The following is a 71,789-nucleotide window of genomic DNA, read 5'->3' as shown; positions in this document are numbered from 1 at the left end:
GAGGGGTAACACCTGAGGCTCCCCGCTTTGAGCCTTGTGGTCTGGCTGGAGAGATAAGGGTTACCTTTGAGGCCGACCCTTCTCTCTCACTCAAAGCCAGGCAGCCCATGCTGGAGTGACACCAGAATGTCTCCCTAGCCCATAAGGGGAATAATAGAATCATGGAATAGTAGAGTTGGAAGGGGCCTACAAGGCCATCGAGTCCAACCCCCTGCTGTATGCAAGAATCCACCCTAAAGCATCCATGATAGATGGTTGTCCAGCTGCCCCTTGAAGGCCTCTAGTGTGGGAGAGCCCACAACCTCCCTAGGTCACTAGTTCCATTGTCGTACTGCTCTAACCGTCAGGAAGTTTTTCCTGATGTCCAGCCAGAATCTGGCTTCCTGTCACTTGAGCCCATTAAGCCCATGGGATGGCGAAGTCCCAGGTGCCAACCCACGGGTGGTGAATGTCTCGCCCAAAATGAGGAACAGTCCTGCTAAGAGGCCTGATTGAGAATGCCTTCTTCGGATAGGATTTCCCCTTTGCAGATTACTTAATAAAATGTGGCCCAGGTTAAAACCCAATACTATGTGTTAGTCATCTCTTTATTTCTTGCCTCCACTCACTGCAACTATGTATCTTAGATCAGCTGTATGGTTAGGGTTAAGATTCGAGTTAGACCCAAGGAAACACTTCAAGGAACAACACAAAAAGGACACAAATTGAGAGTCCTCCCTGTTCCTTGTCCTTAAGTTCTCTGAATTCTATCTCGATGTTCTGACTCATGTCCAAATCAGACTGTGAGCGTTCTTGCTGTTTTTAGATTGCATGAAAATCCATGCCCATTTTTGTGTGGATCTTTCAGATGTGTGCGTCAACACCACATGTTGAAACACACATATCTCCTCCCATTGAATAAAGTATGTTTGGGTGCATATTTTAATAGTATGGCTTTGTTCAACTGCCTATATGTTGCTGAATACATTTTGAGGGACCACAGATCATATCAGAAGCTCAAAAATATGTGGATTTCAACCAGAGTCTATATTCAGGTCCAGGATGTGCAAATGGGGTCAATTGCGGATGGAAAGTGAAATAACAATACGAAACAAGACATTGGATTTAAATAGGGCTACATTTATTTATGAATTTCTGCAGAGGAAGATGGCCTACGCAGACATCCTATCTTGGCCAACGTCTTGGCTATAATTGGGATTGGGTGAGCCATCCATATCCTGACTGGTGACATGTGTCTATCGCCACCTGTCAGGATTCCCGTTTGGGGGTAGGTAGGCCTTCCAATGTCACTCCTCAGGTTGCGAAACTCTGAGTGTGTAAGATTGGCCTAAGAGGTAACCCTTATCCTGTCATCTGGTGCTGCAGGACTCCCAGCTCAGGGCCTCAGGTGATACCAATCAACAGCTGGGGCTGGTTACAGGGAGCACACAACTCCCCTGTTGAAACAGCTCCACTGGCTTCCAGTCTGTTTCCGGGCACAATTCAAAGTGCTGGTTATGACCTATAAAGCCCTATATGGTTCGGGTCCAGGTTATTTGAAGGAACGTATTCTCCCTTATGAGCCTGCCCATGCTTTGAGATCTTCTGGAGAGGCCCTTCTTTCAGTCCCACCTTCTTCACAGGCACGCTTGGTGGGAACATGGGAGAGGGCCTTCTCGGTGGCTGCTCCGGTGCTCTGGAACTCTCTTCCCGGGGAAGCTAGACTGGCTCCCTCCTTGATGGGCTTTCAGAAGTAGACTTAAACTTTTTTGTTCCAGCAGGCCTTTGGAGAATAATCTGGCCCTCCATCTATGTTAATGTCTTATAATTTTGCTGTGTATTTTATGGTTTCCCCCCCCCCCCCCAATGTATGTTTTAAACTTTGTAAGGCTGCCTTGAGGCCCAGCATTGGGCAAAAGGCGGGAAACAAATAAATATAATTATAAAAATAATAACAACAACAGCACAATTTTGCTTAAGAATGCTCACCACCGTTATCCTTGCTCCTGATGCCTGCACGCCTGCCCCCGTCGAAATGTACCAAATTCAACCAATTAGCCTAGTTAATACTCCCCTGCTGTCTTACAGGGTGAAGTAGGTGGGGGGAAAAAACCCTCCCAAATAATTGAAAGCAAAAAATTCCTACTTGGGGCAACTGGCGAACCCACACTGTCTACAGGGAGGGAGGCAGGGAGCCACAAAAGATGAAGAGAAGACTGGCCAGGGAGACCACTCCTTAAATAGGGCTTCCAGTCCCCTCCCCGCAACAGTGGCACCAAAACGGAGGCAGTCAATGGTGAGCCTCCCTTGTCTCTCTCACCTCCCCTGCAATTGCCTCCCCATGCCCAGGCAAGCTGGGCATGGTTGTAAGGCCTTTCGAAGCAAAACCAACCTGAAATGAATTTCATCCCTAATCATCATCAATAGTTTTCTCCAGTAATTATGGATGCATCCTAACGTTTTGTACCATGTCACTAGTATCAATTGTCCACCTTGCTCTCATTCTGCAAGCAAAGATACAGGATTCTCATCTGCTATTGCAAATCCCCATCCACTGAAGCCATAAACTAATTCTGTATGAGTCATGGGATGTATATCATTTGTTTTGGATAGCTATACTTCCTCATAGTTGGCTTAATTGAGCTGTGAACACCAAATGACAGTGTCTGAACAGCTAGGTTGCTTTGGGCCATTCACAACTTCGAGTGTTACCTAGTTTGACTTCCTGGTATTTATCCTGGGAATCGAAAGAAGAAATGGCAAATAGCCAGAGGGAAGGAACACCAAACATCAAAGCACAAAGGAAGGGGTAATGGAACTGTTCTATCCAGTAATTGTGCCTTTGCCATCTGCAGTTCAAGTTTCGTGCAATTAATCAGGTACATCATTGCAGCGTTTCTGCACCCCATAATAATATCATGTGAAAGGGTATGCAGTAAAGGTAGTTTTCATTAATCCCCTAAGCAGCAATATATCTTCTGCTGGTCCTTAATTATAATGAATGCAAAACACAAATGAGTTTCACACATCAGTTTGTGCATTCGTTAGCAAAATACCATGGTAAGGACGAGTAAATCATTTGTTTCAGTTCATTTTTGATCAGTTACCTTTGGGGGTGGGGGGGGGAGCGTACATGGACTTGAACACGATCTGTGGTCAAAGTCTGTACATTTACAAGCTGGCCATCTGATTTGCGAATCAAAAAAATGTGTTAGACAGATTTCACACATTGAAAAAATATGCATGAAAAGTGTCTATTTTAAAAAAAGTGTGCATGTGTTAGACAAATATCTGGTTCTTTCTTCCTAAGGGCGGATCCCATAGAAAGGCACAGATCAAGTTTGGAGGATGCAATAGATTTATTTTAGGCTTTCAGGCTGCAGCTCTGGGTGCGAAAAGCTTAAATGCCATTCGGACCCTGAATACAAGAAGTTACAATTATTTATACAGTTAACATCACATATGCTTCTTTTCCTGCCATTATTCTAAAAATGTATACATGGTATAGTTAGCATTCCATATGCCTCTTTCTCACCATTGTTCTAAAAATGTGTACATTGTACTGGTTCTGACTAAATGTCAGCAGGCATCCGGGTTTGGTTCAAACCGATTCCTCAACTGCTGATTCTGAAAAACAACTTACATAGGACAGGGGGTTTGGGTGAAACCGAGTTCACTCCCAAGTCACACAGCAAGATTTTTCTAAAATGGAGTTACGTTTGCTAACACATGGAAAAAGTACTCTTGGAAAATGCACACAAATCTTTTGTGCATATTTCAAAGATGTGTGCAATTGGTTCCTACATTTGGGGGAAAAAAACATAATTCAAGTTGAGTCGGAACTCATTTCAAGATGGAATTCAGAAAACGTTGGTTGGTGAGCTCAAGTTTTCCTGTTTCCCATTTTGTACAATATTATACCTTGATCAGACCATTATACAATACTTCTTTATTCTATTTGTTCATCTTCTACTATCAGACTAAAAAGCAGGCGAGCAAGAATTCATTAACACAATACAAATGAATTAAAATAGTAAGTGAATTAAAAATAAATAAACAGATAGTGGGGGAAAAGAAATAAATGCACCATTGCATGACATATACATACAGAACATAGTAAACATGTCCAGCACCCAGTATATAGGGATAGACAAATTTATCAGTTTCAGTTTTTCCCAGTTCCTTGTTATTCCACTCTTAAGTTCATTTCATCCCACTTCCTCATCAGCTTGTGATTTTTGTTTTTAAAAAGTCTGCAGAAAAATAAATACTTAATATACAAGTCTTTTTGCACATATTTCATAATTTATACTTTTTTCATGCATTTTGTCTAACGTACTCTTTTGTTTTAAGGACATAAGAATGTAAGAAGAGCCATGCTGAATCAGACCGAGGGTCCATCTAGTCCAGGACTTGGTCCATCCACCCTGTATTGTCTAACTTGATTTATTCATTTTTAGTTATACTATGACTTACTCATTATATAGTTTTAATACAGCTTCTCTCTAGTTTTATTTTAACCATACTACATCCAATCAATCTGTATGACCACCTTCTCCCATATGAAAACCGGATGTCCGCCCAGCCAACGGTTTGGGTGGGAAGTCAGTGGTTGCGAGGGGGTGGGGGAGAATGAAGCCACCCCTCATGGTTCATCTGACCATGTGAGGCAGGGGCAGGGCTGTGGCTATAAAAGGCAGCCCCGTCCGAGGCACCGGTCTCTTTCGATTTTGGCTCCTACCCTCCCACCCTTCTTCTAATATGGGATTAGCCAGTCACTCCCTTTGGATGGGGAGCTGAGTAGGATTTTTTTCTGATTTGGTTTTCGCCTACTTCATATCGTTAAGTCTTACATGAGAGGGTAAGAAATTAGGTTGATTTGAGGCAGGGATGTGCAGGAATTGGATATATTAGATAGGGACGGTGAGCACTCTGGCACATTGTTGGCCTTTAAACTTAGGGAGAAAGGGATGATAGGCAGAGTGTTTATTTATTTATTTATTTATTTATTTATTTATTTATTGTGACCAACTGTCAGGATTTCCCCGGATTTGTCCTGGTTTTTGTTCTTTCCATGGTGTCAGGGGGGATTTTCTATAATTTTCAATAATGTCCTGGAATGACACACCTTCCCCTTTAAGGCTGCCATTAGCATGGCAGGAGGGAATGACATGCTTTCTTGAGGCACATCATTCCCCCAACCCGAGCTCCAATTGAGGTCTTAAAGGGGAAAGTGGGTCATTCGTGGACATTATAGAAAAGGCCCCAATTGGAGTGGATGGTGGTGGTGCAGAATGAAATCCTTTCCCCTCCTCCACTCCAATCGGGTTCTTTAAGGTGGCGGGGGAATAACGTACTTTCTGCAGGACTCAGAAAGCTGCTTCCCCACACACACACTAGGTGTCCTCTTTTTTGGTTTCCCAAATATGGTCACCCTAATTTATTACATTTATACACCGCCCCTTAGCCAAAGCTCTCTGGGCAGTTTACAAAAGTTTAAAAACAGTGAACATTAAAAACAAATATACAAAAATTTAAAAGCATAGAAACAGCTATATAATTTAAAACCATCTATTGTGATGGGGTTGCTACCTATTTAACTGCCCTCTCTGACTTCATGACCCATGACAATGTGAGGGCTGAGCTGAGTGCAGCAGTCCACAGTGAGCTAGGAGTCATGGACCAGGAGCCATGGTATTAGATCTGTAGTGTGGGCTGAAGACAAGTCAGAGCTCCAGTGAAAAGCAGGAAACAGGGTTGAGAAGGATGTCAAGATTGAAGAATGAAGAGCAAGTCCAAATCAGAGGACAACCAGGAGGTGCAAATTGAGGAACAAGCTAAGAAATAGCTGTGAATACAGGAACACTCCTGAGCTCAAACAGCCTCCGTTATTCAAGCAAGGCTCTGTTGGAACAGGAAGTCATTTTATACTCCATCCAATAGTCAAGCTCGGTGGCTGGAATCAGTCCAGGGCATGGAGATACTTCACTGAGAAGGCTCCCCCTGTTGTTCAGTGATTCACCACATGGGGGAGCAGCAGGCTGCCCCCTAGCAGTTCCTCATGGAAGAGACTCTGAGGAGAAGGTAGAAGCTGTTTTCCCTTGCCTTGCCCTCTGCTAGGGATATTTTAGGAATGTGATCTTTGTAATTTTCAATGTGAACTGATCTGAATCCAGGCCAATGTGTGGATTGAAACGTAGATATCCACCCACTGCAGTTATCCCTTAACCACCAGAGAGAGGGGGGAGGAGACCACAAACAAACAAGGCGGAAAAACATATCACTTTGCATTTTTAAAAAATATGTTGAGAGAAAATACATTTAGACATACTGACACCAGATCTATTGGAAGCACACATCAATTCCCCTTTGTTGTATTACTTCTGTAGATCACTCTTGTTGAAGCTTATATTTAGTCCTCAAAAGGTGTCAAGTTACATCACTGACCAGCAACAACCGATACAAAACAGATTATAAACTCCTCTTAGCCGTGTCTCTTTTGAGGTTGTGCGTCTTCTCTCGCAGCCAGATTAAGGGGGGGGGGGGAATCTACACTACTGCTTTTAAAGTGCTTTAAAACGCTTTAAAGCGCTTTGAAAACGTTTTGAAACCTGTATATGCAGTGTGTCCTGGGCCCCAACAGTTGTCAAAACTGTTATAAAGTGCTTTAAAGCAGTAGTGTAGATCCCCCCACAAGCTCCTCTGTTCTCCCTGGCCACAGCTGGACCTAAGGTTTATCCTGGGATCATCCAGGGATTCACCCCTGCCTGAGCACTGGATCCTCTGTGGCCATAGCTAGACCTAAGTTTTATCCTGGATCGTCCAGGGGTCAAACCTGTTCATCTAGGTGACACACAGGGGATCCAGTGCTCAGGCAGGGGCGAACCCTGGATGATCCCAGGATAAACCTTAGGTCTAGCTGTGGCCTGTGTGTCACCTACATGAACAGGTTTGACTCCTGGGCGATCCAGGGATAAACCTTAGGTCTAGCTACAGCCCCTGTCTTCCAGGTCCATTGGGGAAATCAGGTCTGGGGATCGGAGTTCTTTCACCTTGCTCTCACCCTGGTGTGGTTCCTCAAGGTTGGACTTCTTCACAACGTTCTTGCACCTCCACCAAAGACCCAGATCACTTCCTTCCACAGGACTGGGGCAGCGGGATGCCTGGGCCATTCTTTCAATAGTTCATCCAATCTGGGGCTGAGCCAGTTCTTCTAAGTATTCCTTCACCTGCACCCTTGGGCTCTGTTTCTTCCTGCCAGGTTGGTTTCTCCACCCCTTTCTCTCTGCTGGCTCTTATTCCTCTCCCCAAGACAATAACAGCTCCAGGAAGCAAGCTGGGGCTTGAAACACCTCTATCTTTGGGTCTTTCTTCTCTCTCTCTCTCTCTCTGCTTTCCTGCAGTCCATTTCCTCCACAGGGTTTTGTTTCTCTCCCTCCTCCAAATCCCTGATGCCCCATCATCCTTCAGTCTCCATTTGTGTCTCACTTGTTTTCTCTGTCCTCTTTCCATAACTCCCTGTTGGCAAAATTCTGCCTCGTGAAGTAGCATCCAGTCTAGGCTGGTGGCTCCTGTTTCAGTCAGGCTGTGATTCCATCCTGGGGTTTAAGTCAGAACCAACAAGAAGTCTAAAGGAGCTACTGAAGGTATTGAAGCTTATCCCCAAGATGGGTTCAATACATTGGATCACTCCTTTTGGCATGGCCAGCGAGACAAGCTGGACTTTCCCCATTTGAGCAACACATGTCCATGCTATAACGATGAAGACATGTGTGAGGTACGGTTGGGTGAAGGAGTGATATCATCCAGAGGGAACATTTAGGCTGTAGCTAGACCTAAGGTTTATCCCAGGATCATCTCGGGTTCATCCCTGCCTGAGCTCTGGATGCCCTGTGTGACACCAAGGGCCTTGCTAGATGAGGCCTTAGCGCGCTTTGAGACCCAGTTTCCCTGCTGTGCATCCAGATGACGCACAGGGGAATCCGGGCCCAGGCCGCACTGAAGCCTGCCTTAACACGCCATAAGCGAATTCGCTTATGGCGCGCCTTTTCCGCAGCCCCGGCCTCAGGCAAGGTCTAGCAAGGTCTGTGGCTTTTTGCGGCTACTCGCTTACTCGCGAGTAGCTGGGGAAAGCCATGGACTGGGCACAGTGCTCAATGCTGTGCCCATCTGGCCAGGGGGATCCCAGGGAGGGAGAGGGAGGACGGGAGACACGGGACAGCAAGTGAGAGGGAGGACGGGTGACACGGGACAGCAAGGGAGATGGCGGAGGATGACACGGGGGATGGCGGAGGGCGACACGGGGGACGGGGATGGGGAGGGAGGACAGGGAAAGAGTGGGCAGGAGGCATGGGAAGGGATCAGGACCGGATTGGGGGGGGTTAAGTAAAAAAAAATAAAAATTACCTTGTCCAGAGTCTTCGGGGCGCACGTGGCCCCTTTAACAAAATAAAAAAAAATGCCCGACACTGCAGGGCTTCCGTAGTCCCTGCGCGTTGGCCGTCTAGGAGGCGGGGCAGCGCACGCTAAAGTTAGTGCACTGTCACGCCACCTCCCTGCCGGCTTATCCGGCTGGGTCTAGCAAGGCCCTTAGATGAACAGGTTTGACGCCTGGACGATCCTGGGATAAACCTTAGGTCTAGCTATGGCCTTAGTTCAAACATAGTGAACCTTTAGTTCAAATGTGCAGTGCTGGAGTGAGAAAAGGGGGCAAAACCCCTTCTGCCAGGATATTCCTGTGGTTAACACAGGGGAACTTATCCTTGTGTTTCTCAGAAAACTCCTGCTTTCGATGGGAGGCAAATGATGAGGCTTGCTAAGTAATCCACAAAGCTTTTATTAAGCAACAAACGTCTCTTCTACCTGAAGAGACTCTAACCTCTTGGAAACGTCCCCCTAGGCAAAACTATGCAAACTAAGTAAGACAATTGTCCTTTCAAGGAGAACAAGAAGCCCCTTCCCAAAGGCCCTAACTTCAAAGAGCCTGGTGTGGAGGCTGGTTCTGGCATAATCAAACCGACTTTCTCATGCCTTCCTTCCACCCTGTTCGTTTGAGCTTCCAGTGGACCCTAGTATTAGCTAGCTTGTTGGGTGCTCACCTCTGGAAGAAACCTCACTTCCCACTGTGTAGGACTTGGTCTTGATGAGATAAGCTCTGGAGAGGGCTGACTGCCAGCTGGGGATTCACCCATGAGAGCTTCCTCCCCCACTGGTATGGGCTGGCTGGTGTCTGGCGCTGCGTCTTCTAGTTCTGAATCTGACTCTGATTGATTATCTGAAACATCTTCTCCCAAAACATGGGCAGTAGGGTTAGACATGACACTTATCTCCTGGGGTGACATCATGGTGAAATACAGTGGTGGGGGTATTTTGGTTCAGGCATATTTGGAATGGGGTAGCATTTCATCTGGCCTGCATTTTTAAGAAACCCACCTACTACTTCTGACCTGGATGAAAATGTGTAGCAGAGGGAAAGGCTGTAACATAATGGTAGAACACCTGTGTTGCATGCCAAAAGTCTCGAATTCAGTCCCTGGGTTTTCCCCCAGGTACTTCTGGCAAAACTCCTGCCTAAATCCTGGCTAACTGTTGCTGCCAGTCTGTGATGGCAATACTAGGGAATATGGACTAGTTTAGTGAAAAGGAATTCCTGATGATCCTAGCGCTGTTATCCTCTGGACTGTAAACTTCTTTGAATATTGTGATGGAGTTCTCAGCTGAAAAGTGCTTTCAGAAATACATATTCTCTCTCTCTCTCTCTCTCTCTCTCTCTCTCTCTCTCTCTCTCTCTCTCTCCCTCCCCCTGCCCCTCCCTCTCTGCGTATTTAAAGAGTCTGGCCTCATTCAGTACTTCCTAGGATATTTTTATTTTAATGTATATTAAGGCAAGGTGCACATGTGTAAAATATGTGTGGAAATGCAGATTTTAGGAGAACTGGTGTACCAAAACAAATGTGTATTTTCAGATGGCCATGTGTAATTAAATTATTGCAGACAGGTCCAGAAAGTGGATATGTGTGAATGTGGCACATAGCAGAAATGCACTGGTTCATTCATCCTAGTACTCTTGCTATTCTCTTGTAATGTAGGCGGGTAGAGCTCAATGGTAGAGCATCTGCTGTCCATGAAGAAGATCTAAGGTGGACCTTGGAAATGATCCTGCCTGAAATCCTGGAGAGCTGGTGCTAGTCAGCATCCACTGTACTTGGCCAGATGTATGAATAAAACCTTCAAAATAATTAAATATAGATATAGATATACAGATGCAGCATAAGAATGAGGAAGGAAACACATGGATGAAAATAGCTGGGATTTTTTAGCTTGGAAGAAAGGAGGCTAAAGGGAGACATGATAGAGGTGGATGAAATTAATCATTGCCGAGGGAATGTGGATAGGGAGACTATTTTTTCTTCCTCTCCCATAATACTAGAACCCAATGGGGTCATCTCACAAAGCTGATGGGTGGGAGATTCAGGGCAGATAAAAGGAAGGACTTCAACACAGAGAACGTAATTAGATTCCGGAATTCACTACCAGAAGTTGTGGTGATGGGCACCAATTTGGATGGCTTTAAATGGAGGCTGGAAACATTCCTGGAGGAGAAGGCTATCAGTGGCTAATAGTTGTAATGGCTAGGTGTTACCTCCAATAGCATAGGCAGTAAGAGTGTGTGTGCCAGTTGCTGGGGAACATGGGTGGGAGGGTGCAGTTGCACCATGTCTTGCTTTGTTCATCCCTAGTCAACAGCTGATTGGCCACTGGGTGAAGAGAGTGCAGGACTAGATGGGTCCATGGCCTGTTCCACCATGGCTCTTCGTATGTTCTTATGACTTCAGTGTTCACTTTAGGTGAAATTCAGTGGCAACCTAAGGAAGAATGGGACTCTCATTGGCTGGATTCCCAGAATTCCTTGGATGTTTAATGGAGGAGGGTCCCCTACCCCACCCCTATTCACTTGGAGTTCCTAATACCTTCCACCTAAGCTACAGCAGCATGTAACAATTCAAACACCTCATTGAAAATTGCCTTGGTGATGTGTGAGTTAAAAGCCATTGTATGGAATCCATTAATCAAAGGTAATTCTGCACTATAATGGTTACACAGAAACAGTCTATAGGAATATCAATACAGGATACCTTTAATATGATGCAAAGTAATTTTTATTAATGAAAAGCAATTCCCATTCAGCAATTTTAGACAGGAGAAAGCACAAGGAACACATATGAATGAACAGCTTCTGGATTAGATACCTTGGAGGGGGGGGTATTTTATATTAATAGAGCATTATTTCCTCTGCTATTTACCCAGATTGGCTTACTACACATTTACTGAATAAAGTTTGTCTCATCACAAATTTATGGTCCAAGGTTTCTAGTTCCTGGCATTTACAGGTGAGCAAAAGAATGAAGAACAACCAGAAAAGGATGTAAATACAGAAATATAGGAGGAAGATATAGATGTGGGCCTAATCTCGAGGGGTTCTGAGCACTCCCCCTGCCCTCCTTAACTTCAGAAGCCATAGGGGTGCTTGGCATATGCAAACCCAGGCCCCTAATATTCTCTCATGCATCTCTGGGTTGTAGTTTTCGGCGGCTGACAGTCCATGTGAATTTAGCAGGGGGAATAGCAAATGCTGCCTCTGCGCCCAAGACGACGGGCACCAAGTCCTCCCAAAAGGCTAGACCCAAGAGCACCGCCACTAGACCCAAGGAAGCCAGAGCCAGAGTATCTCCCTCCGAATCCTCCAAGAGCACAGGGGGTGTTGCCTCCGACGGAAACAGGCTCACAGCTGGCGGAGAGGATGGGTCCTGGGATGGTCACGATGGAGGCAGGTGGCTGGATCACGAGCTCTGCTGGTGGGATCTGGTTGATGCAGGAGGGGTTGACTCCAGAGAGCACACCGAGATTAGCTGAAGGCACACCGGAGCCTACCAGAGCACCGGAGCCAAAGCCGTAGCCATGGCCAGCTCCAAAGCCAAAGCCAAGGCCGCTTCCAAAGCCACCAAAGCCATGACCTGCTGATCCGAAACCAACGACTGGGCTGGAAGCACAGGATGGGACAGCACAGGCAGGTCCACAATAAGCCATTGCTGAGTGATGGAGGTGAGTCTAAAGGAACACAGAAGGGGAAAACACTTAGTAAAAGGAAGAAGCTGTGTTAGAGCTCACAAGCATAGTTAATGTCCAGACATATGTTCTAAAGGTGTAACTTCTTCAATCCTTTGCTACAAATCCACAGGATGAGTTCCTCTGTCTGTCACACCCATAAAATGCAAAGTTCCCCCCTCCCCAGCATATCACCTATGCAGTCAATGTTTTCGAAAGAATTCAAGTTTGGGGAGCATTATTAAACATGAACTTGGTATATGAGGAGATAGGAGGGCAAGTATCTGAGAGGCAAGGATTGACTTTATAGTTCAGGTATTTGGAATGTGTAGACCTCTAGAAGTTGCAATTCCCTTCAACCCTCACCAACATGAATAATAGTTAGGAATGGTCACACACTGTCCATCCCTACCGTAGATGGTCTGATACACCAAAAATGTCCTTATGTTTTTTTGGGTTATATTTGCAATAACTAATTAGGTATTTCCTTAGAGGCCTATATGTGCCTTCCCTCTTATTCCATGTCTCCTTCTTATCCACTTCTTATCCCCTTTCTCTCCCTTCTCAGTCTTCTCTGCTGCCACCTCACAATATCTTTGTCCATTCTTTCTTCTGCATTTTAGACATTTGGATGGGTTTGGACAAAATAGAGTAAAGCCTTCCCGTGGGTCAGTTGTTGACCCAATTGGCAACGGCTTCAAATGAATTGTGGCACAATGCTGTGCATGTGTAGACAGAAGAAACGTCCTACAACTCTCCCAATTCCCCAGCCATTCCCACTGTAGGACATGTTTCTGTCTCAACCTGCAGAGCACTATGTGCCTTTACAAACAGAGGAAAAGAAGAAGCACCTAACCGCTCATTGTTTGGGATGATGCCATGTGGCTGCAGAAGAACACAGCACAACGACAACTCCAGATTCTAAACAGGTAAGGACTTAATGGCACACCTTGACTGGCATCATCAACCCAGTTGTCTTATACAATACATACAGTCAGCCAATGGCCAAGAAATCTCTGGATTCCCAGATTCATTGTTGTTATTATAATAGCAAACTCCTGCCGCATAGGCTTACATTCTAATAGAATCATAATAAAACAATAAGAAGGGGAAAAGAAGGCACCAAACAGGCACAGGGTAGAGTAAAACTAACAGTATAAAAGTCAGATCAAAATCAAGTTTTAAAAGCTTTAGAAAAAAGAAAAGTTTTAGCTGAGCTTTAAAAACTGTGATTGAACTTGTAGTTCGCAAATATTCTGGAAGAGCGTTCCAGGCATAAGGGGCAGCGGAAGAAAATGGATGAAGCAGAGCAAGAGAAGTAGAGAACCTTGGGCAGGTGAGAAACATGGCATCAGAGGAGCGAAGAGCACGAGCGGGGCAATAGTGTGAGATGAGAGAGGAAGGATAGGAAGGAGCTAGACCGTGAAAAGCTTTGAAGGTCGACAGGAGAAGTTTATATTGGATTCTGAGGTGAATTGGAAGCCAATGAAGAGATTTCAGAAGTGGAGTAACATGGTCAGAGCGGCGAGCCAAGAAGATGATCTTAGCAGCAGAGTGGTGAACAGAAACCCACGAACTGATGTGAGAAGAAGGAAGGCCAGTGAGAAGAAGGTTGCAGTAGTCCAACCGAGAAATAACCAATGCATGAACAAGAGTCTTGGCAGAAGAGACAGACAGAGATTCAATGCATATCTTGCAGCAGAGGAAAGTGACTCTCATGGTTAAGGATTGCATTGACAAAAGAGAGAGAGAGAGAGATCAGTGAAACCAATACAGCCTGGATAAGCCAGCAAAATATAAACTCAATGCCTCTTCCAGAGTCTACTGTACCTGCTTTTCCCAAGAAGGTGAGAGGAGATACTGGTGTCAGGTGAAGCTGTTGGAGAAGGGATCCGTTTTGTGCGTTTATATACTCTCAGAATCTCCACCAACACTATGATGGGACACTTCAAAGCCTTAATTAGCTGCTTGCAAATTGTCACAACAGCATTACTCACCAAATTACTTTTAATAGCCGTGAAGTTTTAGGGCATTTCTTATCTTTTAATAAAGCTACTGTCAGCTTCTCTCAAAGCCACAATATTTGACATTCCACTATGCTGATCTCACCCAACCCCAACCCCCGGGAATCTTCTACAAGCTACTTTTTGGATCAAAGAAATATGGTAGTCAAATATAGTGTCACGATGTTCACACACTTCGTTTCTTCTCCTCCTCCTTCTTCCTCTTCTTGTTTTAGTTTTTCTTCCAATGGTACATAGTTAGAAGAATTCTGCTAATACGAGTTAAAGAAACAATGCCTCCCTTATCTAGTAATGCTTCAGGTCTTCTTTTGCTCCATAGATTGAAATGAACCAATTTGATTACCACCATCCTGACCAAGGTGCTGATCGGAACATAGGTGTCCTGTGGATTGTGCATTGCTCAAAACGTTTTTCTTCAGTTTATAGCTAAAGGAAGAATACCAAAACGCATGTATACACACACACACAAACGTGAGCAATTGGCATAGCATTTTCGTTTTCCCTTCTGGGAATCTTCTACCACCACCGTTTTGGATCAAATAATTGAAGTACTTTGGCCACATAATGAGAAGACGGGACACCCAGGAGAAGATGCTGATGCTATGGAAAGTGGAAGGCAAAAGGAAGAGGGGCCGACCAAGGGCAAGATGGATGGATGATATTCTGGAGGTGACAGACTTGACCTTGGGGGAGCTAGGGGTGGCGACAGCCAACAGAAAGCTCTGGCGTGGGCTAGTCCATGAAGTCATGAAGAGTCGGAAGCGACTGAACGAATAAACAACAACAACAACAATTTGTTAAGTACAACCAGTCCCTGATCTCTTCTTGATCATCCCAGAGTGCAGGACATGGAATAATGGGCTCAAGTTACAGGATGCCAGATTCTGGCTGGACATCAGGAAAAGCTTCCTGACTGTTAAAGCAGTATGACAATGGAACCAGTTACCTAGGGAGGTTTTGGGCTCTCCCACGCTAGAGGCCTTCAAGAGGGATGCTTTAAGGGGACCCCTACATTGAGCAGGGGGTTGGACTCAATGGCCTTATAGGACCCTTCCAACTCTACTATTCTATGATTGTGTAGAAGCCACAGCTCACAGAATTCTTACCACCACCACCACCTGCTTCTGATTATTATTATGATTATTATGATTATTATGATTATTATGATTATTATTATTTCAGTTTTCCTTCCAATCCTACATAGTTAGAGGAATTCTTCTAATGTGAATCACACAAATTCTTTTCATTTTTGTTTTTTTTTTAACTTGCAATGCATGAGGATTCTGTGTCACCCACATTTTGAGATGAACAAATTTGATCTCTACCATCCTAACCAATCTGCAGATCAGATCACAGATTTCGTGTGTTATTGCTCATTTCTCAAAGTTCACAGCAAAGAGAAGACTACTAAACTGCATTATATATATATATATATATATATATATATATATATATATATATATATGCAAGTTTGAGGGTAACTGGATATAAAAAGCATATAGTGTTATACTAAGAAATTATGTCCAAAATAACATATTTAAATCCAACATATGCATGTGTTTAAATATCTCTCTATCGCTATCAGTGACAAGATGATATGGAAGGGACTTATGAATCAATATTGTGAATCTGACATAGATCAGAATAGGACCAACGAGTCCTATTTATTTGTACTGTCATTCCCTTGATTTCCCGTTGACTTTTTCTCTGCAGCTGAAATTATGTTCTATGCTTTTTCACAATGTTTTATTGCTCACATTCTTGAATGTTTGCTGCCTTATTATTGTATTGGTTTTATATGTATGTTGTGAGCTTCCTTGGGAGAGTTTTCATGCATCTGAGGAATAAATTTAATACTAACACACACTAACAATTATAATTATAATCTGCATTTTCTTCCCCAAGCCTGTTAGTCCAATTCTTCCATAAATTCATCAATTTCTTTCATAGAACCATAGAATTGTAGAGTTGGAAGGGGCCTATAAGGCCATCGAGTCCAACGCCCTGCTCAGTGCAGGAATCCACCCTAAACCATCCCTGACAGATGTTTGTCCAGCTGCCTCTTGAAGGCATCTGATGCAGGAGAGCCCACCACCTCCCCAGGTCACTGGTTCCATTGCCATACTGCTCTAACAGTCAGGAAGTTTTTCCTGATGTCCAGCTGGAATCTGGCTTCCTGTAACTTGAGCCCATTAGTCTGTGTCCTGCACTCTGGGAGGATGGAGAAGAGATCCTGGCCCTCCTCTGTGTGACAACCTTTTAAGTATTTGAAGAGTGCTATCATGTCTCCCCTCAATCTTCTCTTCTCCAGGCTAAACATGCCCAGTTGTTTCAGTCTTTCTTCATTGCTTTTGACGTCTTCGTGGTCCGCTCTACAATTCATTTATAAGTAACTAGCAAAAAATATATATGACAGGTGTAGAGGAGCAGTCTGGTGAGGAGGTTAGTGAGTTTTGGCCCATCTGCTAGGCTTTAAGTGGCACTTCCATAGAAGGACGCAGTTCTGAGAAACATTGCTAGATGGCACCAGATGGCAAAAACTATTTCTCGGAATTAGGAACTTCCATAGAAGGCTGCAGTTCCGAGGAACATCTGTAGATGGTGCCAGAGGGCAAAAACTATAGCTGGCTTGGAGGAGCAGTCTGGGGAGAGAGAGAGAGAGACAGAGACAGAGACAGAGACTAGGGGGGAAATGTCTTAATTTCCAAAGTTCTATACTAATTGTTTGTGCCTCTCTCTCTCTCTCTCTCTCTCTCTCTCTCTCTCTCTCTCTCTCTCTCTCTCTCTCTCTCTCTCTCTCTGGGCCTGTTCAGACAACATGCTAAGCCATGGTTAAGCCACTAACCCCTTTTGTGGTAAATAGTTTGTTTGTATTGTGGTTATGTAGCCAACATGGTTAGGAATGGTTCACACCACACACTAAGTCATGGTTCACATGACATGCTAAGCCATAATGTTTAGCTCAAAATGCTTAACCACATGGCTTAGTGTGTTGTCTGAACAGGGTCCATCTCTCTTACACACACATTCACACCCACACACCCACACACCCACACACAGAAAGAGAGAGGGGGGAAGGAGGGAGATGTGGGAGAATGAAGCAATACAAGACCAGGAGAGACTTGGGGCAGCTTTCCTTTGCCATCCTCCCCATTTGGATTAGGGACTGAGAGAACAAGGGTGGGTGAAAGAAGGATATATTGCAGTCAAGCACAAATTGTGAAATTACATAACATCATCACTGATCATGGGGCACATCATTTAAGGCATCGGCTTCAATGAGAGAGCTTTAATTCTGGTCTGACATTAGCAGGTTTTTGATCATTGAATTCATACAAATATGACTCTAAAACACACAATTTTATACGTATTTTGGTCCTCCTCTTTTAGCTCCGACCAACATTTTATGCAAATGCATGTTCCGAAGGAGAAGTGCACAAGAACGTAAGAAGGGCCCTGCTGGATTAGACCAAGGGTCCATCTAGTCCAACCCTCTGTTCATGCAGTGGCCAACCATTTGTTGAGCAGGGACCATTAAAGCAGGACATGGTACAATAGCACCTTCCCACCCATATTCCCCAGCAACTGGTACACATGGGTTTACTGCCTCGAATACTGTAGGTAGCACACAACCATCAGGGCTAGTAGCCATTGCTAGCCTTCTCCTCCAGGAATTATTTTATTTATATTATAAATATGGAATGATCTCCCCGACGAGGCTCGCCTGGTGCCAACATTGTTATCTTTTCAGTGCCAGGTCAGGACTTTTCTCTTCTCCCAGGCATTTAACAGCATTTAACAACATATGCTAAGTTTGTTTGTTTTTTAATGGACCCCAGAACTGTTGTTGTTTAAATACTGTTGTTTTATACTGCTGTTTTTTATATTTTTGATGGTTTTTCATTTTGCATACTTTTTAATGTTCACTGTTTTTAACTTTTGTAAACCGCCCAGAGAGCTTCATCTATGGGGCATTATATAAATTTAATAAATAAATAAATATTATTTCTGATGGTTCATAACACACCCGTTCCTTTCAAAAATCTGGACCAAATGAAATCCTCAAGGGTCCCACAAGTATTTTTCTAATTCATATAGGAATATAATTCACATAATTCATATGTGCTCCAAGTATAGTATTTATGCTTGGGGGGGAAATGGCAAAAGTGCTGTTGTGTGGGTGTTTCTCACCATGTGGTGCTACATTTTGAGATTCAACTGCCTTCATAATGAAGAGGATGTGATGGTGATGGAGTGGCTTCTTTGAACTGCCCCACTCCTATGAGGGTGATCTGCTTGGTGCGTACTATTGCTTTCATCCCAAATGCATGTGGTTGATAAATATCCAGAGGGGGTGGGAGGGTAGGAGGTTATCTTATGGGAACAACATTGTTGTGGCTTTATAAAGAGCTGACAGGAGCTGCATTCAAAGGAAACGAAAAGCTCCAAAATTGCTCTTCAAGGCATCAAGATAATTTGTTGAGTGATGCTGATCGGGCAGTTCACACATAGCTAATTAAAACATCCAGCGGATTGTGCTAGATCAAAACCACAGCCGTTGAGGCAGAGAGTATATAAGCCCACACCATGGATCACTTCTCCACCAGCATCATCTGACACCTGTCTCTCTTCTCAACTTCTTTGGAAACACAGGTAAGGCAGATCCTGGAAGGGGTCACAAATGCTTCTTTTGCTCCTTCGTTCATGTTTTATTGCTCTTACATGTCTCTCTGTCTCTCTCTCCTTTTCCTAATAATCATATTACATTCCTCTACTGCCACCGAAGGCATCTCCTTCAGATAAAAGTGGAGTTGGAGGGCCCCTTCCTTTCTTCATATAAAAAAAGGGTTAATGTCATTTGAAACCTATGCAAAGTGGGTCTATGCTTGACCCACGGGAAGGCTTTCTCTAAACTGTAGAAAAGGGAATGAACAAAGGTGATGGGACGAAAAGTTGAGAATGGAGAGGTGGAGAAGGAGGAGGTACAAGAGGAAGGGCGCCTTCCACCAACCCCAAGTGATGTCCAGATTTTTACTGCAGACAGAATTCCTAAGAATTCAAGCACATTGTTAGTGTGTCCAAAAAGGACACAGACAAGCTGGAGCGTGTTCAGAGGAGGGCGATGAGGTTGATCGGGGTCTGGAATGAAAGTCCCATGAGGAGAGACTGAAAGAACTGGGCATGTTTAATCTGGAGAAGAGAAGATTGAGGGGAGACAGGATAGCAGTCTTCAAATACTTGAAAGGTTGTCACACAGAGGAGGGCCAGGATCTCTTCTCGATCCTCCCAGAGTGCAGGACACAGAATAATCGGCTCAAGTTAAAGGAAGCCAGATTCCGGCTGGACATCAGGAAAAACTTCCTGACTGTTAGAGCAGTACGACAAGGGAACCAGTGACCTAGGGAGGTGGTGGGCTCTCCCACACTAGAGGCCTTCCAGAGGCAGCTGGACAACCATTTGTCAGGGATGCTTTAGGGTGGATTCCTGCACTGAGCAGGGAGTTGGACTCGATGGCCTTATAGGCCCCTTCCAACTCTGCTATTCTATGGTTCTATGACTATGTCTCACCACCTCTGCCAGGGCTGGGAAATGTGTGTCCCTCCAGCTGTTCCTGGACTGCAAGTCCCATTATCCCTCACCATTGGCTATGCAGGCTGGGGCTAATGGGCACTGGTGTTCAACGACATCTTGAGGGCCACACATTCTCTTCCCAGGATGGTCATGCTTCTTCTGAATGCTCTCCAAAACATCTGTTGCAATCTGTATTCAATGATGCAGATATTTGAAATTAGAGAAATGGGGCATTATCTATGCTGGCCATCTGCTTCTGCTATTGGATGCCCCTAATGAAAGTGACCTCTAATGGTAAGGTAATGGCAAAAGAGGCTGTTATGAGTTCATCCCCAAAACAGATTGTGTGAACTTACACTTTTGGGGTACCACTACAGGCCACTCATGCTAGAAGTGTGCCAATAGCGTAAGCAGAATGCTGGCACTGGATATTGCCAATGAAGTATGCTCTGGAATTTAAATGGTAATATAAAACATGCTCGAAATGTGAAATCTGAACCACACCCATTGTCCAGCAAACCTGACTGCTGGCCAAGGCTGGGCAGGGGACATTTGACTCTTGTGGAAACTTAAATGTTGAATCACAGGACATGAAAGAACTGCACAATAGAGACGCAGCACAGCACAAGACAATCTATGTACAGGATTGATTGTTTGACTGTGGAAACTGGCAGCGCCCTCATGAAGAGATGCCCTGTCCCTTGATAGGGTACAACACACTATAGGCTTTATCGCATCTATGAATCACAACACTTCTTCTGCACGATGCTGCTCCTGATCAATCATATTATCTTTCAGACTCACCTCCATCACTCAGCAATGGCTTATTGTGGACCTGCCTGTGCTGTCCCATCCTGCGCTTCCAGCCCAGTCGTTGGTTTCGGATCAGCAGGTCATGGCTTTGGTGGCTTTGGAAGCGGCCTTGGCTTTGGCTTTGGAGCTGGCCATGGCTACGGCTTTGGCTCCGGTGCTCTGGTAGGCTCCGGTGTGCCTTCAGCTAATCTCGGTGTGCTCTCTGGAGTCAACCCCTCCTGCATCAACCAGATCCCCCCAGCAGAGCTCGTGATCCAGCCACCTGCCTCCGTCGTGACCATCCCAGGACCCATCCTCTCCGCCAGCTGTGAGCCTGTTTCCGTCGGAGGCAACACCCCCTGTGCTCTTGGAGGATTCGGAGGGAGATACTCTGGCTCTGGCTTCCTTGGGTCTAGTGGTGGTGCTCTTGGGTCTAATCTTCTGGGAGGACTTGGTGCCCGTCGTCTTGGGCGCAGAGGTAGCATTTGCTATTCCCCCTGCTAAATTCACATGGACTGTCAGCCGCCGAAAACTACAACCCAGAGATTCATGAGAGAATATTCGGGGCCTGGGTTTGCATATGCCAAGCACCCTTATGGCTACTGAAGTCATGGGAGTCCTTAGCATCCCTCGAGATCGGGCCCACCTCTATGTCTGTCCTAGATATGTTTTGAATCCAAACCTTTTCTTCTATATTCCGGAATTTTTGCCCCCTTCGGATTTTCCCTCAGTCATGTACAGTTCCTTTGCTCACCTGTAGCAGAGCAAAGGTGCCAGGGACTAGAAAAGTTGTCCTGTAAATTTGTGATAAGTCAAACTTGAAAATCAGGGTAAATAGCAGAGGGAAGACTGTTGTATTAATATAAATTCCCTTTCTCCCCCCCTTAAGAATATCTAATCAGAAAGCTGTTTTCCCCCACACATATTCATTGTGCTTCTCTACTCCAAAACTGCTTCTTGAGATGTGATTTTCATCCCTAATAAAACTTATGCTGCATCATACCACAGGAATACTGTTTTGCTTTGACACACACTCTGTTTATTCATATTCGTGCTGTGCTGAAAATTTCTCCTACGGAAATTGCGACCATTCTCATTCAATTTGGAAGGGGGGGGGGAATTGCCTTCAAAAGGACGTTCAAAGGAGAAGAAATTTTAGAGACATTCTCATGGGTTCGGCTCAGGGTTCTTGGGATTGCTTTACTCATGATATGACTGAGGTGTGTGTACGTGTTGACTTTCGTCATACAACCGTTTCTCTGTCAGCCTGTAGCCTCCTTGGCTTCCCACACTTCCTTCACAGGGTAAGACATCCCAGACTTTTATTCCTCCCATAGGGTATTTTCAGATCAGGAAGTGTAGGCAGCCTGGGAGACTATGGATCAGTCTGTAATCAAAAGAAGAATAGAGACAATTCCCTCAGCCACCTCACAGGGATGAGTTGAGGTCAAAAACACCACCACCACCCATTCAAAAGAAATTATAAGTTGCCCTGAGAATGAGGCAGAAAAATGGAAGACTCTTTCATGGGGAAAGAAAACTTACAGGAAAGTCCTGAGTTTTTTCTTTCCTTACCTTCTAGAAATAAAAGGAAACTTCTCAGAATTTTCTCCACTTTTTTTTCATCATTATCTTTTGGGGATGGCTGTATCCCCTCCCCTCAGTGCCCTGCCATCTACGAGGAATTGTGGAGGGTGCAAAATGGGGGCCGGACTGCCAACACAGTTGATGCCAGAGAATGTCTCCACCCCTAGAGAAATCCAGTAAAACAGTTCCCCCAATTTCTCTACTCAAAAATAGGGTGGAGAAATTTTGAGGGGTCACCTGTACACAGCTCTAGTTTTTATATAATATGTATTCTTGTGCAGAATTACACAATGTCTGACACATCCATGCAAGACACAGTGCATTCCCCCAACACCACCCTAAATATCCAGATGACAATTCATTTGCGGGGAGCTTTCTACAAACTGAACTTGGTATACAAGGAGAGAGGAGGGCAAGTATCTGAGATACAAGGACTGCCTGCAGAGATCAGGGGTGTGGAATGTGTGGACCTTCAGATGTTTTTGGACTACAACTCCCATTTGCCCTCCTAGCCAACATAGTCAACAGTGATGGATGGTCACACACTGGCCATCCTCAACGTAGATGACCTGGTACACTCACAGTGGCATTTGTATGGGTTGTATTTGTAGTAACCAACTGGACATCACTCTACAGAGCCTGTGTGGGGTGGTTTCCTTCAATTTCAATTTCCTCTCCTGTTCCACCTTTCATTGCCTTTCTCTCTCTTTTCAAACTGTCCTCTCTCAATCTCCTTTCCCCCCCATTCTCTCGTCTACATTTAAGATCGTCCTGTGGGTTAGGTTAAAGATTTCCTGCAGCTGAGTTGTGGACCTCATTGGCAATGATTTCAAGGGACAAAGACCTTTGGAAATGAAAATAAAGAAGCACCCAAGTCCCTTTTGTTTGAGGTGATGCCGCAGGTACCAGTGGAGAAACAGATCCCAATGTCAGGTCCAGGTTCTAAACAGGTAGAGAACCAGCCCATGTAGCTGCTGATTGAAGCAACCAACTCACTGGATGATGGCACTCACAAAATAGAACAACTCAGATGTTTTATGAAGCAATACAGGACAAGGACAATGTGGGGCATGATTGCAGGCTAAAATAACTGCATTCCCCCCTACGGAACTGGGCAGCTTGTGTAAAATCTGTTTTCCACACATTCTCAGGACGGGTTGAAAACATATCCATGAGTGAGAGGGATGTGGGACTGATTTTGAGAGAAGCTGAGGACCCGCTGGTAGGATGGGATATTGAGACCACCCTTGTCAGGGAGGCCATGAAGTCCGAAGATGGAGCTCCAGAGATGGCCTCAGCATGGACGTTGAAGTCACCCAGAACCACTGCCTTGCATTCCTCCAACACCCCGTTTAAGTCGACCTCCCAATGTCTCTATAGCCCAACACCAGGAGCAGCTCCTCAAAGCCTACTCCATAGTGGAGTGTTTTCTCCCAGCTTCATGCGAGTAGCCCATTTAGCAACATCATTTTGTGATATCTACCTAAGAGGTGTGTATTGAAGTTATTGTCAGATTCCCTTTTAGCTTGAGGGTGAAATGCCATCCAAGTGACACTCAGCGCTGAAGCCAAAATGGCGGGGCAACATCTGGTGCCTAAAAACAAAAAAAAACCCAAAAACCCCAGATAAAGGCTCTTCCTGGAAATACAGCTGTATTAGGGGAGGCGTTTCAACCTTTTAGCCTGTGGGAAAACCACAATAGTGAAGATCCCATTTTGTACTTCCACATCATAATTGGTGGTGTGAAAACCAACTGTTTCGTAAAGCAAGAGAAGAGACCAGGGCTCTGATGCAGAAAAAAGTTTTAATAAGAGTGAAAAGAGAGATGCATTTGGGCAGAGATGTTTTCAGCAAGCTCTTTTGCGTGGGAAAAGCCAAAAGGAAGACATGCAAATGAACAGCTTCTGTATTGCTTATTTTGAGGGGGAAAGAGAGACACTATATTAATAGAAATTTCTTCCCCCTGCTGTTTGACCCCATTTAGTCCTTTGACTTGCTACACATCTCATGGACAACATTTCTTGCCTCTATCATGGTCATTCTGTGACGTGGGCTCAATAGAAGCAGGCATAGATAAATACAAATCAGACAAGCAGATAAATAGCGTGATATATGGGGATGGGTTTAGAATGAAAACAGATTGAGGAAAGATATTTATGGGCCTGATTTCCAGGAATGATGAATAGTCCTACAGCAGGCAAACTGGTGCACAGGCCTGGGTGTTTTGCCGTGAATCCTTGGAACATTCTGATTGGTCGTTGAGAGTCCATCTGAATTTAGCAGGGTGGAGAGCAGATACCACGTCTTCCTCCCAAGAACCCAAAACTGCGCCGGCCAAAAATATTAGAACCAAGAAGGCCATCTTGGCCGCTAAGGGCACATGGGGTGTTGCCGCCAACAGATACAGGGTCACAGCTTGCAGAGAGGATGGGTCCTGGGATGGTCACGATGCAGGCAGGTGGCTGGATCACGATCTCTGCTGGTGGGATCTGGTTGATGCAGGAAGGGTTGACTCCGGAGAGCACACCGAGACTGGCAGAAGGCACACCGGGACCGACCAGAGCACCAGAGCCATAGCCAATGCCACCAAAAGGGCCATAGCCAATCCCTGCTGCTCCAAGACCTGCTGATCCGAAACCAACGACTGGGCTTGAAGCACAGGATGGGACGGCACAAGATGGTCCACAGAAAGCCATGGTTGAGTGATGGAGGTGAGTCTGAAAGAAAACATGAGTGAGTGGGAGCAGCATCATGCAAAAATAGTGTTGTGTTGAGGAGCAATGCTCGAATCTGTGTACCTACTAGAACACAATATACAAGTAAAGACAATCTCTTCTTCAGTTCCATCCTCCCCAGTCCAAGGTTCAAACCCACATAGAGCTTTTCTTCGACTGAGCTGCACATGTTTTTTGTAGCCAATTCATGTTTTCTCTTCAACAGTTCGATATCGAATGAATCAAATTGCCAGAAAAAGTTTCCCAGAGACTGGGTGAGTTTGAAATGTCTCCTTTGGGGGTCATTTGAAAGGACCATGTAAACTCGGGAGAATATTCCCTGTGCTATATTGGATACTGCTGACCCACCTATGCTAGTGATGTACTGCTAGCTTAGGCAACCTCAAGTGGTACATTAATACTGCAAGCTGACATGGCAGCATTTTGAAGGAAGTGTCTTCGCTCCAGCTTATGTAACTGATGTGCCACCAAACATCACCTTCATTAGTGGTACATCAATGGCATAAAGCCAGCAGCAGAAATGAATCCTTCCCAATCTTTTCAATGATATTTGTATCGTTGAATGAAGAAAGCAACACAAGGTTCAATCCCATGCATAACTCATCTGGCACTGTGTTGTACATCTATTCAGACCATCTCAATTCATGCCCTGGCTGGCTATCAACACTCAGTTGTCAAAAAAATTAAAACAGCTTCCGTCCAAACTTTGCGATCAATCAGTTTACTGGACACTGAATGTGTTTTGAATTTCATATTTTGGCCAGAATTTAAATTCCTTTATACATTTAGGCATGTCCTTCATGTACAGCATTCAACAATGCCGGTCCACTTACACTACTGATACACTAGTGGTTTTTTTTTCTATAGACAATGCCGTTTGTGGCAATAGAGCGATTAAATATGATTATTAGGGATTGAAAGTGGAGGAAGTTAGATTTTGGTGGCGAGAGAGAAAGAGAGAGAGAGAATGGATAATGGAGGACCATATAACTCTTCCAGAATCTGCCTTACCTGGTTGTCCAGAGAAGCTGTGAGGAAACACAGGTGTCAGGTGAAGATGCTGAAGAAGTGATCCATGGTGTCCGTTTATATACCTTCAGAATCCCCATCTACGCTTACGATGCAGCATTTTCTGCCAAACATTTTAATTAGCTAGTCAGAAATTGTTTCCTCAGCATCCCAGAATAAATTGCTTTAATAACCATGAGCACTTGGGGGATTTTTATTTCCTTTCAAGACATCTCCTGCGAGCTTCTCCGAAAACCACGATATTGTGCATTCCAACATGATGATCTCTCCCCATCCATCCTCAACCTGGATTTTTTTTTTAACCACAGATCAAAGAAAGAAGGATATCCTGCAAAGCACCTTCATGTGGGGGAAACTGTTTACAAAAGCATCTTCGTGCTCCTTCCTCCTTCCTGTTATTATTTCAACTGTGGCCTTTTCTACACCTAAGGATTATCCCAGGGAAATGGAGGGATCATTTGGATGCACAGGGATGATCCCAGGATGGGGGGGGGGAGAGAGAGAAGGGTAGAAATGGCTTGTATCTCAAAATGTATAGTAGGTGGGGGGTATCTTGACCATTGAACCATACCTAGTTGGAGTAACTTGCCCAGCATGAATTAGAAGATTTCTTGAGGGACCCTTGAGGATTTCCTTAGGTCCAGATTTTGAAATGAATCTGTGTGTTCTGTCTCATCTTGACCACTGTGTGGATCAGAATGCACTTCCACAACATATAAATCTCAGCTAAAAGTGGAATAGCTGTGTGTGTGTGTGTGTGTGTGTGTGTGTGTGTGTGTGTATTTTCGGGTAATGTTTATATAAATTTAATAAAAGCCTGCCTGTTTAAGAGAAGAGTTCGGGCTCTCTCATGTTTGCTCCAGAACCATAAAACTAAAATATTAGAAGCTATTGCAGATGCCTTCACTGATGTGACATGCCATCAGTGACAATGTTCAGAAACTTCAGAACTATCCTACTTCTTGGTTTGCTGTGGTTTCCCACCCGTGTTCCCCATCATCTAGGGTTTACAGGCTTATAGCCTGTAATATTGGAGATGTTACATAGACATCAGGACTAGTAGCCATTGATAGCCTTCTCCTCCAGGCACCTGGTAATGGGCGGAAAACAGATTCTACACAATTTGTATACATCTGTTGGCGAGAACACAGCGCCGTTAGCCAGCCAATATGCCCTGCATTGTTCTTGTCCTGTATTGCTTTATGAAGCATCTCAGGCCTTAGCTAGACCAGGCTATATCCCGGTTTGACCCTGCTCCACACAATTACTCGCGAGGAGCTGGGAGCCGCACACAGGCCACAGTGCTCCTCAGGAGTGCGGTGCCCATTGGGGTTAGGGTGGTGGTGGGGAACAGGGAAAACAATTTTTTAAAAAACAAAACCAAAACCATTACCTTCAGTGCACGATTGTTTGTGCACTGCTGGTCCTTTAAGGAAAAAAATGGCAGGTGTGATGCCTCTCTTCCTGAGGTCATCACACCTTACGTGTAAACAGAGGCGGGATCTCATGTTAATCACAACGCGAGATCTTCACTCCTCCGTCCCAGACTTCCAGGTAGGTCTAGCTAAGGCCTCAGTTGTTCGATTTTGTGAGAGTTGGCTGCTTTAATCAACAGCTGCATCCATTGGTTAACCTGTAAAGCTAGATGCTTCATTGGGAAATAGAGAACAAAGGCAACATGGGGCATCTTTACTGAACAAGGTAACATGTGGATGCATGAAGAGTATGTTCTAGGCAAGCCCAATTTGTATAAAGATGTCCTTTATTATTCATCCTTCAAGACCAATATTAGGGCTGTGCTCTGCTTCTCTTTGGTTCTTAGAAGCAATAGCAGAGTGGGGTGCTTCGCCTCCATTAAAAGCAGAGCAGAAGCACGTCGTGTGGCTAGCGAAGCATAGCAAAGAGAAGCGACTGCAAGCGGATCGATCCGCCCGCCATTTTGGATAATTTTTCCCATAGGATTGCATTGCGGAAAAGATTAGCGTATAACTTTTTTGTTTTGAAACCCACATCCCTGAAACTTACTGTGCTTAGAGAGTCATGGGTGGGAGTCATTTGTGGAGATCTTCAGATCTTTTTGTCATGTGGTTTGCTTGCTATTAATTTGTTTAGAATGGCTAAAAGCGGGAGAGGAGAACATTTTTTTGAAGCAATGAAAGGCAGATTCAACTCCCAGTCATGATCACCTGATGAAGCATCCTCTGAAATGGGGAGGGGGATTTTCATATATTCCCCCAAAATCAGTGGAGGCTCTGATTTCCTTCCAACTGGGCATGAATGTGGATACATGGAAAAGCTCTCAGGCTGGTGATTTTGAGGTTTCTAACATGAAAACTAATGGAGTTCTCGAGAGGGGCATGAATTGGGGTTAGGGGGTGATGCTTAAAATGAAAAAAATCACAAAAAATCAGGGAATGCTTGGATTTGCTTGGAGCTTGGAATGAATGTGGATACATCACTAAGCTCTCATGGTGCCAATTTTGAGGTTTGTAACATTAACAGTAAAAAAGTTATAGGCATTTGAATTTCAATCTGGATGCTCAAACATTTTTCTTCATATATCATGCTTTCCTGTGACAGTTGACATTAGGGCTGTGCACCACTTCAGATCCGAATCCCGAATCCAAAGCAAATTGGGGTGATTCGGACCTTCCTAAAACTGATCCGAAGTGAATCTGGAGGTCCACATCAACCCAAAGTGATTGGGCTCAATTCAGAAGGTCTGAATTGGGATCCGAAGTGAATCGGGGGGTCCGTGCACAGCCCTGGTTGACATACCTACACAAAGTAAGATATAATGCTATGGAAGTGGTATGGAAGCAGTATATGGCACGTGTCATGGGCCCCAATAGATCTTGCCAGTGTTGCTGTGAGTTTATGATAATTGCTGCTGCTTCTGCTTCTTTGCTGCTTCTTCTTCTTCTTCTTCTTCTTCTTCTTCTTCTTCTTCTTCTTCTTCTTCTTCTTCTTCCTCTCTCTCTCTCTCTCTCTCACGCACACACATACACACACACATAGAGAGAGAACTGCATGTACTCTGGGTGTGACTGTAACAAAGTAACAAGAGAGCAAATATTCCTAAATCATGAGGGATTGAACATTACTAAAAATCTGCAATGTAAGTGCAGCTACAAGAACGTAAGTGGGAGAAATCCAGAGCGACTAAATAAATAACTAAATGAAAAGAAAAATAGGAGACATCAGTCTATTTATGGTCTACAGCAGTTTCTAAGGCATTATTACATAAGCCTGTTCCATGCATTTTTCTTTATTTTTAAACACACACACAAACATACACACACAATTCTGAACATATTTGTTTAACAAACACAGCTTTCATATGAATTTACCCTGCAACTTGCATTATGTAAACATTTTAACCTATGGTGTATATGTGTGCATGTGCGTGCATACATGTGCAATCTATTTTGTATGCATTTGGTGCTCTTCTTTGAGCTGTGAACTGCACTGTAAGAGTTTGAGAAATATGAAATGTCTATTTTCTCAACTGCACATGGGTCAAGACGGTGCACGGCAAATCTGCTCATTTCAAAACACGGACCACATCCTCAAGCATCCCTAGAAAAAGCAAACAGTATTTGTGTAATTCACACTAAAATACTTTAACTACATCTCATTGGGACGAAAATGGAAAAAATAAAAAGGAGGAGGACCAGGTGGAAAGGAAAGGTGTGTCCCTGCTTCTGGGAACTGTTGCTTACAGATTTGGTGCTGTCCTTCATTTCCCAGTTGTGTTGAACCCAACTGTAGCTGGTAGAAAGTTCCCAGGAAAGGAAAACATTCAAACAAACAGATCAGACGGTTGTAATATAATATTGCGGTTTGGCGAGAAGCTGACTGTAGCTATAATAAAAAGAAGGTAATAATGCCAACTCTTAATAGTTATTAAGGTAATTTGTAGAGACAAGAAACCCACCCACCCCATCTAGTATTACATTTTCAGATAATAATGAGGAGGAGGACAAAGAGGAGGACAAATAGCCTTATGTAAACTGTTTCATCTGCGTGAAGATGCTTTGCAGGACATCCTTCTTTCTTTGATCTCTGGTTAAAAAGTTGTGGGTGGGTGGAGACAATCATGTTGGAATGCACAATATTGTGGTTTTCGGAGAAGCTGACAGGAGATGTCTTGAAAGGAAATAAAAATCCCCCAAGTGCTCATGGTTATTAAAGCAATTTGTTCTGGGATGCTGATGAAACCATTTCCGGCTAGCTACTGTAATTAAAATGTTTGGCAGAAAACGCTGCATCGTAAGCATAGATGGGGATTCTGAAGGTATATAAATGGACACCATAGATAACTTCTTTAGCATCTTCACCTGACACCTGCTTCCTGAAAGCTTCTCTGGACAACCAGGTAAGGCAGATTCCGGAAGAGGTACATGGTCCTCCATTATCCATGCTCTCTCTCTCTCTCTCTCTCTCTCTCTCTCTCCATCAAAATCTTCCTCCACTTTCAATCCCTAATAATCATATTTAATCAATTTATTGCCACAAACGGCATCATCTATAGAAAAAAAAACCACTAGTGTATCAGTAGTGTAATGATGAACATGAAGGACATGCCTAAATGTATAAAGGAATTTAAATTCTGGCCAAAATATGAAATTCAAAACACATTCAGGCTCCAGTAAACTTATATGCTCAAAAACTTTGAATGGAAGCCATTTTGATTCTTTTGACAACTGAGAGTTGTTAGCCAGGGCATGAATTGAGATGGTCTGAATAGATCCACAACACAGTGCCAGAAGAGTGAGGCATGGGATCGAACCTTATCTTGCATTCTTCATTCAATCAATATGTTTACTGCTCAATCCACAGATCATTGCAACACATACAAACTTGACATTTTGCTATACTATACAAGATATGGTTAAAAATTACAGAGCTATCAAAAACGTAACATGCATTACTAAAAGGATAGTAAGTTAGGAGCACAGCGGACACACAGAAACCTTTAATTGCTTCTCAATGACATTTCATTTATATCTCTGAATCTTTATAACAACACACACCAATAGTATCTAAAAAGTTTGCTCTAAATCTATTAGCTTTCACTGCAAATAGTGCAACCCTTTGTATCACATATGGGTTGATTGAATATAATAAATAACTCAGTTTTTCCTTAGCACCCCAGTATTTCACTTTCTTTTTAAAAAAAGGCTCTAAATAACTTTTCCTTATATCTATATATATGAAAAAGGAAAGGAACCTCTCGTGCAAGCACTGAGTCATTACTGACTCTTGGAGGGATGCCAGCTTTCGCTGACATTTTCTTGGCAGGACTTATAGCGGGGTGGTTTGCCGTTGCCTTCCCCGGCCGTGATTCCCTTTCCCCCAGCTAACTGGGTACTCATTTTACCGACCTCGGGAGGATGGAAGGCTGAGTCGACCCGAGCCGGCTGCCTGAAACCAGCTTCCTCTGGGATCGAACTCAGGCCGTGGGGAGAGTTTCAGCTGCAGAAACTGCTGCTTTACTGCTCTGCGCCACACGAGGGGCAGTCAAATACATAGTGTGTTATGTCCTTTGGAACTGGCTCTCCACAAACACATAACCTGTCTTCTACTGGTATGCCGTGGAATCTCCCCCCATTTCATCACAGTATCAATTTGTTCAAACCTTAAACGTGTAAGGACTTTCCGGTGTTCCATTTTCATGGGTACTGATAGGTATTTCTCAAGTTGGTGTAGGTATTTTGTGCTAGCTAGCCATTTTGCTGTTCTTAAGGATGTGAGCGCTGTTATATCAGTTTGCGCTCCTACATCCAATATTCTTTGTTTAAAAATATTTCTGCTAGCTGTCAGTGTTGGATTGAGTGCCTGGTGAGAAAATCCAAAGTTTGGAAGGAGTTTGAAAAGTTTCTGCAGCCAAAAGTTCCCTTGCACAGATATCATTGAGGAAGGGTTCAAATCTGCTGGTGACTTTATGCGATTAAAATGGCCTACCAGAGGAGACATGAGCCTTGTGTGGCGCAGAGCGGTAAAGCAGCAGTTTCTGCAGCTGAAACTCTCCCCACGGCCTGAGTTCAAGCCCAGCAGAAGCTGGTTTCAGGCAGCCGGCTTGGGTCGACTCAGACTTCCATCCTCCTGAGGTCGGTAAAATGAGTACCCAGCTAGCTGGGGGAAAGGTAATAATGGCCTCCTTCAACTTAACAGTCTTTTAGCATTTAAGAAAGCTATAAGGACTGATCTATTCCGAAAGGCCTATCCAGTGGAATTTTATGATGTTTTTTGGATGTTTTAATAATGTATACTATGTTTTTTATTTATTTATTTATTGCATTTTTACCAACCAACAGCCAAAGCTGTTGGACGGTACAAAAATGCAATAAATAAACAAATTAAAACTTTTAATCAGCTTTATGTATTTTATATTTATTCTTGTTCCCCGCCTTGATCAAAATGGAGAGGTGGGTAAGAAACATATTATTATTATTATTATTATTATTATTATTATTATTATTATTATTATTATTATTAATGTACCACTAATGAAATGATGTTTAGTGGCACATCAGTTGTATCAGCTGGAACAAAAGGCTTCCTTGGAGACCCTGCCATGTCAGCTTGCAGTGTTAATGTACCCCTAGAGGTTGCTTAAGCTAGCAGTACATCACTAACATAAGTGTGTTGGCAGCATTCGATATAGCACAAGGAATATTATCCTTAGTTTACATGGTCCTTTCAAATGAACCCCAAAGGAGACATTTGAAACTCACCCAGTCTCTGGGAAAATTTTTGTGGCAGTTTGATTCATTCAACATCTCAATGTTGAAGAGAAAACATCAATTGATGGCACAAAAAAAATGTGCAGCTCTGTACAAGAACTGCTCTACATGGGTTTGAACCTTGGACTATGGAGGATGGAACTAAAGAAGAGATTGTCTTTACTTGTATATTGTGTTCTAGTACGTACACAGATTCGAGCATTGCTCCTCAACACACCACCATTTCTGCATGATGCTCCTCTCACTCACTCATGTTTTCTTTCAGACTCACCTCCATCACTCAACCATGGCTTTCTGTGGACCATCTTGTGCCGTCCCATCCTGTGCTTCAAGCCCAGTCGTTGGGTTTGGATCAGCAGGTCTTGGAGCAGCAGGGATTGGCTCTGGCCCTTTTGGTGGCATTGGCTATGGCTCCGGTGCTCTGGTCGGTCCCGGTGTGCCTTCTGCCAGTCTCGGTGTGCTCTCTGGAGTCAACCCTTCCTGCATCAACCAGATCCCACCAGCAGAGGTCACGATTCAGCCACCTTCCGTCGTTGTGACCATCCCAGGACCCATCCTGTCTGCAAGCTGTGACCCTGTATCTGTTGGAGGAAACACCCCGTGTGCCCTTGGAGGTTTTGGACAACGTGGCCTCCTTGGTCAAAGCCTCCAAGGTGGTCTCCTTGGTTCTAATGTTTCAGGGTTGCCCTTTGGTCAGGGCCGTTATGGGTTCGTGGGGCGAAGAGGCAGCATCTGCTATACCCCCTGCTAAATTCACAAGGACTCTCGATGACCAAACAGAATGATTCAAGGATTCACGGCAAAATCCCCAGGCCTGTGCACCTCCTTGGCTGCTGCTGAAGTCAAAGACGCCCATAGCTATCTTTCCTGAATCTGTTTCCATTCTAAATCCATCTCTCTGTATCACACTATATATCTGCTTGTCTGATTTTTATTTATGTATGTCTAGTTCATTTGAGCACACATCACAGGATAATGATGACAGGGACAAGAAATATTGTCCATGAGATGTATGGCAAGTTAAATGGCTAAATTGGGTCAAAAGTTAGGGAAGAAAGGGGAGGAAAGTTCTATTAATATAGAATCTCTCTTTTCCCCTCAAAATAAGCAATACAGAAGCTGTTCATTTGCATGTGTTCTTTTTTGGCTTTTCCCACAGAAATGAGCTTGTTCAAAACATCTTTGCCCAAATGCATCTCTTTTCACTCCTATTAAAACTTATTCTGCATCACAGCCCTGGTCTCTTGTCTTGCTTTACGAAACAGTTGGTTTTCATGCCACCAATTATGATGTGGAAGTAGAAAATGGGATCCTCACTATTGTGTAGTTTTCCCACAGGCTAAAAGGTTGAAATACCTCCCCTAATACAGATGTATTTCCAGGAAATACATCTGGGTTTGTTTTTGTTTTGGGTTTTTTGGGGTTTTAGGCACCAGATTTTGCCCTGCCATTTTGGCTTCAGTACTGTGTACCACTGGAATGGCATTTTGCCCTCAAGCTTAATGGGAATCTGACAATATCTGCAAATCACACCTCTTATGCAGTTGTCACAAAATGATGTTGTTAAATGAGCTACTCACATGAAGTTGGGAGAAACCACTCCACTATGGAGCAAGCCTTGAGACAGATTGGGAAGCTTCTGGTGTACTAACCAACATCCTCTCTGACCGAGCTGGCAAAGGTGTTCCTGAATGGGGTGTTGGAGGAATGCAGGACCATGGTTCTGGTTGACTTCAACTTCCATGCTGAGGCCATATCTGTAGCTCCATCTTCATGGCCTCCATGGCAACCATGGGGCTGTCTCAGTTTCCCATCCTATGTACAGGGCTGATTTCAGAAAGTAACATTATTGATTATTCCTCGCCCCCCTTGCAAGTGAGCTATGGGGTTCTGCAGGGTTTGATATTGTCCCCCCAATGCTGTTTAATATCTTTATGAAGCCTTTGTGAGTGCTCATTAGGGGATCTGGAGTATGCTAATGACATACAACTCTGTCTCCCTATGACGTCTGAATCAGGTGAGGCTGTGGAAGTCCTGGATGAGTGCCTAGACTCAGTAATGGGCTGGATGAGGGCCAATAAATTGAATCTGAGTCCTGGCAAGAAGGAAGCCCTGTGGGTGAGGATTCCAAGTTCAGAAGATAGACACATTACCTGTTCTGGATGAATTAATGAATTTTATTTACGGTCACAAGACCAGCAAAACAACACGACAATATGAGCACATATAATATCCCCAAACCGACAGAATAAAATGGGACTATGAATAAAACAATATATGGTAACAATTAATTAGTTAAAATATGTCCCACATATTTTAAGAGATTAAAACATTATCACCATCAGATGATATCATCTCACGCCGACAAGCAATTGCCGCAGCACAAAATTGAGCCACCTTGGAGGTTATCTGAGAGTTCTGATCAGCCAAAAGATAGTCTGTATAGAACACATCAGATCTCCCAGGTATTCCTTGTAAAATAGGAGTGATGAAAGTATGCCGAAAATCACAATAAAAGGAGCAGTACAACAATACTGAATGTGGTTGCCCTCTACATAAAAGGTCAGCTTCATGGTTTGGGGGGTTCTCTTCGATCCATCATTGCTGGTGGAGACCCAAGCGGCCATCTCAACTCAGAGTTTGCCAACTAGTTTGGCAACTATGGCCTTCCCTGCACAGGGATAGCTTGGTCACAGTGGTACAAGCATTAGTAACCTCAAGACTGGATTATTGCAATGTGCCCTGTGTTGGGCTGCCCTTAAAGCCGCTCCAGAAGCTGTGCTTCCAGCCCAGAGGTTGGTTTTGGATCAGGAGGTCTTGGCTATGGTGCTTTTGGCTACGGCTCCAGCATTGTCTCCAGTTAGCAAAATTAACAAAACATATCAGACTCCTTTGGATTACAGCACCTACTTCAAGCAGCTTTGGACCAGGATTCCTGAGACAGCGCCTTCTCCATCACTAACCTGCTTGGCCACTGAGGACATGTTCCTGGTGGTCCAATTGGAGAAGAGCCTTCAGTGTGGTGGCCCCCTTCCTGTGTAACTCCCTGCCTTTGGAGGTCAGGCAGGCGCCAACATTGCAATGTTTCCTAAAAACGTTATTGTTCCAACAAGCTTTCCCAGAATGACCAGCTGTGCTTCAATCTGTACCTGCTCTTTTAAAATGTAATTGTAACGATGTTTTTATTCCGTTATCCCATTTGTTCACTGCTCTGAAATTGATGGATAGGGAGCAATAAATAAATTAATTCAGTGGGGCTGTAAATCAGCTCTGGGTTTTAATCAGAACCTGGCAGAACTCTGAAGGCGGTACCCAAGTTGCTGAACCCGATCCCCCCAAATGGCCAATGCCTTGGGTAGCTTGTTTAGGGTTCGGGCTGGTTCGGGCTAAACCCCAGAATGGATTCATGGTACTACCAACATTGAAACCCCCAGACTCCATTGCCAGTTTCCAGTGGGATCATCCCACACGCAAAATTAAATTGGACTGAGATTCAGGGCAGAACTGCTTCACACAACGTAGAGTTCATTTGTGTCTTTTGCTACCAAAATGGATAACAACGACCACCAATTTGGATGGCTTTGGATGGGGACTAGACAAATTCATAGGGGATTGGACTATCAATGGCTACTAAGCTAGAGGCTACATGCCATGTCTGGTATTAGAGTATGCCTATGTTGCTGGTACATATCATACTTGTACAGGCCGCTGTTTGACCATTATGTGAACGAAATGCTAAACTAGATGGACCCTGCCCTGATCCGGGATTCTTCTTCTTCTTCTTCTTCTTCTTCTTCTTCTTCTTCTTCTTCTTCTTCTTCTTCTTCTTCTTCTTCTTCTTCTTCTTCTTCTTCTTCTTCTTCTTCTTCTTCTTCTTCTCATCCAGCATGTTTTGATCCATCAATGATCTTCTAATAATCTTATGAGTTGTATCTGCAACCACTGGATATATCTTCTTCTTCTTCTTCTTCTTCTTCTTCTTCTTCTTCTTCTTCTTCTTCTTCTTCTTCTTCTTCTTCTTCTTCTTCTTCTCCTCCTCCTCCTCCTCCTCCTCCTCTTCCTCTTCCTCTTCCTCCTCCTCCTCCTCCTCCTCCTCCTCCTCCTCCTTCTTCTTCTTCTTTCCTCCTCCTCCTTCTTCGGTCTTCTTTCCCTCCTCCTCCTCCTCCTCCTCCTCCTCCTCCTCCTTCTTCTATTTATTTGTATCCCACATTTTGCCCAATACCGGGCATCAAGGCAGCCTTACAAAATTTAAAACATATACATTTTAAACCTAGGAAAAGAAATGTACAAAAAAGAAAACGTAACTGGAGGACCAGATTATTCTCCAAAGGCCTGCTGGAACAAACAAGTTTTTGCTTGCTTCCGAAAGCCCATCAAGGAGGGAGGAAGTCTAGCTTCCCTGGGAAGAGAGTTCCAAAGCACTGGAGCAGCCACCGAGAAGGCCCTCTCCCATGTTCCCACCAGGCACGCCTGTGAAGGTGGTGGGACTGAAAGAAGGGCTTCTCCAGAAGATCTCAAAGTACAGGCAAGCTCATAAGGGAGAATACAGTCTTTCAGATAACCTGGATCTAAGCCCTATATATTTGTAAGCAAATAAACCAACTAACATACACAATACATACAAAAAACAGCACCACACCCTACACCATACCAGAGCCAAACCACCCTCCTCATTTAATGCTACCTTCAAAAGAAAACACCGTGCTGTATCCACCCACCATTTTTAGTTTCTTGGAATATGTCAAGGGCTATCATTGAAGAGGCGTTCTTGGAAAGAAAGAAAATAGGCGTGGTGATGTAGAGAGGCACTAAGTTTACATCATGCGGCCTCAGGTAATATTTAAAGAAAAAAATCAAGGAAGGGCAGGCAGCCTGGAAATTCAAGGGTGTCCATATTGGGGAATTCAATGTTCCAGGGCATGCAAGAAACCCAATCAAAACGATTCAGGAGATCTGGGTTCCAGTCTCCCGTTCAGCCATGAAGCTCATGCTGGATGAATTTGAACCAGTCAGTGATGCTTACCCTAATCTACCTAACAAGCTTGTTAGAATAAAGGCTTGTCTACACCTGTACTGGGAGGGAGGGGGGAATTTAAGTCTGACCTGCTCCCATGATCCTTCCCCAGTGTCTACATGGCTGTGCGATGTCCCAGAAGGGGAGAGGGACATCATGGCAGCATTTTATTTTATTTTTATTTATTTATTACAAAAAAGTAAGGGAGCCGAGCCCCCACCAAACTTCACACCAACCTGCCCCCCTTACCATCCAAGGGATGGTGAAATTGACATGTTCCACTTTTAGATAATGGCAATTCTGCTGCATTTAAACTATATTGTCTGGAATCTGAACAACTGAAGAGTTTTGTTGTTTATTCGTTCAGTCACTTCCGACTCTTCATGACTTCATGGACCAGCCCACGCCAGAGCTTTCTGTTGGCCGTCACCACCCCTAGCTCCCCCAAGGTCAAGTCTGTCGCCTCCAGAATATCATCCATCCATCTTGCCCTCGGTCGGCCCCTCTTCCTTTTGCCTTCCACTTTCCCTAGCATCAGCCTCTTCTCCAGGGTATCCTGTCTTCTCATTATGTGGCCAAAGTACTTCAGTTTTGCCTTTAATACCCTTCCCTCAAGTGTGCAGTCTGGCTTGATTTCCTGGAGTATGGACTGGTTGGATCTTCTTGCAGTCCAAGGCACTCTCAGAATTTCCCTCCAACACCACAGTTCAAAAGCATCTCTCTTCCTTCGCTCAGCTTTCCTTATGGTCCAGCTCTCGCAGCCATAGGTTACTACGGGGAATACCATTGCTTTAACTATGCGGACCTTTGTTGTCAGTGTGGTATCTCTGTTCATAACTATTTTATCAAGATTTGTCATTGCTCTCCTCCCAAGAAGTAAACGTCTTCTGATTTACTGGCTGCAGTCCGCGTCTGCAGTAATCTTTGCGCCCAGAAATACAAAGTCTGTCACTGCCTCCACGTTTTCTCCCTCTATTTGCCAGTTTTCAATCGAGCTGGTTGCCATAATCTTGGCTTTTTTGAGGTTTAACTGCAACCCAGCTAAGCCAAAATAGCTACATGGATGACAACTAGTCGGTTGTCATTTGGTTTGTGCTTTTATATTCTATTTTATATCATGCTTTTATACGGTTGTTTTTGTACTTTGAATGGTTTTAATTTTTGTGAACAACCCAGAGAACTTCAGCTATTGGGCAGTATAAAAATGCAATAAATAAATAAATACTAAATTGCTGCCCATCCCACCCGCATGGGCACGGAGCTACCCCATACAGTTCTGTGCTTGTTTGAGGACCCAGGAGGCCACACCACACCAGCAGTAGTCATTGGGGTAGTCTTGGGAGCACAGAATAACCAGGACATCCTCCGTTTCTTGGGGAAAGTCTGTGGTCATCCCTAGTTGAACCCATGATCCCCTGTGCATGATTGGGATACACAGCAACAACCTAGAGATGACCGCTGGATAACTGCCTAGTGTAGACATGTCCTAAGATGGAGAGGAGGGCTGGACATTAACAGAGGAGGACACAACAATTTGAATCCTGCCCAGGAGGGTCATGTACGCTGCCTTGACTGGGTTCCTCACCAGAGGAAAAGAGAGGGAATGTCATTGTCATGAAAATGATAACAACAACGGTCAAAGGACATTCTGAACTACAATTGGTTGTATGAAAATAGTCAGTGTCCTGAAGCAAAACAGGAGAGTAAGGATAATGATGCAGAGTAACATTTATTTGGAATGAAAAGAAAAGGTATTGGGGTAACAATTTTGGACAGAACAAAGGAGAAGAAATACATATGAATGAATGGTCCCCTATTACATATCTTGACAATGAAAAAAAAATTGATAGAGCATTCTTCTCCAGACTATTTCCCCTGATTTATGGATATGACACGACACAACTTTCATAGACAACTTTTCCCATTCCTGTGCTCTTTGCTATGCTACACATGTACAAAAAAGCTATACATGAAGAAGTATAAGAACAGATAAGTGTAGAGGCATGCATTGAAATTCGAAACACATCCATGAAAGATATATAAAGGCCTGATTATCAGGGATTCTGAGCACTCTATTAGCTCTCATTGACTTCAGCAGCCAGGGGTCAACCTATCAAAATCCAGGCTTGAATGTTCTATCACAAATATTTTGGTTCGGTTTTTTTGGTCATCGACTATTCATGTGAATTTATCAGGGGGTATAGCAGATGCTGCCTCTTTGGCCCACAAACCCATAACGGCCCCAACCAAAGGGAAACCCTGAAACATTAGAACCAAGGAGAGGAGTTTGGAGACCACCTTGGAGGTTTTGGCCAAGGACACCATCTTGGCCTCTAAGGGTTCATGGGGTGTTGCCTCCAACAGATACTGGGTCACAGCTTGCAGAGAGGATGGGTCCTGGGAAGGTCACGATGGAGGGAGGTGGCTGCATCACGATCTCTGCTGGTGGGATCTGGTTGATGCCTGAAGGGTTGACTCCAGAGAGCACACCAAGACTGGCAGAAGGCACACCGGGGCCGACCAGAGCACCGGAGCCATAGCTAATGCCACCAAAGGGGCCAGAGCCAATCCCTGCTGCTCCAAGACCTGCTGATCCAAAACCAACGACTGGGCTGGAAGCACAGGATGGGACGGCACAAGATGGTCCACAGAAAGCCATGGTTGAGTGATGGAGGTGAGTCTGAAGGAACATAGCAGGGGTGGGGGGGAACCTTAGCAAATTAGAAATGGAGCTACAGCCACCAACTGTCATGAATTTTGAGTACGAGCTGGAGAAATCCAGAAATCGTGACATTGCTCATTCAGCTAGACTCCACCATGCAAGGCACAGTGCAACCCTCTCCCAATACCATCTCTTATAGTAAATGCGCATGCAGAAATTTCAGTTTAACTTCGTATACAAGGAGACGGCATCTCTGATGTCATTCCAATGGTTTAAACATGACTGAACGACTTCTCCAAATAAAAAGGAAAGAAGCACCAAACTCCCTCTTGTTTGAAGAGTTACCACCTGTGGCAGGGGAGGAACAGTATGCAATGGGCACTCCAAACTCCCAATTCTATACATCTTGGAAGATAGGCCATGGCTAGACCAGCAGTCAGAGGGCGATGATCGCATGATTGTATAATTGCAAGATCATTGCCTTCATTTACATGCAGCACGCAACATCACAGCCGCCATTTTGTTTTTGTTTTTAAAGGAGATGGAGTGCAAGAGCACTTGACTGCAAATGGTGAGTGCTGTTGTTTGTTTGTTTGTTTTAAAAAACAACCCTCTCCCTTCACCCCACCCCCAATGGATACAGAGCTCCTGAGGAGCTCTGTGCCCCGTGTCTGGCTCCTGGCAGCTTGTGGTTACTCGCAAGGAGCCAGGACAAACCACGCTACCCACCCCCATGTTCTGCAGTCTTGGGATCATCCCAGGACTGTGGAAAAACTGTGAATAAAGGGTAGGGTGATATCCCGGGGAAAGGAAGGGATCATCTCTCTTTGCTCCACGATGCTCTGCTGCCCCCCTGATCCTCTTCACCTTTGCATTAAGGGGAGGCGAAGCATCCTGATTCACTTCTGCTTCTCTGATCCGAAGAGAAGCGGAGCACAGCCCTACTTTTTACTGTGGTTAAAGCTACGGTTTAAGATGTCTTCTGAACACAGCCTGGCTTCCTGGCTTAACCACCATGGTTAAAGCCATGGATTAAGGTGTGTTCTGAATGGCCCCACTGTCTTCAGCAGCCAGGGTTCAACCTATCAAAATCTAGGCCTGAATGTTTCATCATAAATAACTTGGTTGTTCTTTTTGATTATCAGATGGTCTTGGGCTTTTTGGAAGGGCAAAAAGAGTATGGCTGAAAATACTAGATGATTTTAGCTTAAAACTCTCACAGCTAGTGGCAAAGCAATGGGAGAGGCATTTCAACCATTTGGAATGGAGAAATAATTCCTCCCATTCATTTGGAAATAGCTGCCTAGCAGAGAGAGCAAAGGATACCTTAGGGGGTTAAGGTGAGCTATGCATGACTCTCAATTCCACCACCCCCTCCCCGATCATGTGCATGGAACTCTGTATCCCCTTGTTTACTCATACTATCTCCTTTGAACTAGGGACATTCATCATCATCATCATCATGGTAATAATAATGGTGTTCTAGGACTGAGATTGAATCCCTTTCATTTTGGATGCTTTTCATCATAGAATGACAATGGCCTGTAGGTCGGAAAATTAGAACATCTAGGAGAACAATTCCATAACATAACTTGGTCAGATATTATCCCCCCCCCCCCATTTACAGAGAGTTTAAACAAACAACACCCTAACTTGATAAGATATTATTTCCCCCCGTTGCACCACACCGACCCATTCAAAAATCTCATTCGACCATTGGTGTGTATTGTGGATTTTGACAAATCCTGTTCTAGCCTGAAGAAAAAACACGATTTCAGATCATCTCTTGGGTGGCAGCATCCAGGTGGTGGGCAAGGCAGAAGCTAAAAATGATCAGGCAAATTCTGGTGCCTCCATATTAAACCATCCGAACTGCTTCCCATTAAGGCTTTTACTGCAAATATGGAAGCATTTGGAAAGACATTTCACCCTTTTAGAGCAGGGAACCCACGTTGGGCTTCCACATCTCAAAATGGACAGTTTTGTAAAGCAAGACAAGAAACCAGGGCTCTGATGCAGAATAGGTTTTAATAGGAGTGAAAAGGAAGGTATTTCGACAAACAAATTGTCAACAAGCTATTTTGCCTGGAAAAAAACCAAATACAACACATGCGAATGAACAGCTCCTGTATTACATATTTTGAGGGGAGGAAAGAGAGATTCTATATTAAGAAAGCTTTCGTCCCTCTGCTGTTTGACCCCATTTAGCCATTTGACTTGCCACATATGTCATGGACAAAGTTTCTCGTCCCTGTCATCCTTGTTCTGGTTTATGTGCTCAGAAGAAACATATATACATAAATAAAAATCAGACAAGCAGATAAACAGTGTGATAGAGAAGGTTTAGAATGAAAACAGATTCAGGAAAGGCAGCTGTGGCCCTGACTTCCAGCAATGCTGAACAGTTCTACAGCTTTCTTTGACTTCAGCAGAAGCCATGGAGGTGATAGGCCTGGGTGTTTTGCCATAAATCCTTGGATCATTCTGTTAGGTTGTTGAGAGTCCATGTGAATTTAGCAGGGGGTATAGCAGATGCTGCCTCTTCGGCCCACGAGCCCATAACGCCCCTGACCCAACTGTGAAACATTAGAACCAAGGAAGCCAGCTTGGAGACCACCTTGGAGGTTTTGACCGAGGAGACCAGCTTGGCCATAACCTCCAAGGGCACATGGGGTGTTGCCTCCAACAGATACAGGCTCACAGCTTGCAGACAGGATGGGTCCTGGGATGGTCACGACGACGGAAGGTGGCTGGATCACGAGCTCTGCTGGTGGGATCTGGTTGATGCAGGAAGGGTTGACTCCGGAGAGCACACCGAGACTGGCAGAAGGCACACCGGGACCGACCAGAGCACCGGAGCCATAGCCAATGCCACCAAAGGAGCCAGAGCCAATCCCTGCTGCTCCAAGACCTGCTGATCCAAACCCAACAACTGGGCTGGAAGCACAGGATGGGACGGCACAGGATGGTCCACAGTAAGCCATGGTTGAGTGATGGAGGTGAGTCTGAAAATAAAGAGAAGACAGCAGTAGTAGTATCATGCAGTAATAGTGATGCAGAGAACTGCTACAATCTTTGTATCTGCCAGAACACAATATACAGGAAAAGGAAATACCGTAGTTTCGTTAATCCCTGCATCCAGAGTTCATAGTTCTATCCCATGTTGAGCTTGTATTGCCTTGAGTTCCATATATATATATATATATATATATATATATATATATATATATATATATATGTTCTGTGTTTCCACTCTTAGTTGTCAAATTATACTTTACCGGAAATCAGGTTGTTGGATATTGGGTGTTTTCTTTTTTTCCCTTCTTTTTTGTGGGGGACATGTTTGAACAACCCTGTATAAATTCAGAAGTATGTTTCATGTGCCACTAATTTGAACAACCTAGATAGGTGTGGTATGTGTGTACCCCATGTCACCAGTCCGTGCCATTGGTTCAAAATGAGAGTGGTCTTATGCTAGTTGTACATCATAAACATAATGAAAAAGGCGATGGGGGATATGTCCCATTTTTTCCAACTTTGCAGACCTGTATCATTAAATCCAGGAGGCAACACATTCTTTTTTAAAAAATAATAATCTTAAAACATTGGCTTCAGATTGTGTTTAAGAACATAAGAAGGGCCATGCTGGATCAGTCCGAGATTCCATCTAGTTCAGCACTCTGTTCACACAGCAGCTGACCAGCTGTCAACCAGGGACCCACAAGCAGGACATGGGTGCAACAGCACCCTCCTGCCCATGTTCCCCAGCGACTGGTACACAAATGCTTACTGCCTCTGATACTGGAGGTAGCACATAAGCATCAGGGCTATCAGGACGGCACAGGATGGTCCACGGTAAGCCATGGTTGAGTGATGGAGGTGAGTCTGAAGGAACACAACAGAGGCGGGGGGGGGGGGGAAACTTAGGAAAACATAAGCTGTTCTAGAGCCCCCAACACTGCTGGATTTTGAATATGTGTTGAGTGGTGAGACAATGTTATTGGACATGGCTCAATGACCCATCCCGAGACTCAACCACGCAAGGCACAGTGCAACCCACCATATCATAGGGTAAATGAACATGCAGAAATTTCAGTTTAACCTGTTGTACAAGGAGACAGGTGGGACACCTTCTCAGACAGAAGACAAGGTTGCATAGATTCTATTGACTCTAACACCAATAAGTCCTAGGCAGCAAATTTGACAATGATGGTCATGTACTGCCAATCTTTAGAATGTATGGCTTGAGGCTCCAACAGTGGATTTATGTTGTTACTGGTTGTATGTGTTGTAACCAACTTGACATACCTCTGCAGGACCAGTGGGTGGGTGAGACTTAGTTGTAGTTCTGGTTCTCCTCTTCACATCACCTCTCCCCCTGTTCTCAAGTAGAAGCTCACCTCTCTAAATGCCACCCTCCATTCTCTCTTTTACAGTTTAGACAGTGCTGAGGTTTAGAATAGGATAGGAAGGGCTAAAAATTCTAATGAGTCAGCCGTGAACCCAATTTCCAAGGGTTTAAACATGACTGAAAGACTTTGCGAATAATAAAGAAGCCCCAATCTCACTCTTGTTTGAAGAGTTGCCGTCTGGACAGTGGGGGAACATAATATGATGGGCGCTCTAAACTCCCAATTCTATACAGGCAGGCGTCAGGCAGGTTGCCTTGCAGAAAACATACAACCAGGCAGGGACCAACAATTTTCAGAATTTCCAGATTCACTGTGAATCTTGCAACAGAGAAACATTATCTCTGGTCGCTATGATTTCAGGAAGTGGAGGGAGAGAGGGGGAGAGAGAGAGAGAGAGAGAGAGAGAGAGAGAGAGAGAGAGAGAGAGAGAGAGAGAGAGAGAGAGAGAGAGAGAGAGAGAGAGAGAGAGAGAATCATACAATGCTATAAAGCCTGGATGAATGAGCACAATATGACTCCATGACAGCTACCACAGTCAGCCTTACCTGCTTTTCCAGAGAAGGTCCTGGTGTCAGGTGAAGCTGCTGGAGAAGTGATCCATGGTGTGGCCTTATATACCCTAAGCACCTTGCTCCGTCCTTCTTTCTGATGCAGCGTTTTCTGTTCAAAGGCTTAATTATTAGCCAGCAAAATGTCTCAGCAGCTTCGCTTACTAAATTACTTTAATAGCCATGAGGATTTAGGGCAATTTGTTGTCCCATCAATCTACTGTCAGCATCTCTCAAAACCACAGGAATGTGCTTTCAAGCAGGCTAATCATTGCCCACTCCCCTGAATCTTCTATCAGCGACATTTTGGATCAAGCCAATGGGGAAATCAAGCATAGTGCCCCCATGTGGAAGCAACAGCACACAAATCCCATGCCTTCTCCAGCTGCACTTCATCGTTATCATCCTCCTCATGTTTCACCTTTCCTTCCACTGTTTCACAGTTAAAATATGTCTTCTAATGTGCGTTAAACAAATTCTTCCCCCCTTCTTCAGGGATGCTTGAGGATTTTGGTTGGTCCATGTTTTGAAATAACCCAGCTTGATCTGTTCGCATTCACACCAATGCACAGTTGAGTACAGAGACATTTCTCAAAATGCAGTTCCCAGATGAAATTTGGGTGTATATATATATATATATATATATATATATATATATATATATATTGCTTTTGAACTGTGGTGTTGGAGGAAAATTCTGAGAGTGCCTTGGACTGCAAGAAGATCAAACCAGCCTGGAATGCTCTTCCAGAACACTTGAGAACTACCAACTCAATCACAGCTTTTAAAACTCAGCTAAAAACTTTTCTTTTCCCTATAGCTTTTAAATATTGAGTTTGTTCTGACTCTATACTGTTAGCCTCACCCTACCCGGTGCCTGTTTACCCTACCCTGTGCCTGTTTGCATTCTCTTTCCCTCCTTACTGTTGACGACAACTTTATTAGATTGTAAGCCTATGCGGCAGGGTCTTGCTATATACTGTGTAATCTGTACAGCACCATGTACATTGATGGTGCTATATAAATAAATAAATAATAATAATAATAATAATAATAATAATAATAATAATAATAATAATAAAAATCAAGCCAGACTGCTCACTTGAGGGAAGGGTATTAAAGGCAAAACTGAAGTACTTTGGCCACATAATGAGAAGACAGGAGACCCTGGAGAAGAGGCTGATGCTAGGGAAAGTGGAAGGCAAAAGGAAGAGGGCAAGACCAAGGGCAAGATGGATGGATGATATTCTGGAGGTGACAGACTTGACCTTGGGGAAGCTGGGGGTGGTGACAGCCGACAGAAAGCTCTGGCGTGGGCTGGTTCATGAAGTCACGAAGAGTCGGAAGCGACTGAATGAATATACAACAATATATATATATATATATATATATATATATATATATATATTTGATGGATTGGAATGAAGGGGGCACATGACTTCATACATGAGAACAAAAGACCATCCAGACACCCACACTTTGCCTTAGTCTATTCTTTATGTTCTTAAAGACCATAAGGACAAAAAACTAGTTTTATTCCCCCAAATGATTGCATACACATTACTCTCCATGCTCCCACACTGTTCCTTGGTCAGTAAAGATGCCCCATTTTCTCCTGCCCCCATGTGGTTTTATGAAGCATCTCACCTTACTGCTTCAAGGGGTCCCTCTTTCTGTTTAACTCACCCATGTGACTACTGGTGTAGGCAACAAACTGGCATGTGTCAACTCATAGGACAATTCCTCCCTTCTTCGTGTCAGGATTTGGGTCTGAAATTCTAAGGAAATGTGTAGGTTCATTGGCGAGTTTTGAAAGCTATCGTGATTTATGAAATTGCACATCATCACTGATCATGTGTCGTGTCTATAATGGCATCAGCCATTGCTTCCAATTGTCGTTCCCCACCTGGACATGTCCTCCTCAGAGGAAGAGCTAGAGGCCCCAGAAACACAGGGCACTCCAGTCCAGGGACTGCCATCATCACCACAGAGGCTTGGGTCCTGTGGGTCTGGTGACATTCCCTGGTCTTGGGTGACCTGAGTTTCTGGGGCCTTTAGATCTTCTGAGGAGGAGGACCCTTTCAGGTGGACCCTGATACCAATGTTCTGACTTTGTGATCCTTGACCCAACATGAGAAAACATAAACTCTGGTCTTAAACTGGTAGATTTTTGTTTGTTTTTAATAACTGAAATCATACAAATGTTACCCTTAAAAAAGTCACTCATTTTTATATAAATTTTGGTCCTCCAATTTTGGCTGTATTTTGGTTAATACCTGATTCAAAGGTGTAGTTCATTTAAAAACCTGTACAAAATGAAATCCAAATTTGCTGAATTTATATTGAAAGACTCAAACTATTTATGTTTTGAAAGAGAAGAGATGTCTCTTCTTCTTCTTCTTCTTCTTCTTCTTCTTCTTCTTCTTCTTCTTCTTCTTCTTCTTCTTCTTCTTTGTGTAGTATTACATTTTAGTGTACAACAGAAATTGTAAAGAGGAGAGTGTGCTGTTCTTGAAATATTCCAGAGACATATGTCTGATGCGAATAGCTACCTTTTTTCTTTGATCCAAAATGTCCCTGGCAGAAGATTTCCAGTTGACATTGAAACATTAACATGTAAGACAATGGTGTGGTTTTCTGAGAAGCTGACAGTAGGTGAATTAAAATGAAAAGTGGATCCAAGACTTCATGGTCATTAAGGTAATTTGTTGAATGATGCTGATGAGACCAGGTAACTAATTAAAACATCAGGCAGGAAACGCTGCACCCTAAGCAGAGGTGAGGACGGTGAGAGTATATAAACACACACCATGGCTCACTTCTTCACCACCTTCACCTGACACCTGTTCCTCTTTGCACCATCTCCAGAAAGCAGGTAAGGGAAATGCTGAAGAAGTCTCAAATGTATATTGTGCTCTGTTTTCCATTCTCTCTCTCTCTCTCTCTCTCTCTCTCTCTCTTTCCCCCCCAGAAATGCCTTATCATCATACTACATTCCTCTACTACCACAAATGCAGAAACTATTGAGTTGGGGATTCTTCTTTTCATAATCAAGGGCTTTTAAGTCATTTTAAACCAATGACAACTCTGTCCACACTTGACTTAAAGGAAGCAATGAGAGAGACAGAAGGAGAACATAACAAAAGGAAGTCCACCCCAACTGATACCCAGCTAGATAGAATGCAAAAGAATGTATCAACAGTGTTGATGTATCTCACCATCTCTAGAAAGGATGGGAAATGTTTCACTCTCCAGTTCTTGAGGGAGTGGAACTCCCATCATCCCCACAGTATTGGCTATGCAGGCTGGGTTTGGTTTGTATTTGTCGTTACGGACCACACAATCTCCTTCTCTAACCTATGCAGTCACCAGGATCATCATTTACATAGAGTTCTACTACCGCAGGTGGTATTTGAGGGAACCACTGTGCTTTATATGCCTGCACCTGGAAAAAGTGATGAAAATGGCAATTAAAATAATTAAGAGGCTGGAGCATCTCTCCTATGAGGGAAGGTTACAAGAGCTGTGATTGTTTAGCTTGGAACAAAGGAAGGCAAGGGGAGAAATGATAGATGTATCTTCCTCTCCCCTAACTTCCTGACTGTTAGAGCAGTACGACAATGGAACCAGTGACCTAGGGAGGTGGTGGGCTCTCCCACACTCGAGGCCTTCAAGAGGCAGCTGGACAAGCATCTGTCAGGGATGCTTTAGGGTGGATTCCTGCATTGAGCAGGGGGTTGGACTCAATGACTTTATAGGCACCTTCCAACTCTATTATTCTATGATTCTATGATTCTATGATAATACAAGGACCCAAAGGGGTCATGTCATGAAGCTGATTGGTGGGAGATTCAGGACAAATCAAAGAAATTACTTCTTCACACAGCACATAGTTGAACTATGGAATTCACTGCCACAAGTTGTGGTGATGTCCACGTATTTGGATTATTATTATTATTATTATTATTATTTATTTATATAGCACCATCAATGTACATGGTGGATGGCTTTAAAAGGGCATTGGATAAATTCCTGGAGAAGGCTATCCATGGCTACTAGCCCTGATGCTTATGTGCTACCTCCAGTATCAGAGGCAGTAAGCATTTGTGTACCAGTCGCTGGGGAACATGGGCAGGAGGGTGCTGTTGCACCCATGTCCTGCTTGTGGGTCCCTGGTTGACAGCTGGTCAGCTGCTGTGTGAACAGAGTGCTGAACTAGATGGAATCTCGGACTGATCCAGCATGGCACTTCTTATGTTCTTAAACACAATCTGAAGCCAATGTTTTAAGATTATTATTTTTTAAAAAAGAATGTGTTGCCTCCTGGATTTAATGATACAGGTCTGCAAAGTTGGAAAAAATGGGACATATCCCCCATCGCCTTTTTCATTATGTTTATGATGTACAACTAGCATAAGACCACTCTCATTTTGAACCAATGGCACAGACTGGTGACATGGGGTACACACATACCACACCTATCTAGGTTGTTCAAATTAGTGGCACATGAAACATACTTCTGAATTTATACAGGGTTGTTCAAACATGTCCCCCACAAAAAAGAAGGGAAAAAGGGGGGGAAAGAAAAAAACACAATATCCAACAACCTGATTTCCGGTAAAGTACAATTTGACAACTAAGAGTGGAAACACAGAATATATATATATATATATATATATATATATATATATATATATATGGAACTCAAGGCAATACAAGCTCAACATGGGATAGAACTATGAACTCTGGATGCAGGGATTAACGAAACTACGGTATTTCCTTTTCCTGTATATTGTGTTCTGGCAGATACAAAGATTGTAGCACTTCTCTGCATCACTATTACTGCATGATACTACTACTGCTGTCTTCTCTTTATTTTCAGACTCACCTCCATCACACAACCATGCCTTACTGTGGACCATCCTGTGCCGTCCCTTCCTGTGCTTCTAGCCCAGTTGTTGGGTTTGGATCAGCAGGTCTTGGAGCAGCAGGGATTGGCTCTGGCCCCTTTGGTGGCATTGGCTATGGCTCCGGTGCTCTGGTCGGCCCCGGTGTGCCTTCTGCCAGTCTCGGTGTGCTCTCTGGAGTCAACCCTTCCTGCATCAACCAGATCCCACCAGCAGAGGTCGTGATCCAGCCACCTTCCGTCGTCGTGACCTTTCCAGGACCCATCCTGTCTGCAAGCTGTGAGCCTGTATCTGTTGGAGGAAACACCCCATGTGCCCTTGGAGGTTATGGCCAAGCTGGTCTCCTTGGTCAAAACCTCCAAGGTGGTCTCCAAGCTGGCTTCCTTGGTTCTAATGTTTCACAGTTGGGTCGGGGCCTTTATGGGCTCGTGGGCCGAAGAGGCAGCATCTGCTATACCCCCTGCTAAATTCACATGGACTCTCAACAACCAAACGGAATGATCCAAGGGTTCACGGCAAAACACCCAGGCCTGTGCACCTCCACGGCTGTTGTTGAAGTCAAAGAGGCCCACAGCTATCTTTCCTGAATCAGTTTTCATTCTAAATCCATCCCTCTATATCACAGTATTTATCTGTTTGCCTGATTTTTATTCATGTATGTATATTTCTTTTGAGCGCACATCACAGCATAATGATGACAGGTACAAGAAACGTTGTTCATGAAATGTGTGGCAGGTCAAATCGAAGACGGGAAAAAGCTCTGTTAATATCGAATCCCCCACCCAGAAGTTATTCATATACACATGTATTCTTTTTGGCTTTTTCCATGCAAAATATTTTTGTTCAAAATGTGTTTGTCCAAATACCTTCCTTTTCACTTTTATTAAAACTCATTCTGCATCAGAGCCCTGGTCTCTTGTCTTGCTTTACAAAACTGTTGCCTTTCATACCAAGCAATTGTTATGTGGAAGTTCAAAGTGGGTCCCCTGCTCGAAAAGATTTAAATGTCTGTCCTAATACTTGCATATTTGCAGTAAAAGCCTTAACCAAAAACAGCCTGGGTGGTTTAATATGGAGGCACCAGAATTGGCCTGACCACTTTTGACATCTGCCCTGCCCTGATCTTAGAAGCTGCACACAAGAGCTTCTCCGAAATGGTCTTTGGTCTTCAGGTAAGAATGTGATCTGTCAATATTCACAATACACACCTTCCCATGTTGCATAGCAACTGGTGTAGGGCATGTCATGTACCCTCCATTTTAGTAGCCATTGATAATTTGACCGTCTATGAATTTCTCTAATCCTCATAGAATCATAGAATAGCAGAGTTGGAAGGGGCCTACAAGGCCATCAAGTCCAACCCCCTGCTCAGTGCAGGAATCCACCTTAAAGCAACCCTGACAGAGGGTTGTCCACCTGCCTCTTGAAGGCCTCTAGTGTGGGAGAGCCCACAACCTCCCTAGGTAACTGATTCCATTGTCGAACTGCTCTAACAGTCAGGAAGTTTTTCCTGATGTCCAGCTGGAATCTGGCTTCCTTTAACTTGAGCCCGTTATTCCGTATCCTGCACTCTGGGAGGATCGAGAAGAGATCCTGGCCCTCCTCAGTGTGACAACCTTTTAAGTATTTGAAGAGTGCTATCATGTCTCCCCTCCATCTTCTCTTCTCCAGGCTAAACAGCCCAGTTCTTTCAGTCTCTCTTCATAGAGCTTTGTTTCCAGACCCCTGATCATCCTGGTTGCCCTCCTCTGAACACGCTCCAGGAGGGAAGGAATTTACAAGCTTTTTCACAGGTATGGAATATGGCTGTGCTCAGTGAAATGAAGTAATGTGGTAGGGGATGAAACAGACAATGATATTTACAAGTAGGAAATGTGCTTCTGTGGGGCTATATAGCAGACTCACAATAGCACACACTTGTGCAAGTCCAGATATATATGACCTCATTTTCACAAATTTAAAGACACACACACACCCAACAATTGGTACAAATTACCATTTGGGCAAATCATAAGATGCAACCCCCCACTCCCCCCGCAATTGAAAACAGAAAAAAAAATCTGCTATAGTCCAACACTACTAATCAGAATGGAAAAACTATGAAAACTCATCAGGGTTAAGCAGAATGGAATTCCTAGCATTGCATATAAGAACATAAAAACATATGAAGTGCCATCTTGGATTAGACCAAAGGTCCATCTAGTCCAGCACTCTGTTCACACAGTGGACAAACAGCTGTTGACCCAGGACCCACAAGTAGGTCATGGTGCAACAGCACCCTCCCGCCCATGTTCCCCAGCAACTGGTGCACAGAGGCTTACTGCCTCGAATACTGGAGGTAGCACACAGCCATCCGGGCTAGTAAACCTGGATAGCCTTCTCCTCCAGGAATTTATCCAACATCCTTTTAAAGCCATCCAAATTGCTGACCATCACTTTTTGTGAACCTCCCAGGGAGCTTTGGCTATGGGGTGGTATAAAAATGCAATCAATCAATCAATCAATCAATCAATCATAAATATTCAGCCTTAAGTCCAACTTCCATCTTGGTTATGATCCTGGAGGTCTTGAAATCATATATATATATATATATATATATATATATATATATATATATATCTGAAAACTTTTCTGCAATGTTTGGAGATACCTTAATGTCAGGATCTGTCCTGCAGCAGCACCTGATGGCCAGAGTGCACCTTGCCAGCTGCAGAGCCTGGCCCATATCAGCAGCACTCCCAAATGAGCTGATGCAGACCAGGTGGGAGCAGCCAAGAAAGGGCTATAGGCGTTTCCACTCCAGCCTTTGCCACAGCAACACGGTCTCCTGTGCCTGCGATTCCAGACCATGCCTGACCTGCTGCTTCACCTGACCATGCCTTTTGCCTCTGGCCCTGCTTGAACCCTGTTGCTCCTGAACTCTGAATCCTGCCTGTCTCTGGACCAAGCCTTTCACCTCGGGCCCTGCTTGGACTCTGTTTGCCTTTGGACTCTGAACCCTGCCTGCTTCTGGACTTTGCCCTTTGCCTCTGGCCCTATCATAGAATCATAGAATCCTAGAATAGCAGAGTTGGAAGGGGCCTACAAGCCCATTGAGTCCAACCCCCTGCTCAATGCAGGAATCCACCCTAAAGCATCCCTGACAGATGGTTGTCCAGCTGCCTCTTGAAGGCCTCTAGTGTGGGAGAGCCCACCACCTCCCTAGGTAACTGGTTCCATTGTCGTATTACTCTAACAGTCAGGAAGTTTTTCCTGATGTCCAGCTGGAATCTGGCTTTCTGTAACTTGAGCCCGTTCTTCCGTGTCCTGCACTCTGGGAGGTTCGAGAAGAGATCCTGGTCCTCCTCTGTGTGACAACTTTTTAAGTACTTGAAAAGTGCTCTCATGGCTCCCCTCAATCTTCTCTTCTCCAGGCTAAACATGCCCAGTTCCTTCAGTCTCTCTTCACAGGGCTTTGTTTCCAGACCCCTGATCATCCTGGTTGTCATCCTGTGAACACGCTCCTGACTCTGTTGCCAGTTCTCTTGCTGCCTACACCCCAGACCCTGACACTTAAAGATCAGAGAGTTTTGATACAAACATTAGTCTGGGATAATGGAGGTAGGTTGGTTCACATAAAGATGCAGACCAAATGAAATGTCCCAGCTTTTCTCAAGACAATATCCTTTCAAGCATGTCTGAGCTGAACTCCACCCCCACTGCCATATTGCTACACAATGTCACATCCCAGCCAGTGCTGTGAAGAGGTCCAGTAGGAGACATTGACCATAATAGTTTGATGGGGAAGAGATTCAACCTCCTTGTCACTCCATTCAGGACTAGCATCAAGAATAGGGAGAAGTGGGCACCTATAGGGCATCCAGTTAGAAGAGTCCCTGTCATTGCTCCTCCGCTTCGTCATTGAAGCCTGCTTGTTCATCGCCCTCTTGCGTAGGCATAGAAAATTGCAGTACTGACAAAAAGAAGCAATAGATGTTATGGGCTCCAAGATCTCATGGAGTCTGATGAAGAACAGTGTGAATGGATGGGGGAGGAACCTGTTGTGCCCTACTTTGGGGAGGATTCTTCCTCAGAGGAAGGGAATGAGGGCCAGTTAGCTGTGCTGCAGCCGGAACCAGGGAGACGGCTGGAAGACGCAACAGCTGAGCTGTCGGAGTTACAGGCAGCAGAGGTGCAACCTGAGATGTCCAGCCACATCCCTGGAATGCCACAGCTATCAAAGACAGAGCTGGAGAGCATAAATCCAATACAGCGGAGGAGGAGTCGGAGGCTGGAACAGAAGTTGGGAACGACTAGGGCGCGCAGAGAGCGGAAGTTAAATAGCTCATGGGGTGTTAATGAGGCAGCTGGGCTAGATTAATGGCTGACCATAAATAGGGAAGGGAAGGAACCTCTCGTGCAAGCACTGAATCATTACTGACTCTTGGAGGGATGCCAGCTTCCGCTGACATTTTCTTGGCAGGCCTTATAGCGGGTTGGTTTGCCGTTGCCTTCCCCGGCCATTATTACCTTTCCCCCAGCTAACTGGGTACTCATTTTACCGACCTCGGGAGGATGGAAGGCTGAGTCGACCCGAGCCGGCTGCCTGAGAACCAGCTTCCTCTGGGATCGAACTCCGGCTGTGGGGAGAGTTTCAGCTGCAGAAACTGCTGCTTTACCGCTCTGCGCCACACGAGGATCAATATGGCCATAAATAAGCCTCAAGGAAGCTTCACATTGCTGAAAGACAAACTGTTTGGCTCTTTGGCTCCCTGGCCGTCTGCTCAGCAATTCAGACTTCTAGACCCCTGGCATTCTTCTGGATGACTCCCTTCGACAACCTGGACCAATTCAGCATTTGGCTTTTTGACTTCCCAGCTCCTGACCATTGGCTTGACTCGACAACGGGATTTGGCTTTGCAACCTTTTGGCTCCTGACCCTCGGAATTGATTTGATGATGTTTTGGACTCTGTTTGGGCATTGACACTTGGTGGAACATTACAGAACCCAAAGGTGAAGGAGACAGAGATATGGAAGAACCTTCCTAGGTGAGGACAAATCAGTTGGCTCAAACTCCAAACATAAGCTCACGTTCTGCGGGACCACAGCAACTCACACAGGGCGAGGAGGTGGGTGTGACAGACAGATGGATCAGACTTAAGGTCAAGAAGGAGGAGCAGAGTAAGGAAACAAATCATTCTACAAGGTTGGCCCACCCCAGGAGATCTCTAAGAGAAGAACCTCCCCAAGCGTCGCACTGAGAAAGTCTTTCAGGGTCTGCGCTGCAGACTGCCTCCATATTTGCAACAACTTTTTCTCCTACGGTTGTACATCCCTCAAAGGAATCTTTAGGAAAGCTATTTAGTGTTGTGCCAGATTAATCAGGGCTCTTAGCATTAGGTTGCTTTGCAGTGACCAGGTCTGCAACCGAATTCCTTGTTAGATGGATTGATTTGCATAATAAAGTCTATTGATTTGGAGATTGACTTCTTTGTTTGAATTTAAATATACTGGGAGGGCTTGGGACATGAGAGCAGGTGACAATAGCAGTGAGAAACAAAACTCATAGAATCATAGAATAGCAGAGTTGGAAAGGGCCTACAAGGCCATCAAGTCCAACCCCCTGCTCAATGCAGGAATCCACCCTAAAGGGTGGATTTGAGGGAGCAAGAGCATTGTCCTGTCCACAATCCAATCCTGGCACTGATACTGATTCCAGCAGTACTACAACGCCATGAAATATTCTCTGTATAAAATGGTCAGATCAGTAGTAACTCCAGTGGTGAACAAGATGTTTTTTCTGAGCAAAAAACAATGTCGCAAGGAAAACACTGAACTGGAAAGAAAGAGGTGGGAAATCTTCTAATCGTTCCACTATCAATAATTTGGTACAAGTGAGTGAAATGCTTAAGAAGTCTTTAATATACTATGGCCATAGCTAGACCTAAGGTTTATCCCTGGATCGTCCAGGGGTCAAACCTGTTCATCTAGGTGACACATAAGGGATCCAGTGCTCAGGCAGGGGCAAACCCTGGATGATCCCAGGATAAACCTAGCTGTGGCCTATGTACCAAAAATGATCTGTATACCTGTCGTCTTAGCCACTACTCTGTTGCTGCTGCTGCTGCTGCTGCTGCTGCTTCTTCTTCTTCTTCTTCTTCTTCTTCTTCTTCTTCTTCTTCTTCTTCTTCTTCTTCTTCTTTTTTAAAGGCTAAACAGGAGCCTACTACAAAACCGATCTGTATACCTCAAATAAATCCTAACTGTGTAATAATATATATATATATATATATATATATATATATATATATATATATACCCTCAAATAAAAATTCAAAACCAAAACAAACTAAATGCGTTTCGACCCAATTTGGGTCTTCCTCAGTGGTATAATGGAATTTACATACATATACAATACAGAAAGATATTTTGAAATCATCTTAGCCTGCAAGTAAAAAAACCCTTAGTATTAGCCATATTAGGTACAGGTTTACAGAAAAATAGTTCAAAAATCTTTATTCCTTCTTAATTTGTGTTTCTATTTACCACTACCCTGTTGCTGCTTCTTCTTCTTCTTCTTCTTCTTCTTCTTCTTCTTCTTCTTCTTCTTCTTCTTCTTCTTCTTCTTCTTCTTCTTCTTTTTAAAGAAGGCTAAACGGGAGCCTACTACATTCATAGAATCATAGAAACATAGAATAGCAGAGTTGGAAGGGGCCTACAAGGCCATCGAGTCCAACCCCCTGCTCAATGCAGGAATCCACCCTAAAGCATCCCTGACAGATGGTTGTCCAGCTGCCTCTTGAAGGCCTCTAGTGTGGGAGACCCCACAACCTCCCTAGGTAACTGGTTCCATTGTCGTACTGCTCTAACAGTCAGGAAGTTTTTTCCTGATGTCCAGCTGGAATCTGGCTTCCTTTAACTTAAGCCCGTTATTCCTTGTCCTGCACTCTGGGAGGATCGAGAAGAGATCCTGGCCCTCCTCTGTGTGACAACCTTTTAAGTATTTGAAGAGTGCTCTCATGTCTCCCCTCAATCTTCTCTTCTCCAGGCTAAACATGCCCAGTTCTTTCAGTCTCTCCTCATAGGGCTTTGTTTCCAGACCCCTGATCATCCTGGTTGCCCTCCTCTGAACACACTCCAGCTTGTCTGCGTCCTTCTTGAATTGTGGAGCCCAGAACTGGACGCAATACTCTAGATGAGGCCTAACCAGGGCCAAATAGAGAGGAACCAGTATCTCACACGATTTGGAAGCTATACTTCTATTAATGCAGCCCAAAATAGCATTTGCCTTTCTTGCAGCCATATCGCACTGTTGGCTCATATTCAGCTTGTGATCTACAACAATTCCAAGCTCCTTTTCGTTTGTAGTATTGCTGAGCCAAGTATCCCCCATCTTGTAACTGTGCATTTGGTTTCTATTTCCTAAATAACATTCAAGTTATACTACTACGGGAGCCTACTACGTTATATAACTAGGTTAAATAAAAGCTACCAGTTTGTCAAAAGAACTTGAATGTAGTAGGCTCCCGTTTCTTTCCCACCCCTTTCTTTTCAGTTCACTGTTTTAGCTATAAGGGGTCAGGACAGATCTCTTACTTTTGCTAGGAAAACACTACCAGCATACTATACACTGAACAGCCATTTAGATGTGAGCTGGGCATCCCAAGTGGGGAATCAGTAACCAGAATTCCAAGATTCTTTGAAATTGAGATGGTAGAAGAACTGTTGGTTGAACCTCTATAGGGGTCCACAGGATGGGATGTGGAACACATTTAAACCTCAGGGCCAAATTCCATTTTGGTTATGAACTTGGAGTAGAGGAAAGGGATAAAGGCAAAACAAGTATGGCTGAAAATACCGGAAGTGTTTAGTTTAAAGCTCTCATTGCCAGTAACTAACTCAGCCAAAGCAGGGGCGTTGCAATCTTTTCAAATGGGAAAATAACGGCCTTAGCTAGACCTAAGGTTTATCCTGGGATGGTCCCGGGGTCATTCCTGTTCATATAAATGACACACAGGATATCCCGGGAGCAGGCAGGGATGATCCCAGGATAAACCTTAGGTCTAGCTAAGGCCAACGTCTCCCATTCACCTGGAAATTGCTTTCTAGCAGAGATAGCAAATGATACCTTAAGGGGTAAGGGGTGACCAGTGTGTGGCTCTCAATTCCAACCCCTCCCCAGTCTTCTGCATGGAACTCTGAATCCTCACATTTTCTCAGGCTCTCTTTTTTGTACATAACAAACAGATGTTCTAGGACTGAGATTGAATCCCTTTTATTTTGGGTGCTCTGCATCATAGAAAGACTTCCTGCAGATAGGGAAAAAGAGCACATTTGGGAGAATGAGTCCAGACCAGACCTTGGCTACATCTTCTGTTGTTGTGGTGTAGGTGATAGTTTCTACTTCCAGGGAGTTTAAGCAAACAACTGATTTCCTGCAGTTGCACACTTCAAAAACCTCACTCGACCATTAGAGGTGGGCACTGTGGATATTGACAAATCCTGGTCTGGTCTGAAGACCAAAGACCATTTCTGAGAAGTTCTGGGTTGCAGCATACAAGTTGTGGACAGGACTGAAGCCAAGAGAGCTCAGACAAATTCTGGTGGATTCGTATTAAACTGCCCAGACAGCTTTTGATTAAGGCTATTGCTGCAAATTTCAGTGGCTTAAGGGAAACATTTCTCCCTTGTAGACTGTGATTAAAATGCACAAAAGCAGGGAACCCAATTAGTATTTACACATTACACTTGGTCGTGTGAAAGTCAACTATTTCATAAAGCAAGACAAGAGACCAGAGCTCAGATGCAGAATAAGTTTTAATAGAAGTGAAAAGGAGGTATTTGGACAAATTCTCAACAAGCTATTTTGCCTGGAAAAACCCAAACAGAACACCTGCGAATGAACAGCTTCTGTATTATACATTTTGAGGGGGGAAAGAGAGATTCTATATTAAGAGAGCTTTTCTTCCCTCTTCTATTTGACCGCATTTAGCCATTTGACTTGCAACATATGTCATGGACACCTTTTCTTGTCCCGCACATCATTATTCTGTGATGTGCACTCAAAAGAAACATACATATGTAAATAAAAAAATCAGACAAACAGATAAATACTGTGATACAGAGGGATGGAATTAGAGAGAAAACAGATTCAGGAAAGATAGCTGTGGGTGTCTTTGACTTCAGCAGCAGCCATGGAGGTGCTGTTTTTCCATCATCCTTGGAACATTCCATTTAGTCATCGAGTGTCCTTGTGAATTTAGCAGGGGGTATAGCAGATGCTGCCTCTTCGCCCCACCAACCCATAACGGCCCTGACCCAACCGTGAAACATTAGAACCAAGGAGACCACCTTGGAGGCTTTGACCAAGGAGGCCACGTTGTCCAAAACCTCCAAGGGCACAGGGGGTGTTGCCTCCAACAGATACAGGCTCACAGCTTGCAGACAGGATGGGTCCTGGGATGGTCACGATGACGGGAGGTGGCTGGAACACGACCTCTGATGGTGGGATCTGGTTGATGCAAGAAGGGTTGACTCCAGGGAGCAAACCGAGACTGGCAGAAGGCACACCGGGGCCGACCAGAGCACCGGAGCCATAGCCAATGCCACCAAAGGAGCCATAGCCAATCCCTGCTGCTCCAAGACCTGCTGATCCAAACCCAACGACTGGGCTGGAAGCACAGGAAGGGACGGCACAGGATGGTCCACAGTAAGGCATGGTTGTGTGATGGAGGTGAGTCTGAAAATAAAGAGAAGACAGCAGTAGAAGAACCATGAAGAAATAGTGATGCAGAGAAGTACTAGAGTAATTGTACCTGCAAGATCACAACATAAAGGTAAAGGAAGTATCTTCATCAATTCCAGCATATGTAGTAGAACTTCGCTTATACTTAACTGCACATTTACTGTGCGGTCAATTAATGTTCTGTGTTCCGACATGTAGTTAATGATTGGAAATGTCTTGTATCCATGCTTTGCAAGGAATCAGGTTGTTGGAGAGTGGGTTTCATTCTTTCTTTTTTGGGGGTTGGGGGGGTTATATCACCATATAAATGCAGAAGTATATTTCATGTGCAGTAGGCAAAACTGTTGGTCCACTTCTGCTAAAGAGGTACAGTTTATTTGTTTACCTGCCAGGTGCAGACACATAAAGCAGGGTGCCTCTCCCAAACACCACCTGCCATAGTAAAGCTGTATGGAAATGGCTACCCTAGATTGCAAATATCAGAGAAGGAGATGATGGAGTCCCGATGGAGGTGAGTCTGAAGGAACATAGCAGGGGGGGAAAGCTTAGATAAATAGTTCTGCTACAGCGACCAATGCTGGTGGATTTTGAGTTCCCATTGAGTGGTGAGACAACGTTTGGAGAAATCTAGAACATTGCTCATTCCCCCATCCCTAGACTCAGCCACGCAAGGCACAGTGCAACCCCTCCCAATGCCACCTCTTAGAGAGTCTTAGTTTTTTCTCCGATTCTCCTGCTTCCATTCTCTATCTCTCTGTTCTCAACCAGACACTCTCCTCCCTCAATGCCTCCCTCCATTCTCTCTTCTACAGTTTAGACAGTTAGCTTCATCTCACCAGGTTTATACTGTGAAATCACTGTGAATTACGTGCAAAGCACTCCGACGTTTCCCAGCTTATAATCTGCTTTGACTGTGAAGCACTCTTATGCGTCCTGCTTTAATTGTGCGTCTTAGCCAAGAGAACCAACCTATTTTACTACCTCTTTAAGAGCTAATCTTTTGTTGTTCTCCGAGCGGCCACTGGGGGCGCAGGAGGATAATTTGATATGTTTAAAGTACAAATTAAACAAATGCTTACGTCTGCATAAGTATTAAAGATGAAGACATCAAAATTGGCATAGTAATAGATATTAAGGAGGGCTTTAAGCATACCAAATGTGAATCAGATTGGGTCATCCATTGTTTTTCTATGATATTTTACATTTCTCCCCCTTAAACCCTTTCCTGGTATGCGAATGATCTTAGGAGCGCCACTGCCTGGGGTGTGATTTAGCTAGCTTTACACTATGAAATAGAGCTTTACACTACATAGCTTTACACTATGAAAATAATTTGAGGAAATGGGTACATGGGATGAAGCCCAGTGATGGGAGGGGGCTAAATAATCCTGTGAGTCAGCTGTGGGCCCAACTTCCAGTGATTTGAACATGACTGAGAGGATTTTGCAAATAAAAAGAAAGAAGCACTGAAACCCCTCTTTGTTTGAAGAATCACCATTTGTGGCAATGGAGGAACATAATATGACAGGCACTCTAAACTCCCAATTTTATACAGGTAGGGGGACTTAGTGTCAGCCACGTTGCCTTTTACAAAACATAGAACCAGCCAAGGGCCAACAAATTTCAGAATTTCCAGATTCACTGTGAATCTTGCAACAGAGAAACATTATCTCTGGTGGCTACAATTTCAGGAAGTGGAGAGAGAGAGAGAGAGAGAGATACAATGCTATAAAGCCTGGATGAATGAGCACAATGTGCCTTCACAACAGCTTCTATAGTCAGGCTTACCTGCTTTTCCGGAGAAGGTGAGAGAAGGTCCTGGCGTCAGGTGAAGCTGCTGGAGAAATGATCCATGTTGTCTGCTTTATATACTCTCAGCATCTTGCTCCGTCCTTCTTTCTGATGCAGCGATTTCTGTTCAAAGGCTTAATTATTAGCCCACAAAATGTCTCAGCAGCTTCGCTTACTAAATTACTTTAATAGCCATGAGGATTTAGGGCAATTTGTCATTCCATCAATCTACTGTCAGCATGTCTCAAAACCACAGGAATGTGCTTTCAAACACGCTGATCTTTGTCCACTCCCCCAAATCTTCTGTCATGTCCAGCCGTGCTCCCCCTGATTTGGAAGAAGGTGTTTCAGGTGTCACTCTTTCTCCTACAGCTGGTCATGATCTCCCTCCAGAGCTTCCTGTTCAAAGGCTTTCCGTTCTGCTTGAAACGACAATTGTCTCGCTTAGTTTGCATAGTTTTGCCTAGAGAGAAGTTTCCAAGAGAGTAGACCCTCTTCAGGTGGGAAGAGATGTTTATTGCTTAAATAAAGCTTTGTGGATTACTTAGCAGGCCTCGATTTTTGTCTCCTAAGGAGTGTTTTAAGAAACACAATGTCTCCTATCAGCAACATTTTGGATCAAGTCAATGGAGAAGTCAAGTAGAGTGCCCCCATGTGGAAGCAACAGTACACAATTGCCATGCCTTCTCCTCCTCTTCTTAATCATTGTCATCATCCTCGTGTTTCACCTTTCCTTCCACTGGTTCACAGTTAAAATATGTCTTCCAATAAGAGTTAAACAAATTCTGCCCCTGTGCCCCAGGGTGTCAGGCTTCGCCGGCTGACCAATGTTGACATACTAGGAATGGCCACAAATCTCCTGCAGATAACCCGTAATAAAATCGTCAAGGCCAGGGAACAAGGGGTGTGTGAAAGATGAGACCCAACAGGGCTTGGGAGGTGACCGGTTCTTCCAAGCCAATTCACTGAGGCAGAGAAGAGTCATTGTGGAGTGTAGGTGGATAAATAACGAGACAGACAACATAGCTGGGTTTAAACAGGGCCACTTATTTATTTAGCGATCTGCAAGAGGGGGTTGCAACCTATCGGGCATCCATTTTAGCCTGTTTCAGGCCACTACAATTGGGTGAGTCATTCCTGACCTGTGTAGAGGCGCTACGCCATGCGTCTCCCCACGGGCCTCCCCTGTCGGGGTAGGGGAGCCTTCCTTTGTCACCCCCAACTCAGACCACTCGGTTCAGAGTGGATGAGTAGGGTTGGCCCCAAAGGTAGGTCTTATCTCCCTAGCTAGGCCGCTGGGCTCCAAACTGGAAGCCTCGGACCTATCAATCGCTTTAAATAGCGCCCGTAAATGCTCACCAATTCAGAATCCCTATGGATGCCCGTACCTAGCGCCAAATAAATGTGACCAAATTAGAAAATCAAACTATTTAAACTCCAAGCTGTCTTACAGTGTGAAGTAGGCGAAAAAACTCATGTACAATTCAGTATATGAATAAAAAATGCCTACTTGGCCCCCAACAAGGCAACCAGCAAGCCCACACTGTTTACAGGGAAGGAGGGAGGGAGCCGTGCAGCAAAAGAGGAGGTGGGAGGGGTAAGGCTAACCAATATAGCCACCGCACACCCTCCCACCTAGGCCCGGGTGTGTCCATCCAATGGGAGATGGGCACGTCTCGTGCTCATCCCACCCCCACCCACATAAGCTTCCCCGTGCCCAGGCTTTGCCGGGCACAGCAGAAACCCCCCTTTTCCAGTCCAGGGTCCAAAATCCAGGGAAGTCTAGGTGTCCAGGTGGGCAAGGTTCAGGGTCTCGGAACAGTCAGAGGTGAGCCGGTGTCTTAATCTGAAGTTGCTCTTCAGTGCCGAACTGTGAAATTCCAGCAGCTTTATCTTCAGTGCCCTGAACCAGCTGCTGATTATTAGTCTCCAGGCAAGCTTTCTTCCTTAAAAGGGCTGAAACTCATCTCTGTTGCTTTTCTACCTTAAGCCTCCTTTGCTCAATGGAACTTGGTCCTCTGAATTAGGCAGAGGGGCTGTGGCAGGGCGTTGGCCATTATCTGGGGGTGAGAGCTCTGGAGCTATTTCTGTGCAATAATAATAATAATAATAATAATAATAATAATAATAATAATATTTCTTACCCGCCTCTACAGTTTGATTGAGGCTGGGAACAGCAATAAATGAAAAAATACACAAAACTCAATTGAAACATAACATACATTGTTAAAAACATCCTAAAAACATTCTAAAAACATCTTAAAATTCCACTGGATAGGCCTGCCGGAAGAGATCAGTCTTTATAGCTTTCTTGAATGCTAATAGACTGTTAAGTTGACGAGTCTCCTCCGACAGGCCATTCCACAGTCTGGAAGCAGCAGAAGAGAAGGTCCTCTGGGTAACAGTCGTTAATCTAGTTTTAATCTAGCTCAAGTAGATTCTTCCCAGAGGACCTGAGTGTGCCGGGCAGATTGTACAGGAGAAGGCAATCCCGCAGGTAGCCTGGACTCAAATCATGTAGGCCTTTGAAGGTGATAACCAACACTTTATACTTTGCTCGGAAATTAATTGGCAGCCAGTGAAGAGATTTTAAGACTGGTGTGATGTGGTTCCCCTAGGTGTAGCAGTGACCAGCCTGGCTGCCATATTTTGAACTAGTTGAAGTGTCCGGACTAGGCACAAAGGTAGCCGTAGAGTGCGTTGCAGAAGTCGAGCCTCGAAGTTACCAGCGTGTGCACGACCGTCTTTAGGTCTTCAAACTCTAGGAAGAGGTGCAGCTGGCATGTCAGCCAAAGCTGATAGTAGGCACTCCTGGATGTCACATCTATCTGGGCTGTCATTTGGAGCTAGGACCCTCACCCAGACCTGCAACCTCACCTTCCTCTTCATCGGAAGTATCCGAGGGAGGCCTGACACAGGGATGCTTGAGGATTTCGGTTGGTCCATGTTTTGAAATAACCTGGATTGAGCTGCCTCTTTCAGACCAATGTGCAGTTCAGTACATAGACATCACCCATTTCTCAAAACCTTACAATGCAGTTCCCAGATTTTTTTTAAAAAAAGAGTACCAAAAATGCGTATAAAATCTGTATTTAATCTGTATTTTTGGAGATGTGTGTGTATGTATTTGTGTATGTGTAATGAACCGCAGAGCAAACTATTCAATGCAAGTTGGAGTGTAAATTCACATTTCACTAAATTAATATATTGAGAATTATGTATTTAAATCCAAACTGTGTTTGTGTGTATAATAGATACAATATATATATATATATATATATATATATATATATATATATGTGTGTGTGTGTGTGTGTGTGTGTGTGTGTGTGTGTGTGTGTGTGGAATGAAAGTGGTGTATAAATTAATACACAAGAAAGTAACATAGGCCAGATATATAGCTTGGGTAAAGTAGGGTGACCCTATGAAAAGGAGGACAGGGCTCCTATATCTTCAACAGTTGTATTGAAAAGGGAATTTCAGCAGGTGTCATTTGTATATATGGGGAACCTGGTGAAATTCCCTTTTCATCACAACAGTTAAAGCTGTATAGTTAAAGCTACACTCTAGTATAGCTCCTGCATCTTTAACTGTTGTGATGAAGAGGGAATTTCACCAGGTTCTCCATATATACAAATGACACCTGCTGAAATCCCCTTTTCTATGCAACTGTTAAAGATACAGGAGCCCGGTCCTCCTTTTCATAGGGTCACCCTAGGTAAGTCTTTACAATGCCATTATGGTAACACAATATTCCTCTTTTATACCTTGTAGGACACTCAATGCCATTTGTTGTGTGATTTTGGATAATGTGTAACCAATAGAAGGAAATGATGCTATGAAAGAGGTATATGGAATGTGTCATGTGCCCCAACATTTATCAGGGCACTTCAATAGCTCTATAACAGCGTAGTGTAAATCTGGTCATGGACAAGAAATAGTCTGATCAGTGATACAGGTTTGCTCTTGCCTTTCTATGAACAATTTTTACTTGACTGTTCTGCTCTATAGCTACACTTACATTGTAGGCTTTTTGTAATGTTTCATCACTCATGTTTCTTCAATGCTTGCTGCCTTATAACGATATCACACAGATTCACAGGGAGAGAGAAAGAGCAAGAGAGTGGTTAAATGAATGAGAGAGAACCATTTTTCTTAAACCAACAGCAACAACCTCACAGGAAAATGTAATGTATGAGGGAAAGATTTTAAACATTTCAGATGATTTGAATGCCCAGAAGAATTCACTACAATAAAAATAGCAAGAATCTACAAGAGGAAGGGAAAATCTCTCATTTCATCTCTTTCATTTGTTTAAGGTTTTTAAATGGACTGGTTCATTTAAACTCCTGGACCAAATGAACTCCAAATTTGTCGAATTGGAAGACTTAGGCCTTAGCTAGACCTAAGTTTATCCCAGGATCATCCCGGGGTCGTCCCTGCCTGCTCCCGGGATATCAAGTGTGTCATTTACATGAACAGGGATGATCCCGGGATCAACCTTAGGTCTAGCTAAGCAGGGTGACCATTTGAAAAGGAGGACAGGACTCTTGTATCTTTAACAGTTGTATTGAAAAGGGAATTTCAGCTGGTGTCATTTGTATATATGGAGAACCTGGTGAAATTCCCTCTTCATCACAACCGTTAAAGCTGCCCTCTTTTAAATATGGTCACCCTAGTATAGCTCCTGCACCTTTAACTGTTGTGATGAAGAGGAAATTTCACCAGGTTCCCCATATATACAAATGACACCTACTGAAATCAGCTTTTCTATGCAACTGTTAAACATACAGGAGCCCTGTCCTCCTTTTCATATGGTCACCCTAAGCTAAGGCCTTAGTCCAACTATTTATTTTTAGGGAAAAAAGGACAGGTTATCTTCTTCTTCTTCTTCTTCTTCTTCTTCTTCTTCTTCTTCTTCTTCTTCTTCTTCTTCTTCTTCTTCTTCTATTACATTACAGTGTAGAAACAATTTTTTAAAGAGGGAGATGTGTTGTTGTTGAAATGTGCCACAGACATACGTCTAATGGGACTAGCTTCCTTATTTCTTTGATCCAAAATGTACCTGGCAGAAGATTTCCGGTTGAAATCGAAAGATCAGCATGTAGGACAATGGTGTGGTTTTCTGAGAAGCTGACAGTAGGCGAATTGAAATGAAAAATGGCTCCAAGACTTCGTGGTCATTAAGGTAATTTGTTGAATGATGCTGATGAGACCAGGTAACTAATTAAATCATCAAGCAGGGAAACGCTGCACCGTAAGCAGAGATGAGGATGGTAAGAGTATATAAGCACACATCATGGCTCACTTCTTCACCATCTTCACCTGGCACCTGTACCTCCTTGCACCTTCTCCAAAACCAGGTAAGGCAATTGCCGAAGAGGTCTCAAATGTATATTGTGCTCCATTTTCCATGATCTCGCTCTCTTATTCTCCCTCTCTGTCTCTTTCTTTCTCTTTCTCCCCCTCCCAACAAATCCCTTATCATCATACTGCATTCCTCTACTACCACAAATGCAGAAACTGTTGAGTCAGGGGGTTCTTCTTTTCATAAACAAGGACTTTTAAGTCATTTTAAACCAATGCCAACCCCATCCATGCTTGTCTCGTAGAAAGCAGTGAGAGAGACAGGAGGAGAACATAGCAAAGGAGATAAGTGGTAGAGAAGGAGAAGTACCAAAGAGAAGGAAGTCCACCCCAACTGACACCCAGCTAGATAGAATGCAAAAGAATGGCCTTGTAGGCCCCTTCCAACTCTGCTATTCTATTTTTTTTCTATGATTCGATGGGGATGTTTTAGGGTGGATTCCTGCATTGAGCAGGGGGTTGGACTCGATGGCCTTGTAGGCCCCTTCCAACTCTGCTATTCTATGATTCTATGAATGTAACAACAGTGTTGGTGTGTGTGACCATCTCAGCAAAGGATGGGAGGGTGGCTATTTGCTTTTGAATAACATCTTAGGGACTCCATCATCTCCTTCTCTGATATTTGCAATCTAGGATAGCCATTTCCATACAGCTTTACTATGGCAGGTGGTGTTTGGGAGAGGCACCCTGCTTTATGTGTCTGCACCTGGCAGGTAAACAAATAAACTGTACCTCTTTAGCAGAAGTGGACCAACAGTTTTGCCTACTGCACATGAAATATACTTCTGCATTTATATGGTGATATAACCCACCCACCCCCCAAAAAAGAAAGAAAGAAACCCACTCTCCAACAACCTGATTCCTTGCAAAGCATGGATACAAGACATTTCCAATCATTAACTACATGTCGGAACGCAGAACATTAATTGACCGCACAGTAAATGTGCAGTTAAGTGTAAGCGAAGTTCTACTACATATGCTGGAATTGATGAAGATACTTCCTTTACCTTTATGTTGTGATCTTGCAGGTACAATTACTCTAGTACTTCTCTGCATCACTATTTCTTCATGGTTCTTCTACTGCTGTCTTCTCTTTATTTTCAGACTCACCTCCATCACTCAACCATGGCTTACTGTGGACCTTCCTGTGCCGTCCCATCTTGTGCTTCCAGCCCAGTCGTTGGTTTTGGATCAGCAGGTCTTGGAGCAGCAGGGATTGGCTATGGCTCCTTTGGTGGCATTGGCTATGGCTCCGGTGCTCTGGTCGGCCCCGGTGTGCCTTCTGCCAGTCTCGGTGTGCTCTCCGGAGTCAACCCTTCTTGCATCAACCAGATCCCACCAGCAGAGGTCGTGCTCCAGCCACCTCCCGTCATCGTGACCATCCCAGGACCCATCCTGTCTGCAAGCTGTGAGCCTGTATCTGTTGGAGGCAACACCCCCTGTGCCCTTGGAGGTTTTGGACAACGTGGCCTCCTTGGTCAAAGCCTCCAAGGTGGTCTCCTTGGTTCTAATGTTTCAGGGTTGGTTCAGGCCCGTTATGGGTTGGTGGGGCGAAGAGGCAGGATACTCCCTGCTGAATTCACAAGGATTCTCGATGACTAAATGGAATGTTCCAAGGATGATGGAAAAACAGCCAGGCCTGTGCACCTCCATGGCTGCTGCTGAAGTCAAAGCTCCCCACAGCTATCTTTCCTGAATCTGTTTTCTCTCTAATTCCATCCCTCTGTATCACGGTATTTATCTGTTTGTCTGATTTTTATTTATGTAAGTATGTTTCTTCTGAGCACACATCAGAGCATAATCATGACAGGGACAAGAAAAGCTGTCCATGACATGTGTGGCAAGTCAGATGACTAAACTGGGCCAAATAGAAGGGGGAAGAAAAGCTCTCTTAATATAGAATCTCTCTTCTCCCCCTCAAAATGTGTAATACAGAAGCTCTTCATTCGCATGTGTTCTGTTTGGGTTTTTCCAGGCAAAATAGCTTGTTGAGAATTTGTTTGTCCAAATACCTTCCTTTTCAATCCTATTAAAGCTTATTCTGCATCTGAACCCTGGTCTCTTGTCTTGCTTTACGAAACAGTTGGCTTTCACACAACCAAGTGTGATGTGTAACTACAAAGTGGCTTCCCTGCTTTTGTGCATTTCAATCACAGTCTACAAGGTAGAAATGCCTCCCGTAATCCATTGATATTTGCAGTAAAAGCCTTAATCCAAAGCAGTTTGGGTGGTTTAATATGGAGGCCCTGACCTCTTTTGGCTTCAGTCCTGCCCACAACTCAGATGCTGAAACCCAGAGCTTCTCTGAAATGGTCTTTGGTCTTTGGACCAGAACAGGATTTGTCAATATCCACAGTGCCCATCTCTAATGGTAGACTGAGGTTTTTTATGGAATCATAGAATAGTAGAGTTGGAAGGGGCCTATAAGGCCATCAAGTCCAACCCCCTGTTCAATCCACCCTAAAGCACACCTTACATATGCTTGTCCTGCTGCCTCTTGAAGGCCTCTAGTGTGGGAGAGCCCACAACCTCCCTAGGTAACTGGTTCCATTGTTGTACTGCTCTAACAGTCAGGAAGTTTTTCCTGATGTCCAGCTGGAATCTGGCTTCCTGTCACTTGAGCCCGTTATTCCATGTCCTGCACTCTGGGAGGATTGAGAAGAGATCCCGGCCCTCCTCTGTGTGACAACCTTTTAAGTATTTGAAGAATGCTATGTCTCCCCTCAAACTTTTCTTCTCCAAGCTAAACATGCCCAGTTGTTTCAGTCTCTTTTGAATGGACCTATCTGGTGCTACTGGGAGAAATCAGGTGTTGTTTGAAGTCCCTGGAAATAGAAAACCAACACCAACACGGTGTTGGGAACATCTGGCCAAGTTTGGTATGGGTTTGTTCTCCCAAATGTGCTAATTTTCCTACCTGCAGGCAGTTGTCATTCTTTGATGAAGAGCATCTAAAATGAAAGGGATTCAATGTCAGTCCTAGAACACCTATTTATTATATGGAATGGCCCGAGTACAAAGGAGAGAGCATGAGAAAAAGACAGGATGTAGAGTTCCATGCAAGTGATTGGGGAAGGGTTGGAATTGAGAACCACACACTGATCACCCCCGCCCCTTAAGGTATCCTTTGCTATCTCTGCTTGGAAGCTCTTCTTCCATTTCAATTCCAAACAATCTTGGAACTCTGGTTACTGATTCTCCGCGGGGGATACCCAGATCACATCTAAATGGCTCTGCCGGCAGCGTTTTCCTAGCAACCTTCTTTCTTTCTCAGCAAAACAATCTTGATCACCATGGTTGTTACTACTGATCTGAACTTTTTATACACAGAATGTTTCATTGAGTTGTAGTCAATCTCCAAGTAATTAGGCTTTATCATACAAATCAGTCCATCTAACAGGGAGTCAGGTTGCTGACGTGGTCACCATGTGGCAACCAAATGCTAATATCCCTGATAAAGCTGGCTTACCTAACGATGCCTTTAATGTATGCACAATGGCAGGAGAGAAAGTTGTTGCAAATACAGAGCCAGTCTGCAGCACAGAACATAAAAGACTTTTTCAGTCCCACCCTCCGTCACTTAGGCCGTAGCTAGACCTAAGGTTTATCCCAGGATCATCCCAGGTTCATCCCTGCCTGAGCACTGGATGCCCTATGTGGCACTTAGATGAACAGGTTTGACCCCAGGACAATCCTGGGATAAACCTTAGGTCTAGCTATGGTCCAAGAGTCCTCCTGAGGTGGACCAACCTTTTAGAAAGTTTTACTTCCCCACACTGCTTCTTCCTCTTGACCCTACATCTGATCTGTCTGTTTCTCATGCCCACCTCTTCCCCCTTTGTGAGTTGCTGTGGTCCTACAAAAGGTGAGGTTATGGTTGGAGCCTGAGACAGCTGATTAGTCTTCAGCTACGAAGCTTCTTTCGTATCTCTGTCTCCTTCATCCCTCGGTTCCTCCCCCACTCTTTTGCACTGATCTTTCTCTCTGACTAGAAGTGATCCAGTAGGCTGTAACATCAACTGCTTCTCTTTGTCAGTACTGCAATTTTCTATGTCTACGCAAGAGGGCGATGAACAAGCAGGCTTCAGTGATGAAGTGGAGGAGCAATGACAGGGACTTTTCTGACTGGATGCCCTATAGGTGCCCATCTCTCCCTATTCTTGATGCTAGTCTTGACAAGGAGGTTGAATCTCTTCCCCAGCAAACTACTGTGGTCAATATCTCCTACTGGACCTCCTCCCAGCACTGGCTGGGATGTGACATTGTGTAGCAATATAGCAGAGGTGTTCAGCTCAGATGTGCTTGAAAGCTTGGGTCATTCATTCGGTCTGGATCTCTCTGTGAACCAACCTAGCCTTGTTTCCCCAGACTAATGCTTGAATCAAAGCTCTCCAATCAATAAGACATCTTCAAATTTGTCAGGAAAGTTCTCAGCTCAAAAATGACTGTTTTCGAAGAGGCAAACACATGAGGCTTAAAGGGAAACAAAAAGTGCTCCAGAATGAGCCACAATGCTCAATTCCAACATGGAAATCTAAGCTTCCTGTACTAAGTCCACACCCATTTCACTTTCACTTTGATACCTACAAATTGTCTCATCACCCTCAAGGCCATAGAACTAAGCAATAGAACAGACTTTTCAAACCAGTTCATGTGCCTTTCAGTTCAAGCCCCATACCTAGGGTGACCATATGAAAAGGAGGACAGGGCTCCTGTATCTTTAACAGTTGCATAGAAAAGGGAATTTCAGCAGGTGTCATTTGCATATATGGGGAACCTGGTGAAATTTCCT

The 71,789-nt window shown here is 44.2% G+C and overlaps 4 protein-coding genes across 9 annotated transcripts; 1 reads left to right on the top strand and 3 right to left on the bottom strand.

Moving 5' to 3' along the window:
* Positions 1 to 11,430: 11,430 nt before the first annotated feature.
* LOC134412196 (shematrin-like protein 2) lies at positions 11,431 to 12,105 on the bottom strand. Its single transcript, XM_063146035.1, has one exon. The coding sequence runs from the start codon at positions 12,064 to 12,066 to the stop codon at positions 11,590 to 11,592; it is 477 nt and encodes a 158-aa protein (XP_063002105.1). The 5' UTR covers positions 12,067 to 12,105; the 3' UTR covers positions 11,431 to 11,589.
* Positions 12,106 to 18,697: 6,592 nt separating this feature from the next.
* On the top strand, positions 18,698 to 21,084 carry LOC134412195 (shematrin-like protein 2). Its single transcript, XM_063146034.1, has 2 exons — positions 18,698 to 18,761; positions 20,478 to 21,084. The coding sequence occupies exon 2, from the start codon at positions 20,499 to 20,501 to the stop codon at positions 20,973 to 20,975; it is 477 nt and encodes a 158-aa protein (XP_063002104.1). The 5' UTR covers positions 18,698 to 18,761; positions 20,478 to 20,498; the 3' UTR covers positions 20,976 to 21,084.
* Positions 21,085 to 24,679: 3,595 nt separating this feature from the next.
* LOC134412198 (beta-keratin-related protein-like) lies at positions 24,680 to 61,684 on the bottom strand. Of its 6 annotated transcripts, none has more exons than XR_010026396.1 (2): positions 45,205 to 45,228; positions 24,680 to 24,775 (listed from the first exon to the last, which is right to left on the bottom strand). XR_010026396.1 is itself a non-coding variant. In XM_063146037.1 (2 exons), the coding sequence occupies exon 2, from the start codon at positions 43,229 to 43,231 to the stop codon at positions 42,761 to 42,763; it is 471 nt and encodes a 156-aa protein (XP_063002107.1). In that variant the 5' UTR covers positions 43,232 to 43,252; positions 61,628 to 61,662; the 3' UTR covers positions 42,740 to 42,760. The 6 variants fall into 6 exon arrangements, 2 of the variants coding, with proteins under 2 accessions (XP_063002107.1, XP_063002108.1); XR_010026398.1 differs by lacking the exon at positions 45,205 to 45,228 and adding an exon at positions 25,805 to 25,960; XR_010026397.1 differs by lacking the exons at positions 24,680 to 24,775; positions 45,205 to 45,228 and adding exons at positions 40,106 to 40,265; positions 61,628 to 61,684.
* On the bottom strand, positions 59,338 to 59,830 carry LOC134412200 (beta-keratin-related protein-like). Its single transcript, XM_063146040.1, has one exon. It carries the CDS (start codon positions 59,810 to 59,812, stop codon positions 59,354 to 59,356), a length of 459 nt encoding a protein of 152 aa, XP_063002110.1. The 5' UTR covers positions 59,813 to 59,830; the 3' UTR covers positions 59,338 to 59,353.
* Positions 61,685 to 71,789: the final 10,105 nt, after the last annotated feature.

Source organism: Elgaria multicarinata, chromosome 21 (assembly GCF_023053635.1).
Source record: "Elgaria multicarinata webbii isolate HBS135686 ecotype San Diego chromosome 21, rElgMul1.1.pri, whole genome shotgun sequence".
In the NCBI taxonomy this organism is placed as follows: Eukaryota; Metazoa; Chordata; class Lepidosauria; order Squamata; family Anguidae; genus Elgaria; species Elgaria multicarinata.
Note: the sequence above shows the minus strand (reverse complement) of the source record. Positions and strands in the feature narration are given on the sequence as shown.

Excerpts from the sequence above, each read along its gene's own strand:
- LOC134412196 (XM_063146035.1), bottom strand. The coding sequence starts at position 12,066 with ATGGCTTATTGTGGACCTGCCTGTGCTGTCCCATCCTGTGCTTCCAGC.
- LOC134412195 (XM_063146034.1), top strand. The coding sequence starts at position 20,499 with ATGGCTTATTGTGGACCTGCCTGTGCTGTCCCATCCTGCGCTTCCAGC.
- LOC134412198 (XM_063146037.1), bottom strand. The coding sequence starts at position 43,231 with ATGGCTTACTGTGGACCATCCTGTGCCGTCCCATCCTGTGCTTCCAGC.
- LOC134412200 (XM_063146040.1), bottom strand. The coding sequence starts at position 59,812 with ATGCCTTACTGTGGACCATCCTGTGCCGTCCCTTCCTGTGCTTCCAGC.